Source organism: Heloderma suspectum, chromosome 13 (assembly GCF_057233095.1).
Source record: "Heloderma suspectum isolate Gila_16-S chromosome 13, 16-S_ref, whole genome shotgun sequence".
NCBI classification, from domain to species: domain Eukaryota; kingdom Metazoa; phylum Chordata; class Lepidosauria; order Squamata; family Helodermatidae; genus Heloderma; species Heloderma suspectum.
In genome coordinates, this window is record NC_139470.1 from 27,317,878 (window position 1) to 27,388,000 (window position 70,123).

The following is a 70,123-nucleotide window of genomic DNA, read 5'->3' on the forward strand; positions in this document are numbered from 1 at the left end:
ATATTATTAATTAGTTACCTGATCCAAGACTTCTTTGGGGTTTTCTGCCTCCTTCTTCAGTTTTATAATTAGGCCTTTCGGTGGAATCAAGATCTGAAGAACATATTTTTCAAGATGTCACTGAGAAATCAGTTCTGATTAGGGCTTTCGTCCCACTTCTATAGAAGACACTCCCCTCAACAGAGCTATATGCACTCCATGCTTTAAAAAAAAGAGTTTTGCACCCAGGCAATCACAATGCAGTGCCAAGAAAAGCTTGCAACTTGTAAAAATTATGCAAATTGAACAGGTTTTCCTGACACCAGTTATTTTGTAGAATTTATTCTGGTTTTGCAAGTCACAGGAAGGGGCAAAGAAATATGCAAGACATTGGATCTGGAAGCACTGGGCATCTTGTTCAGCCACCCTTTGAGCCCCAGATTTCAGCAGGCAATGCCCATAGATTTTCAAGTATATTTCACAGCCATAAGAGCTAGAAACTTGCTTGTCGTTTTTTAAATTAAAGCCAAGATCCTCAAAAAGTACATTCTCCCCACTGTGTACACAGTTCTGTGTACAGGATGAAGAGAAAATAGTAACTATTAGTCATAAATAGCAATGGATATAGCTGCCACTTTGGCAGGACAAGGCCTATCAGACAGGTCATACCTCTACTAAGCCTGAACAGAGAAATAAACATTCTGCCATCATCTCAACTGCTTCTCTTTATACAAGGAGTGGAGAACCTGTATCCCTCCATATATTGTTGGATTCTAACACCTGTCAGCTGCAGATAGCCTGGTCAATGTTCAGAGATGATGGGAGTCGTAGCCTAATAACATCTGGAGGTCAAAAGGTCCCCCCCTCCCCCACTGTATACTGTGGAAAAGATTTGTATCTTTGCAAAAAATGTGCTGTCAGAGTAAGAGTATTTTTATGCCTGGGATTTGCCTACTTTCCCCTCGGCATCCCTGCAAGCATTTCTTGCAGGGATGCTGAGCAAACTACCAGCATCCCTGCACCCACAGGCAGGAATGGGGCTCTTCGAAGTGTATTACTTGCATTACCCTCCTAAAGCAGAAAGCCGTCCTCAAGCTTGCCAAAGGAAATGTGACTGGCATCTGAGCTTTATTACCTTGGTGTACTGCTCAACCAGCTTGGTGAAGTAGTTGAAGAGGCTGTGTTGTGGGCGCAGAAAGTCAAACTGGTAGTTCCTCTGCTCTTTCTGCATCAGCTGGGTGAGGAACTGCCTGCCATTCCGAGCAACAAACTGGGCTGTCAGCTTTACCACATCCAAGTCAAAGGCGGAGATCGAGGGAGGGTCTGCAATAAACTCAAACTCTGGAGGGGGCTCCTTTGGAACAACTGTTTCCTGAATCACCTGAGCCTGTACCTAGAGAAGGAATAGACACCAGCATCACCACTCACACTCTGCTTCAGTTAAGTGCACAGGTTACACAGAGCCTGCAGTGGCTACCTACCTACCTAGTACATTACTACCAGAAGGTAGTATACTTACATACTACCAGAAGGAAAACAAATCTTGTAGGAGCTACTTCATATGCCCCTGGTTTGGAAACCATTATGTGCAGGAATGCCTCCACAGCGAGATAAGATTGGTGAGAAAAGGCCAAGAGAAACTGCAAGACCTGAACTTCCAGCAGCACTACAAAGCATCAAGGCACTCTCAATTAAAAGAAAGAAGATATAGGAGAGAGATGAACCATGTACCTTTTGGGGAAGCTGCTGCTGTGCACTCTGCTGCGCCTGCATGACCTTAGGGATGGCAGCCGAGGGCTCCTGGGCCTTCCCTTCCTTGAACTCATTGACTTTGTGTCGGTAGTAGGCATGGTAAGGATCATTGGGGTTCAAGAAGTTGAACTTGGGGTTATTTATTTCATTCTGACGGATACGAGCTTCAAATTCAGGACCATTTCTGGAAAGTGATACAACAAATGTCAGCACCAAGGCAAATCGTGCAATTCCTCATAAGCCATTAAGTACATACTCACACAAAATAATGTTTGCAACACTGCAGCCTCCTTGCTTTTGCCCCTTAACACATCTGACAAGCTACATGGACCGGAACTGCCAGAACCCTCCTCTATCTCTGCAAGGAGATGATATTCCTGGAAACTAGAGTTTCTCTCACCTGGCCACAAAGCTGGCTGTCTTGTCCACAATATTCCTAACCTCTGGAGGAGGGTAAATAATTCCCACAACAGGCTTGGCTGGTGTTGCTTCTTCTTTTGGTTCATCTTCTGGCTGCAATAAGAATACGGCAAGACATGAATAAGCGTACCAAAGGCCTTTCAAAATCAGTTTATAGGGGAATAATGCAAGTAGAGCCTCAGTTGTTCAAATACTTTGTTTTGTTGTGAGAGAGATGGTGTAATAGCTTACAGGCTGTACTATAAATCAAAATCTCTCCTTCAAATCTCCCCACTGCCTCAGCTTTAATCCCCCCCCACACCCCTAGAATGTAGAGATAATAATATCAATCTACCATACAATGTTGTTAGAAGGGTAACAAGAAAATCTATGCGAAGTTCTTTCAACACTCAAAAGTGTTATATCAATGATACGTTTTATAGCAGGGGTGCACAACCTGCGGCCCCCCTGGGTCAGAGCGACCTTGCCACCACTGTGAAATCCTCCCCACTTGTACTCTCTACTCCATCCCCCAAAGATCCTCATACAGATTGCTCTTTCCCCACTGCTGCTACCAGCGAGGAAAGTCAACTGGAAAGTCAGGATTGCTGGGAGGTGAGTGTGTATAAAAATGTCTGTGCACATGTACTTGTATCCTGATCTAGTGTCACAGGTGGCCCACAAGACCAAAAAAGTTGTGCTCCCCTGATTTACAAGGTTCAATAATCTTGCCCCTCCTTTCACCACAATATGGAGGGAGCCAGGTAATGGCAACCAAGAGAAGCCCGACACTTCTCACAAACCCTGAAGTTCCAGAGGGGATGAAGCCCGCCTTTGCCCCACCCTCAAAGTTCAGCTGAAATCTGGGATTTGTTTTGGCTCTGTACTTTGTTCTATGTTCTTAGTATTTATTTCTATGTTCTTAGTATTTACGTTCAGCGGTCCACACATTTTGGCCAGCTTTGGTTGCGAGAACCCTACACTTCCTCTTGCCCTGACTTCATGCCACACTTCCACGCAAGCCTCAGGAGCAACCTCCTGCTTCCCAGCCCAAACACCAAATTTGAAGTTGGACAGGAAAGCAGGATCAACTACGCAGGGCACTTACAGAAGCCCAGCACAACTGCATGGATGTTTCTTTGGGGAGGGGAGCAAGGGATTGTTTTGTGACTGGGCTGGAGGCACTCACAGCTCCTTAGCAGATTCGGACCAAAACATCATCAAGTCTCAGCCTTCATCTCCAGAGATGGAATAGGCTAGAGAGGAAGGCTGGGACCTCTTCTTGACATGCTTGTCAGAGAGCAATGGTCATACCCAGCATACCATAGACTGGATAAGAAACTGACCTGTGGGATAGAAAATTTCACCCCAGTTCTAGTCTCACTACTTAGGCAAACTACAATTTCTCACCCTCAGGGGATAACAACCCAACCTATCATATAGAATGGTTACGTTTACAACAGAACAATGTACATGAAGCACTTTGAACACCCTAAAGCGCTATAGAAATGTTAAGTATTATTAATGCCCAGCACGTTCTTGGTGATCCAACATCTACGATATGTGCTAAGGGTTTATATTACATACATGTGATGACCTACATGCAGGAGTCACTCACGAAACTTCCTTCCATACAGGAATTTTGCAGCACGCCCTATTTAGTGACAGTTTATTTGGGCCCGCTTCCCCTAACCTGGTGACCTCCCGAAGTGTTGGACTACAACTGCTGCTGCTGATGGGAGCCGAAGTTCAACACATCTGGAAGACACCTTGGAGAAGGGTGGTTTATGTTCAAGACTGCCAACCAGACGCTCTTATCCAGCAGATTTCAAATACATTCGAACACACACCTTTGAGCAAGGGCGGGCAACTTGCGGCTCTGCATATATTTAGGCCCACCAGGCCTCCCCACTGGCTATGCCAGCTAGGTCCAGTGAGAGCTGTAGGCCAAAATGTCTGGAGGGCCACAAGTTGCCCGCCCTTACCGCTGAGGGATACTAGATAGTTCCCCTCAGGTATCAACCCAGAGGCAAAAGATCGCTTGAAAGGTTCACCGAGAGACTGGAGAGGGGCGGGGAACTCCAACTCCCATCAGCCCCAGCCAGCATGGCTAATGGTCAGGGATAATGGGAGCCACGGTACGGCCACGTCTGGAAGATCGCCGGTACCCCACCCCGGGCTACACCGAGACCTAAACCTCCCCTCCCCTCCCCTCCAGCAGGGGTGGAAAGCTGGCGGCCCTCCAGAAGCTTTGGCCTACAACTCCCAGCAGCCCCGGCCAGCACAGCCAACGGTGAAAGATCATGGGAGTTGTAGGCCGAAAATCCGGAGGCCGGCAAGTCGCCCACCCCAGCGCTAGCGCCCGGCCAAGGGAGCGTCGCCAGCATCCCGAGTACACGTCACGGCGCCACGGACTACAATTCCCGACCTACGCTGCTCGTCCCGCAAGGCCTCCTGGGAGCAGACCCTCCCTCTTCAGGAGTTCCCAGACGTCGACCGGGGAGGGGGAGGGGGAGGGGGAGGGGGAGGGGGGCTTCTCCTCGAAGGAACGAGACTCGGAAGTACCTGCTTTGCTTCAGGGGGCGCCGGCTGAGCGGGAGCCATCGCCTGCACCGGCCCCGCCGGCATGGTGCCTCTTTCGCTCGGGCGGCAGCGACGCGCAGCACCAAACACAACACCGAGCTCGGCGACAAAATGGCGGCGCTCGAGAAAATGCGCGCGCATACGGAGCGGCTACCCCCCACACACACACACACACACACACCGGGGGGGGGGAAGGGAGGAGCGTATGAAGGAGGAAACCCATTGGCGCATGCGCGCTTCTCCGCCTCGGAAGGCGTCGGGCGCCGTAGAGACTTCGGGATGGGGCGGCGCCCTGGGTTCTTCACGTAGAGTTAAGACAAGTCACCCCCGATTTCCTCGTCGGCACTTCCGGACTCCAAGCGGCTAAAAACAACCCTACAGCCATCGTTGCCCCCATCAGGTTTTCCACTCGTGCAGCCGCATCTGCTGTGTCTTCCCGGAAGCAAGTCTCCAGTGTGTTCAGAGGGGCTGCTTACTCGCATGAAAGTCGATATGCATGCGGGATTGCACTTCCCAGCTCTCGATGCAAACTGTACAGGGGGCTCCTCAAGGGATAAGAGACGCCACTTTCCCTCCTGCACGGGGGATAGCAGGGCCACCCTCCCAGCCCTGCTAAAAGAATCGTTTTCTCTCCCCCTGCCCTGCCCTGCCCTGCCCTGCCCTCCCCATTCCTTTTTCCTTCTGTGTCCGTTTAGGGTAAAATCCAACCTAAGTCCTACCTGGAGCGGACCCACCGGAATGAATGGAACTTCGCATGTCATGACTAACTTAAGTCCTGGGTCTGTTCTAAGTAGGACGTAGGTTGGATCTTACCCTTAGAATATATCATTGTAAGCCTGCAAGCAGAGGCTGTCTTGTTTAATTGAAGCCGCTCTGATGGCCCTTCTGGCTAAGGAGCAGCGTAAAAATAACTTCAAATACATACATACATAACCATGCCCAAACGATTCTTTTCCATTTTTATTGGAGGTTCAGGTAGTGGGTGACTGTTGCCTACGAGGTGTGTTGTTTTACCGCCAATTGCTGCTGCTGTGGGGGGTCACTGTGCTTATTTAGCATACATTTAGGGTGCAATCCTATGCACGTTTAGACAGAAAAAAGGCTTACCATTCCCAGCAATGCTGGCTGGGGATGCTGGGAGTTGTAGGCCTTTTTTCTGTCTAAATTTGCATAGGATTGCACCCTAAAGGTTAAAAAGTCATTGTCAAACTGTTTTGTCCTGGCATTTCATTGCCATCTGACCTCATTGATCACATTTCACCCCTCCCTCTACACCATGTATATATACACCTGCCAACTGGGGATAACCCTTCATTCATCTGATCAAGTGGGCTGGAGTCCACGAAAGCTTCTGCCATAATAAATTTATTTACATGTCTACTCAGAAATAAGCCCCACTGTGTTCAGTGAAACTTCCTCCCAGGTAAGTGTGTATAGCAGCTTTCCCCAACCTGGTGCACTCCATATGTGTTGTACTACAACTCCCAGCATCCCACAACCACCAGGTTAGAAAAGGTTGGTGTACAGACTGCAGACGTAGGGTGCAATCCTATGCATGTTTAGACGGACAGGAGTCATGCAACTCCCAGAATGACTGGCTGGGGCATGCTGGGGGTTGTAGGACTTTCTTCTGTCTCAACATGGATAAGATTGCTTTTAGTGCAATCTTATCCATGCCTACTCAGCGGTAATTCCTGTTGAGTTCAGTGGGGCATACTCCCAGATAAGCCGGTATAGGATTGCACTGTTAGACTTTAAAATCTAAAGCTGGGCAATACCTTTTTCTAGGGAACAACCCAAATCACACAATAGGGTGTGCAAGCTTTCAAATTCTCCAGAACTCCCACCACCTCGCCTGATGAAGAGTTAAGAAGAGCCCTGCTGGGTCAGACCAAGGGTCCATCTAGTCCAGCATTCTGTACACACAGTGGCCAACCAGCTGTCGACCGGGAACCCACAAGCAGGGCATGAGCGCGACGGCACCCTCCCACCCATGTTCCCCAGCAATCGGTGTACAGAGGCTCACTGCCCCTGGTTCTGGAGGTAGCACATAGCCATCAAGACTAGTAGCCATTCATAGCCTTTTCCGCCAGGAATTTGTCCACCCCCCTTTTAAAGCCATTCAAATTGGTGGCCATCACTACATCCTGTGGTAGCAAATTCCATAGTTTGACTATGCGCTGTGTGAAGATGTCCTTCCTTTTATCTGTCCTGAATCTCCCACCAATCAGCTTCATGGGATGACCCCACTGGGTTCTAGTATTCTGTGAGAGGCAGAAAAATGTCTCCCTGTCCACATTCTCCACACCATACATAATTTTGTAGACCTCTATCATGTTGGCACAGTGTGATTTTATTTTTCCTATTTTTCTTCAAGTTGTCTTTTTAATGTCTCCTCATATCCATTTATATTTCCCTTAAATATTTACTATTAATTCCTCTCATTTCTTAAATCTACCCTTGCTTGATTTTTGTCAATGAAGTTTGCTTCCTTCTATAACTCCCCCCCCCCCTTTCCTCATCTTGTAGACTCCTGGCACCTGGTGTACTCTTATTTTCTTCTGCAATGTAACAGATGTGGTGTGAAAAGAAACAGAATGCAGAGTTTGACCCTGAATACAAACCTGAATTGTAATCTGTGATCTGAGTGTGAATTCGAGCACTATGAAATGTGAAAAGGTCAACATTCTAAACCAGTCTGTGTCATGTGAATAGCCCAGACCAGGAAGGGGAGGTGTGAATGGAGAGTGAATGGTTTTATTATAGGAGGGCCAGATGTGGGTGCTCTGGTATGTGCTGAAGATTGCCACAGTATCAGTTACGGAAGATGGACATGGGCCAATAAAAGAGGAGTATCTACAGATGTTCTGATAACAAGGATGGCACTTTATGGAGATGCTGGGGAGTCAGAAGGAGGTGCCTGGCTGTCTACAACAAATGCCAATCTGTCAGTAACAACATCAATCTTGGGAATTGGGAACATGATGTATTATCCACAAAGAACATACTGAACCCCTCTTTGATCTCATGAGCCCCAATAAGGGAAAAAGAGTATAAAACCCCTGAATCTGCCATTGTTCAGGAGGGGCATGGTGGTATCTGGATCGTTTGTATATGTACATACCAACAGTACCCTCGATCCATGGGACATGTATTAAGTGCTCTAGCCAAGTACTTGATAGTGTTGTGGTGAGTATGTGTTGGGTAAAATTCAGGGAGAGGATTTTACTGTCCAGGGCTTAGATAGGGGGCAGCTATCTTTGTTCTGTCATACTCACTATTGGTTTGGATATAAGACAGCAGACTTGGGAGTGGTTCTGGCTGACACTGTATCACCATTGCCTCAGTGGGCCATTTTGTGGCGGTTGGACCGATATGGACCTGAGCAACAAACAGGCTAACTGTATATTTAGTCATTTAATGCACCACATTTGGGTAACTCAGTTTCTACCTTAAGAGGCGTGCAACCTCTTAAAGCCTCAAAGAAGGGTGAAGCTTCTTGAGGATTGTTGGTTTGGGGCTCTAATCTAAGAGGCATGTAACCTCTTGAGATTCAGAGGGCTTGAAGCTCTTCGAGATTTCTTTGTAATTAAGTTTGTGCCTGAGAGTTGTGTGACCTCTTCAGCCTCAGAGAGCGTGCAACTCTCTGCGGAGGTTCTACTTTTGCTTATTTCTTTTTATTTCAGTAAATCTCTTTATTTCATCTACATTGGTTGTGTGCGTGTTCTTCTCCACCTCATAAGATCCCAAACCTCTCAGCCTGATCAACTGGGTGGTCCTGGGAAAAATTGAAATCCATATTTCACAATGTCTCCCCTTACCCTCCTCTTTTCCAAGCTAAACAATCCCAGCTGTTGTAACCTTCTCTCACAGGGGAGATGCTCCAGCCCCTTGATCATTTTAGTTGCCCTTGTCTGTGCTTGTTCCAGCTCTACAATATCTTTTTTTGTTGGTGTGGTGACCAGAACTGTGCACAGTATTCCAAGTGTGGTCACACCATAGATTTGTATAAGGGCAGTATGATATTGGCAGTTTTATTCCCAATTCCTTTTCCAAGTCCCAGTATTGGGGAAAAGGCAGGATATAAATATGCTGCTAATGCTGATGATGCTGCCTAACATGGAGTTTGCCTTTTTTACAGCAGCCGCACACTAGTTTGACATTTCCTTTGAGCTGTCCACCACAACCTCAAGATCTCTTTCTTGGTCAATCACTGCTAACTCAGATCCCATCAGGTTATACTTGAAGTTGGGTTTACTTGCCCCGTTACTGCAATGCGTTATACATGGGGCTGCCTTTGAAAATGATCCTGAAACTTCAGCTGGTCCAAAATAGGGCAGCAAGATTGTTAACAGGGACTGGCCTGCAAGCTCATATTACGCCAGTACTTTTCCAGCTGCACTGGCTGCCAGTCCATTTCCGGGCCCGATTCAAAGTGCTGGTGTTAACATTCAAAGCCCTTAACGGCTTGGGGCCAGGTTACCTGAAGGATCGCCTCCTCCCATATGTGCCTGCCCGGACCTTAAGATCATCCTCAGCGGCCCTTCTCCATGAGCCCCTGCCAAAGGAAGTGAGGCGGGTGGCTACTAGGAGGAGGGCTTTCTCTGCTGTGGCACCCCGGCTCTGGAATGAGCTCCCTAGTGAGGTTCGCCTGGCACCTACATTGTATTCCTTTCGGCGCCAGGTGAAGACTTTTTTCCCCAGGCATTTTAGCATTTTAGCTTTCTCAATTTTTAGCTTTGCTGTTTTAAATTTGTATTTTAAACTCCTGCACTGCTGCTAGGTTTAATTGTGGTTGTATTGTTATATTGTGGTTTTAATGTTCTATATATTTTAAATTGTTTTATTGTGTGTTGTTTGGTTTTAATTTTTGTGAACCGCCCAGAGAGCTTTGGCTATTGGGCGGTATAGAAATGAAATAAATAAATAAAATAAATTATGCATCACTTTATACTCGCTTAGGCTGAACCGCATTTGCCATTCAGATGCCCATTCTCCCAGTTTGGAGAGATCTTTTTGGAGCGCTTCACAATCCCTTTTTGCTTTAACCACCCTAAAGAATTAGGTGTTGTTGGCAAATTTGGCCGCTTCCGTGCTTGCTCCTAATTCCAGATCCTTTATGAACAGGTTGGAAAAGCATACAGATCCCTGTGGGACCCCACTGTTTCCTTCCCTCCATTGGGAGAAGTCTGGAAAACTCTGAAGTTTGCACACTCCTTTGTGGCACTTTGGCTGACTGGCACTTAAAAAAAAGATTCTGCCCAGTTGTGGATTTTGGGTAGAGTTTCCTTTCGGGACCAGCTTGGCTATCTTTGCTTTTTATTAGTTTTTAAAGTGCCACAAGACTCTGTTGTCCGTAGCGGAGCCCGGTGGCTCCGATTTCGGTGGGGCTGCGAACCCATTCCCGGTTTCAGCCGGAACCAGCCAAACTCTAACGGAGCTATCCGAGGTGTTGAGCCCATTTGGGGCGCGTGATTCAGCACCTCGGACAGCTGCTTTAGAGCTCTGGCTGGTTCTGGCTGAAACCCAGAATAGATTCAATGCCCCGACGAAATCGAAGCCGCCAGCCTCCACGGGTCGCTGTTTGTTCAGCCTCCGGTTCTTTCTCTCTGTCTCTGTCTGTCTGTCTGTCTCTGTCTGTCTGTCTCTGTCTGTCTGTCTCTCTGTCTGTCTGTCTCTGTCTGTCTCTCTCTCTCTGTCTGTCTCTGTCTGTCTCTCTCTCTCTGTCTGTCTGTCTCTCTCTCTCTGTCTGTCTCTGTCTCTCTCTCTGTCTCTCTCTGTCTCTTTCTCTGTCTGTCTGTCTCTCTCTCTCTCTCTCCTCCTCCGAAATGGTTCCGCTGCTTCGCCTCAGCCGGCGAACCCAACGGGATCCCGGAGTTTCGCAGCCCGAGCGCGAGGCTCAGCCTTTTCTATCTCTATGGAGGTGGTGGGTGGGGCGTATCCGACGGTCCCAAGGGGCGGAGCCTTGGCGAGCGCGGCCTGGAAAGCTTTCGGGGTTGCCATGGCAGCGGAGGCCTAGAAAGCGCGGAAGAGGCCAGCGGCGGCTACACGGCAAGTGGGTCTTCCTCGCCTTGTCCCCCTCTATTTTGGGGCGGGGGGCGTCTCTCCGAACTACGGGTCCTTCCCGGTTGAGCCCCCTCGTTAGCCTGGGCAGCCCCTGTCTGCCTTCGCCCGCTAGCCCTTTATACCCCCGCCCGACCTTGGACCCGCCTTCCTGCCCCACCCACCGGCCCCCATTAGTAGAGACCCACGTCAATCCAGGCCACTGCTCAGTATTCTCAGTCTATGAGTGGCCTCTTCTCGGGCACGTTAGGCCGCGTGCCTCTGAGCATGTGCAGAGTGTCTTCCTTCTCTTTCCCCCTTCCCCCCCCCCCCAGCACATACGCAGGCAGTGTTAGGTTAGGGAGACAGTGTGGTGTAATGGTGAGAGGGTTGGACTGGGACTCAGGAGACCCGGGTTCTAGTCCTCACTCACCCATGAAGCTCACTGGGTGACTTTGGGCCAGTCGCTGACTCTCAGCCTAATCTACCTCGCAGGATTGTTGTAAGGATGAATGGTGAGGAGGAGGATTATGTAAGCCGCCTTGGGCTCCTTGCAAGAGGAAAGAAGTCGTGATATAAATGCAATAAATAAAAATAAATAAAGGGCAAGATATAAATGTAATAATAAGAACTAATAATAATTTGTTGTTGTTCAGTCGTTCAGCCGTGTCCGACTCTTCGTGACCCCACGGACCACAGCACGCCAGGCCTTCCTGTCCTGCGCTCTCTCCCGGAGCGTGCTCAAGCCCATATCCATTGCATCGGTGATGCTATCTAGCCATCTCATCCTCTGCCACTAATAATAATAATATTTATTATTATTATTATTATTTATTACATTTCTATACCTCCCATTAGCCAAAGTTCTCTGTGTGACTTACAAGACAAAGTTTACAGACGTAAAATGCAATAACATAGTAAAACATAGTATAAATTAAACACATAAATAAATAAATAAAATGAAGTGGGGCTGCTGTTATTTATTTATTTATTTATGACATTTCTATACTGCCCAATAGCGGAAGGTTTCTGGGTGGTTCGCAAAAATTAAAACCACAAAGTATAACATAAAATAATATAAAACTTAAAACTATAGTATAAAAGTACAACCAGAATAAAACCTAGCAGCAAGGCAGAGATTTAAAATACAGATTTAAAACAGCAGAGCTAAAAGACTAGAATGCTAAAATGCTGGGAAAATAAGGTTTTCACCTGGTGCCGGAAGGAGTACAGCGTAGGCACCAGGCAAACCTCTCTAGGGAGCTGATTCTACAACCGGGGTGCCACAGCAGAAAAGGTCCTCTTCCTAGTAATGTCTATGGCTTATGCTAGCTTTCCCCAACCTGTTGCCCTCCAGATGCATTTGTATAATAGGTCACAAATCAAGTAGTTCTACAGCTAGAAATTGTGGGAAGGGATGGGTGGCGGCTTGGATGGGGGGGGGGCAGTCTTTCATGAGATAATGTAAAGTACCAAAAATGTAATTGCAGGTAGAGTAATCCTAGCTCAGTCTTCCCTAACCTGGTGTCCTCCAGATGTTTTGGACTTTAACTCCCAGCAGCCCCAGCCATTATGGCCAATGGTCAAGAATGCCGGGAGCAGTAGTTCTGGGGGGTTGGATGTGATGGTCTTATAGGCCCCTTCCAACCCTACTATTCTATGACTATTCTATGATTCTACACATCTGGAGCGCACCAGGTTGGGGAAGGCTGACTTATACTGTCTAGCTGTAGTAGTGATATCAGCTTATTGAGTGTCCTCTGGATGGGACTAGATGTTTGGCAGCAGACACACGTTTGGGATCCTCAGTTAGTGCTGAACTGCTGCAAAGCCCTAGGGGGTGAGAGCATGATTTACAGGGGACTCATGATGGATGCTTAACTCTTTCTTCACTTGCTGCTTTCCCCTGGCAACCCTCCTGCCCCAATTGCTTTTCCCCTGACTTGATTTAGGAACACCTGTTCTAAGACCCGGGTGCTTTGCCGGTTGGTGGAATGACATCAGGGTGGTAACATGGTGAGTTTGCCGGTTAACCAAAACTGCATGGAAAGTTTGCGGAAGGACATCACAGATCTGCAAGGGACGGTCATCAGTGTGTTCTCCCGATCTGGGGCCATGCGCTATCCTTCCTGGAAGTTTCCTGATAAGGTGTCCTGTGACCTGGACTTAGTGGCTTTGCTGGAGCATTACGACTTTGCAGAGAATGACCCGGAATTTACCCAGCATTCCCATGTGGTTCTTCTGGAACTAGTGATTGACAGGTGAGGGCATGCACTGATCCTCCATCGCCTTCTGAGCTGTTTTTCACCCATCTAAGGCTACAATCCTATGTAGATTTAGAACCGCTTACAGATTTTTTTATATTAAGTGGTATAAAAATATTGCTAATAAATAAATAAAATTAATAAGAACAAGTACACTTACTTAAGAGTAAGTCCCTTTGAATTCAATCAGATTTATTTTTGGGTAAACATGCATAGGATCACTATAATATATGTATGATAATGTAAATGTTTGTGTTTAAATTGTAAAATGTTAGCTAGGCAAGTTAGAGTTAATAAAATGTTAGTGTGAGTGAAAGGTGAGGGGGGCTTGTGAGTGAGAGAATTCTAAGGAGTTTAAATGGAGATAATAGACAGTTTAACAGATCAGATAGGGTATAAGGATTCAGGGAATGTACATCTAGTGAGTGGGGTTTGGGGAGAAGGGTTTAGAAGAGGTAGGTAGGTTAAGAATAAATATAGGATGATTAAATAAATATCCTATATATATTATATATATATAATAACGTATCTTCTTGTATTTAATACAATGTTAGTTTTTTTATTGTATATATTACTCCGTGTGTCAGTTTAATTTATTAACTCTGCCAAATAGAAAAGTCTGTTTTTCCTGTTACTACTCCTGCATTGGTTAAAGGAAATCAGTTAACCTATTGGGTGTCTCCTTGACACAAAGAAAAAGGGCTGAAGCTTTGGGATTCAGTGAGGACAACTGACCAAAGTGGAGGCAGATGGTCGGGGTCGGGTCAGTTTCCAGAGGTGATGCAGGAACCTCATAATTATGTAGGTTAGATTTCTGGAGTCCATCATATATAGGGCTATATTTGAAGGCTATTTGGAAACTTCAGCTGGCTCAGGATGCAGCAGTTAGAGTGTTATCTGGGGCATACTGGTTTGATCCTATCTCACCCAGCAGTCACCAGAACTGGTGGGAGCAGTTTGGCAGCTGTGGAAGCAGCAGGAAGGGACTTGCCGTCGGTAGCAAATTGCATAGCTGGTTATGTTGCACCAGAGCCTGCGTCTCCTTGCTCTGACGATTGTGCCACATTACAAAAGGTTTTTTGTTATTTATGGAAGTCTTTGTACTGTAGTGATTTATTGATGGAACGTTTGTGAACTGTATATTGTTTATTCGTTGTATTGGGTTTTTTCCTCTTAGAGCATTTAATTAAAATTTTACAGATAGGTTATTGAAGCATTTTTATTGCTATGTCATTTTTCATTAAGTTGCCTGTTTCTGATGTGATTGTAATTTGTTTCACTATGTTGCTTTGGACTTCCTTTTGGATGGAAAAGCAAGGTGCAAACCTTGGAACAAAAATGGGTTTTCCTTTCTGTCCTTCAAAGGCTGCTGTTGCTGCTTCAGAGCTTCACAGGATACACGGAAAACCTAATCAGCGAACAAGTTGTGCCCCCATCCAGGTCAACAGGACCTTGCATGTCTGTTGGGCTGGCTGTGAGGAAATACTGGAACAGCATGCTGAAACTGGGGGCCCTCTATCAGCAGCTGGCGGCTGAGGTAGGCTGTCCGGTGGGGGGCAGGGAACTTCTGCGTGCTGACCAAGCCTGGTCATGTGAAGCCAGATAAGTATAGCTTCCCCACCACATGCACACATAAACCCTTTCAGTTTCTTTCCTGGATTTCCACGGGTTGCAAGCAGAGGAGATGATCTAGAAGGATCCCATGCCCTTGCGGGATAAAACCCACAAGGGAAAGCTTCTGTTGAAAATATGGGAAATGCAGAGCTGGCTGTAGAGGTGCTTGGGGTTTGCCTCCATTAAAGCAACAGGGAAGCACTCCAATCACAAAAAGAAAAACAAGTGAGAAAGCCACAACAGCGCCTATTTATTATGTGCTTTGTCTGCCGGATGTTTCGGAGAAAAGTCTCCTCCTTTAGGGGCTGCACACAGCATCACAAAATATACAAGTTAAAAACTTCCTCACATAAAAGCCATATGGCACACAGCACAACAAAACATGGACTGAGTACATGTAAATACATTCACATCTACATACGCATTTAAAGAGAATACCAGTCTGTCACAAAAAGCGTAAAACCACCCTCCAAAGTTGTTTAGGATTTTTTTAACTTGTACATTTTGTGATGTTGCAGGCAGCCCCTGAAGAAGGAAGCTTTCCTCTGAAATGTTGGGCTGACAAAGCACACAATAGGTGCTGTTGTGACTTTCTCAATTGCTTTTCTTTTCATTCCCATCCATTAACCACCTATCAGTCATTTAGGGCTTCGGTCCTGTTCTGTGAAAATCACTGGGGAGGAGGGGTTGTTGTTGCTTACAAGCAATGGTCACCATTTATTTTATTTATTTATTGCATTTATACCCCGCCTTTTTTCCTCTTGCAAGGAACCCAAGGCGGCTTACATTATCCTCCTCCTCTCCATTTTATCCTCACAACAACAACCCTGTGAGGTGGGTTGGGCTGAGAGTGTGTGACTGGCCCAAAGTCACCCAGTGAGCTTCCATGGCCGAGTGGGGACTAGAACCCGGATCTCCCAGCTCCTAGTCCAACACTCTTGCCACTATACCACACTGGCTCTCCATGATCTCGTTTTAATGAGAAACCAAATACACAGACAAGATATAAATCTGCCTTTCCTAACCTGGTTCCCTCCAGATGTGTTGGACTGCAACTCCCAATGGCCATGTTGGCTAGGAGTTGCAGTCCAACACATCTGGAGGGAACCAGGTTAGGAAAGACTGATAAACATCATATTGCATACTATTTTCAGCATCAGAGAGCTCCATGAGCACTCCTGTGAGTGGAAAGGTGGGTGTAAAAACCTTTGAATAGACAAACTTCCATCAGCATAGGCCAACATGGCATTGTTGAATCCTTAGGGCTGTAAATACCTTCTTAATAAAGAAGGGGAAGGGTGCAAGTAAAAAAAAACAAAACACTTGATGACGACAGTTACCTTTGAAAGAGGATCCAGTCCTGACTAAGTTATTCAGAGCATCCCAATGAACAATGTCATTGCAGATAACAGTTTTGGAAAGAGCTAGAATCATTTGGGGCTTCCCTGGCTAAGCCATACCAATGTGGAATGATAGGATGTTTCCTGGCTCAACTTTCAGCAGCCCTTTGTTCCACAAAACATCACTTTATGAGGCAGACAAGTTGAGGCCAAGAACCCGTTTTGTGTGCTTTAAAAGAAAGCTGCAAATTCTGAAGATGCTGAATTTTGTGCCCAGTATCAACCTCCATGTTTGTACAGCACAGCTTTCCCCAACCTGGTGCCCTCCAGATGTGTTGGATTGCAAATGCCATCATTCCCAGCCAGCATAGCCAATGGGAATCCAACACATCTGGAGGGAACCAGGTTGGGGAAGGCTGGTATAGAGTAATCATGGCAGACACATAAGCTTCCCTCCCTACCCCGCATGGGACATCCACCTCCCGAATAAGCAGTGTAACCTGGACAGCTAATGCCTTCCTTTCTCTTTCATGTCTAGAAAAAACACAATAAAGAAGATGCTTCCAGCCTGAAATGTTCCTTGCAGGCAGCAAAAGCTGAAAACGAGTGCTTGAAAAGCTGCTCCTCGGAGCATTCAGACTTGGACACAACTTTACCTAGCTTCCGGTCTTCCCCCTTAACGTTATCGGCCAGCAGTGGGCTGCTGGACAGTAACCTCCCCACCCGCTCTGAAGCACAGTCAGCGCATGGGCCCAGCAAGCATGCCCGGAGCACCCACTCTCAGACTATCGAGTCCTCCCTGGTGCCTTGCGATGCGTGCGAGAGGGCCCAGGCCAGCCTCCGGGAAGTGGGCTGTGCCATCATCAGCGTCTGCAACAGCCAGAACCTCCCATCTTCTCTGAGCAGGTTCCTTGAGATGATTGAGGAGACCCTCGGTCACAAGCCCCTCACGGCCATGGACATCAGCTACTGGGCGTCTGAGCAGAGCAAGGACCTCTCTCGGATCAACAAACATCTCCAAATGCTGATGGAGCTTGTTAACCCTTTGAAGGAGGAGCTGGAAGAGTCTGAGAAGCAGAGGGAGGAGCTGAAGAAGCAGCTGGAGACCTTCGACAGCCGCCTTCAGAAGGAGAAAGAAGCCCAGGAGCAGCAGAGGGTGGAGGCGGAGCTAAAGTTTGAAAAACAGAACACAGAGACCCGGCAGCTGGTGGCCACGCTGGAGAAGGACAAGGAGGGTCTCCAAAACAGTGAATATCCTCTCCTGTCTCCTTCTTTAAGCTGGGCTTTTGATACCCTGCTGGGTTTGATACCCAGCGCCCCATTTGAATGCCCTCAGAAAAGATGGGTCTCTATTTTCTGGCTCAGTTTGCAGAACAGCGGGCTTGGCCAGTTAATATTGCTTACCCGTTGCCTCCTCCAGGGGTAGGGAACCTCAGGCCCAGGGTCCCAATCCGGTCCTCTGGGCTTCTCCCCAAATGGCCCCTTCCTCTGACTCCATCCCCTTTACCCCTGCCACCAATCATTTGGTGATTTCCCGATGTCTGTGCAGTTTTTCCCCTATGCTAAAAGGTTGAAACTCCTCTCCTAGGGCCGAGTTATTGGCAGGAAGAGCTTTCAGTTAAAATACGCTGGTATTGTGGGCATTTTGGCCCTAGAATAATAGAATAGTAGGGTTGGAAGGGGCCTATAAGACCATCACGTCCAACTCCCTGCTCAGTGCAGGAATCCCAGTCAAAGCATCCCTCACAGATGACTGTCCAGCCTCATCTAGAATGCCTCCAGTGTGGGAGAGCCCACCACCACCATAGGTAATTGGTTCCATTGTCATATTGCTCTAACAGTCAGGAAGTTTTTCCTGATGTTCAGCCAGAATCTGGCTTCCTGTAACTTGAGCCCATTATTCCGTGTCCTGCACACTCTGGGATGATGGAGAAGAGATCCTGGCCTCCTCTCTGTGACAACCTTTCAAGTGCTTGAAGAGCACTATCTTATCTCCCCTCAGTCTTCTCTTCTCAAGGCTAAACATGCCCAGTTCTTTCAGTCTCTCTTCATAGGGCTTTGTTTCCAGTCCTCTGATCATCTTTGTTGCCCTCCTCTGAACCCTCTTGCTTGTCTGCATCCTTCTTAAAGTGTGGTGCCCAGAATTGGACACAGTACTCCAGATGAGGCCTAACTGGTGCTGAGTAGAGGGGAACTAGTACTTCATGTGATTTGGAAGCTATGCTTCTATTAATGCAGCCCAAAAGAGCACTTGCCTTTTTTGCAGCCGCATCACATTGTTGGCTCATATTCAGCTTGTGATCAACAACAATTCCAAGATCTTTCTCACTTGTAGTATTGTTGAGCCAAGTATTCCCCATCTTGTAACTGTGCATTTGGTTTCTTTTTCCTAGGTGCAGAACTTGGCATTTGTCCCTATTAAATTTCATTCTTTTGTTTTCTGCCCAGCGCTCTACTCTATCTTTGATACTCTAACAAATCACTTTGAATTTTGTTTCTGTCTTCCAGGGTATTAGCTATCCCACCCAATTTTGTGTCATCTGCAAATTTGATAAGCATTCCCTGCACCTCGTCATCCACGCCCTGCCCCTTTTGCCATTGGCTCCACCCACTACTGGAATGTGGCCGCCAAGAGGTTTTCCAAAATGGAATTTGGCCCTTGGGTTGAAAGAGGTTCCTCACTCTGGGCCTGCTTTCTTGATCATGGTGATGATTCTGGGATACCCGACCTCTATTGACTGTAACCGGTGCTCAAATTACAAGGGGCTGCATTGGGGAGGGAGGGTTTGGGCCCTTACCTTTTGTGACACCCTTCTGAGCTACCAATTTGAGAAGGCTACGAGGAGGGCATCATTTGGATAAAACGGGGGGGGGGGATCAGCATTGACTTGTGGATTTCATTAAGGCTCCTCCCTTTGACATTAATTTGTATACTGTCTGCACTATGAGTTGCATCGGGGAATCTTGGTCCATCCTTACTTCCTCCCTTGAAAAAATGTCAGTGCTGCAGTAGCAGTTGTTGTAGTAGTAGTTAAGTGGTGGAGTTAAAAATAATAAAACAGTATAAGTCAATTTTAAAAACCTGTTTAGAACGCCAGCAAAATTACCCATTAGGGCTGCAACCCTAAATACACTTTCTCAGGGTAGGCCCCATTCAGCACTGTGGGACATACCTCTGAGTACCCCAGCTTGGGTTAAGCCCTGGCTGAATCCTTACAAAATGCAATGTCTGTTGCTGGGCAGTTCTTTGTGGTGGTGTTCCAGGCTTAAGCACATTGGTTGGGAGGCCTCTGGAGATCCATCGTCTCCTCCCCTCATCAAAGAGTGAGCCCCACCCTCGTCTGGAGGCATGGCCTATTGTTGGGGGACACAGTTATGAGCTCCCCTGTGGCTGCTCTGAGCCCAAATGTTCTTTGTACCACTTTGACCACAACAGGGATGGATGAGCCAGCCCAGGGCCAGCGTCAAGGGGAGGAATGGTTGAGCACCTGCCAAGGGCTCTCCTCCCAGCAGGGCCCCACTGGCAAGAGCTCCCTGGACTTGTTCTTCCTCTTCACCGTTGCAACCTGCTTGTTCACCTTCCTCTCATTCTGACCCGGGCAATGGTGGTGAGAAAGAGGAGCAGGAGATGCCACGGCCGACTTGCCCCCTGGCTCTCTGCCTGTCATTCAAGCGATGGCGAGGAGGAGGCGGAGGCGGAGATGGAGGAGCAGCAGCAAGAGCAGCTGGTGACCATGGTGGTGAGAAGGCAGACTCACTGAGGGGGACTATTGAGAGTGTCTTGGTCAGGACCATCAAAACCCTGGAGCCAGTCATGAGCCAGCCAGAGCCCACGGAGTGCTCACAAGCAGGTCATGAAGCTGATAGCCTCCCACTGTGGTTTGCCCCCAGCACATGGCAGTCAGTTCTACTGCCTCCAAATATGACGGCTGAATTTAACCGTCATGACTCTTAGAACTCTTTTTCTTCTGCTGCTGAATTTGCTCAGAATGTCTTCCTTCGCCACCACTTTCCCCTTCTGCAAGGTGTACCCTCTGGTCTTTGCATTCCCCTCAAAGGCCCCAGTCCACAGCTGCTCTCCCTCTTCAGGCCTTTTCCACTCTTCTGCTGGCGGCTTGGGCAGGACTGTACAATTCACGTGAAGCAGTGTGTTGTCTGACTTCTTCTAGGAGCTGTTTCCTTGGAGAAGGAAGTCTCCACTTTGAAAGAGGAGCTCCAGATGCAGGAAGCCACCATCCAAGAGCTGGGTAAGAATAGAAGAGGAGACAAGGGAGAGGGTGGTGGCCCCGTGATTGTGGAATGCTCTCCCCAGGTCCGCCTGGTTCCAGCATTGTCCTCTTCTCAGTGGCAGGTTAAGCCTTTCCTCTACTCCCGGGTATTTGATGGCATATGATGGGGCTTTTTAATGCCTGTTGTTTTATCAGGTCCCAGTATTTTATTGTGCACTCTCTTTGGTTGTTTCAAACTGTTTTAAATTTTTGTATGTTAAAGGTTTTATATTTGCTTATCCTATTGTATTTTACGGTTTTAATTTTTGTGAACCACCCATGGTGCTTTGGCTGTTGGGCAGGATAGAAATGTAACGAATGAAAATGAATGAAGAGAGCCTTGAAGAGGGCCTTTGACCAAAAGGCAGCATAGAAATACTTTCACAGTGAAGCCCTAAATAGGCCGACGTAGTATAAGGCAACCTCCTTTATCCACAAGATGGCAAAGGCGAGATATGGAGCAGGCACGTCTTGATTTGTGCCTCCATCTCTTAGACACTGTGCTTTGAGGCCATCCCTCTGTCCATTCCACTTGATCCTATAGCCCTTATTCTCTCTACTCCTGCTGAGGAAATGCCTGGGTAGATCCCTGGTCAGCAACTCATTTTCCTAGAAAGCCACTTTGAGAAGCGAGCAAAAGGTGATGGGCCAAGCTCTCAACCCCGTCACTCCTTTCCCTTAAAGAGCCGTGCTGTCAAATCCTGCTGCCACAGCTGCCACTTTCTCTAGGTAGGCAAAGGGAGCTTGGATTTGGTTCTGGAGCTGCCTGTTGCTGCTTTCTAACGTAGAACTAGTTCCTTAGCCCTCCCCCATTTAACTTTAGAAGGAACAAGAGACGTTGGGTTTATCTGCGTGGTTTGCATTAGGTCTGCCTGGTAGGGACACCATTTAGAAAGGGCGGTCAGACCTCTGTCCATCCCTCTTCCACCCCTGGTGCTTCATACCACATTCCTTGAGAGCACCAATAGCTCTACCTGGCTCATGCAGTCTGCACATTGTTGTTAAAATAAGCAATTAAGAGCGCATGGCTGGCTGGGGCATGCTGGGAGCAGTTGAAAAAGGACCGTTTTCTCTCTAAACATGCATAGGATTGCGCCCCGAATGGGCTTATGTATTAGGTATGCACGTATTAGTAAAATCTCTTTACTTCAAAAAATAGAAAGGAGACTGTCCTGTTTTGAGGACATTGTTAATGAATATGATGAACACAATAGGTCTTACATCTGAGTGGACATGCATATGATTGCACTGTTAAATCCACCAAAGATCAGTGGATTTAAGGCTGCAGTCCTATGCACCTATACTTAGGAGTAAATCTTGGGCTATAACTATGTTGGATTGTGGCCACCAATTTTTGCCACTGAATTTTGCATGTATCTAAGGGGAGGTGGGAGGGAAATGGGACATTGCTGAATCTCTCTCTCCCCTGCCTGACACCTGAAATGGGGCTCATCCTGTGTCTGGCCCAGGCTCCTGAACTGTTGTCTGTTCCACAGAGCAGGCCAAAAGTGATCTGCTGCAGGAGATGAGGGTGAAGATGGTGGACAAGGGCGAAGTGAGCAAACTGAACGACCACGTGGAGGTCCTGGCTAGCCAGCTGGAGAGTGCCAAGCAGCAGCTGAACTGGGCCAGCACCGAGCTCGACAAGGAGAAGGCCAGGGTGGAAAGCGTGCTCCGGCACAAAGAGGTGTGGCTGGGCAGCGGCCAGGCTGCCCTCTTGCCTTCGGCCAAGTTGTCGTCCGGTTCTCCTGATTAATTTGCTAACAAAAACATGTATGCCCCACCTTTCGATCGAAATCTCCAAGGCGGCTTGCAAGACGCTTTTTAAAAAGAGAGGTGAAAACTAAGAGGAGCAATAAAAGGCAAAACTAAGCCACATTCAGTTATCCTTAAAGAGCTGTCCAAGCATACCAAGAGTTCTCCTAATAAGAGCCACTTTGGCCTGTTGTTTAAGTTATGCTGTCCCGGTGTGGGGTTTATATACTGGGGACTGGGGGTGCTGTGATGTGGTGCTGAGTTCCACCAAATCCTATGCTCTTTCGTGGAGACGTGGGTCGGACAGTTGTCTGTGCAGGGACGACTGCTTTTGAGGGGTTTTCCTTCCCATTGACGTCACTGGGAGGGTAGATTCCTGCACCAGTCTGAGGCTGTTGTACAGTTTGCTGTCAAACAGAGTCGTGGCTGTGGATCGAAGGCGTGTGGGATATAGCGCAGGCGTGCTCCTCCCCTTTGCCACTCGTGTCCAGTCCACAGTGCTGTTCTGCTGGCGTATCTATCATGGTAGCGGAATATCTCGCATAGTAGTGCATCCGCTGCAGCTGATAGCCCAGACTTATTTATTGATTTGTGATATTTATATACTGCTAAATATAACAAAATCCCTAACCAGTCCACATATAAATATTAAAATCACATTTAAAATGCAATATTAAAAACGCAACGTTAAAACAACTCCAATTACAATAAAAACAGTACAATACAAGGAGCAGTAAGATGGAGCCGCATGATTAATTTAATTACAACCCAGGGAAAGCCTGGGTGAACAAGTGCATTTTCAGGAGGCGTTTGAAGGATGTCACATTTTTCGGCCTCCCAAACTGTGCGGGTGGAGGGTTTTCCAGAGGCTGGGCGCTCCTACTGAGAAGGCCCACTGTCGAGGTTTTGCGGAGCAACATTCCATTACTTTTGGAATGACCAGCAAGGTCTCCTCTGATGTTTTTAAAGGTTGGCTGGGTATATATAAGGGAAGGCGGTCTGTTGGATATCCTGGTCCCAAGTGGCGTAGGGCTTTGTATGACAATAACATAACCTTGCATGTGGCTCTGTAGCTGATAGGTAGCTGGTGTGCTCCCCCAGCCTGGTGCCCTCCAGATGTGTTGAACTGGCTGGGGTTGGTGGGAGCCTAGGCAAACACATCTGGAGGACAACCAGGGTGGGAAAGGCTACAGTGGCACTTCAGTTGGCAGATCTCCAGTACAGGACTGTGCCATAAGGGTGCCCAACTGATTACAGGAGTTTTGGTTGATTGACCCTCTGCCTTTTAACCAATTATGGATAAGTAATGTGTCTTTTTGAGATACTGAAGGAAATAAGAGACAGCTTGGTATTTCCTAAACAAAAGGTGCCATTCATTACTAGAAGTAAAGGCTAGATTTAATCAGTAATGACATCACACCATCCATGTAGAAAGAATAAGAGGACAGTTCCTTGCCCCAAGAGCATTACAGTCCAGAAAGCAACACAAGGGAATAAACAGTGCACAGAGAGGGAGGAGAGGTGAACGTCCATTCCCTGTTTCAGTAACACACCAAAAGCAAAACAGCCCTCAAAATATGAGCAAGGATACCTTTAAAATTCACCACTTCTGCCCTTGAATTTGATTCATCAGCCAACGAAAGCGTCCAGCCTTCCTTCTATTTAATCCAAATAACAAATCCCTCCCTCTCTGCCTGTAGTCTCTCCAGGCCAAGCAAAGAGGTCTAATGCAGCAGTTGGATAATCTGGACCAGGAGTGCGAGCAGCTGAAGAGCAGCCTGGCCGAGGAGGAAGAAAAGCAGTACACGATGAAGGAGCAGCTGAAGGAGAACCAGGAAGGGATGTGGGAGCTCCAGCACCAACTGGAGGCCCAGCAGGTCAGCAGAAGGGGGTGGGGTGGGAACTCCTGTCCACAGTGAGAACAAGCACTCCCTTTGTGGTGGTGTTGGGGGTGAGGTGCAGACCGTACCATTCCAGCGTGGGAGAATGAACTAAGCTTGATTACACCAAGGATGAGCAACGGGCAGCCCACGGGCCATATCCGGCCTTTGGGACAGCTCTGCTTGGCCCTTAATCACCCTGCCAGATTCTGGTCAAGGTGCAGTGAAAGATCTGCTCACCAGTTCACTCATAAAGAACATTGGTTGAACTTCTCTTTGCGACTTTTCATGCCGTGCTCTGTGCCTTGAGCGCCTGCTTCCCGTATGTGTGAAGCCCTTTACTCTTAGAGCAGAGGTGGACAACTTGTGGTCCTCCAGATGTTTTGGCCTACAGCTCCCATCAGGTGTAGCCAACATAGCCAGTGGTGAGGGATTATGGGAGTTGTGGGAAGAAACATCTGGAGGGCCACAAGTTGCCCATCCCTGTGGTAGAGGGTATCGGTTTGTCATGGAGCCTTATGACTGGGGAGGAAGATGGTGAGTTTGCCTGGTAAAATATACTTGTAACATCTGGACCACTAGTTACAGCAGCCTCCTCCAACCTGGTGCCCTCCAGAGATGTTGGACCACAGCCCCCATCATCCCCAGCCAGCATGGTAATTGTGCTGGCTAGGCATGATGGCACTTGTGGTCCAACACATCTGGAAGGCTGGCACAGAAAATAGGGAAGCCCCCAGGAATACCAAGTGGCCATCCCTGGCTCACACGAGCAAGAGCCACAGATTGTTGTCTCAAGATTCAGGATGTGTGAGGATTTTGTTTCTGTTCACAAATCACTCGAAAATGCCCTGTTCGCAATCCGGAACATGAACAGGAGCGCATGATCTCCAAAAATGTTCAGAAATTCCCAAACTTGTGTTTGTGCTCACAAAATGTGTACTTGAAAAATGCACAATGTTTGAAAAATGCGCAACTTTTCTCATTCGAACGTACCGAAAAACAGGTTGCAAATGAGAATGGGAGCGGGTTGATCCAAGCAAGCTTTGAAGTAAAGTTCGGAGAATTTCAGCGAGGTCAAGCATCCCTGCTTCTCCCATCCCTGCTCAAGATAGGCAGCCCATGTCCACAGAAACACAAGTTTCTGGGGTCCTTTAGCCACACCCACTTTGCTGACTACATTGTCTCCCCCTCAGATCCTGGGATAGCAGAGAGAGAGAGAGAGAGAGAGAGAGTCAGAGTCGGGATGAAGCATCCACTTGTCCGCAGAAAGTGGGCAAATGGAAGGAAGGCACCACCGGCACCTGGCTTCATGTGATTACAGCCTTAGTCTAATTATACAGATGGGAAAACCGAGGCTGAGGGATCCCAACACTGCTAACTGAATGACTGGGGCAGAGCAGGGCAGCGTGCTTGCCATACCGAGCCTGGGGAGCGATAGCCAATTGCCCCCTGCTACCTCCCCAGAATGGCCTGTTACAAATCCAGTTGCCAGTCCCTCCTTTTTATACTGGACTTGACTAGCTCTTAGGCCTAGTTCTCGCAAACAGATGATAAACCTGTGCTGGCCCTGTACTACTTCACCGATTGCTCCTCCATCCCCAAAATTACATCCACATAGAAAATGAGATGTGAGGGAGAACAGTTTCAGCCTAGCCTTTTCCCCAACAGCTAGCTAGTTTTCGATGTGCAAGGAACGTTTTGTGTGTGGAGCATTTCATCATGTGAGCCCTGCACCCGCACTCTGAAGTGGCACAGTCCAGGCACACGTTGATCACCTGCTGTTTATGAGAGCTCGGCCTTAGTCTTCATCTCCCCTAGGGGCTTGTGAGCTAACCTTTGGCAGCCCTATCGCTCTGACCTGTGCCTGTAGCATCCAGGGTGCCCGAGAGGCTGAACTGCGCTCCTGTCTCAACACAGAAGTTTACCGAGCGAGCACAGCAGGAAAAGCTGAGCTTAGAGCAGTCCGCGTCTGAGCTGCGGAGGACCGTCTCCGAGCTGGGAGAGCTGATCCAGGAGATGAAGGAGCGGGAGAGGCTCCTGGTGTCCTTCCCAGACCTCCACATCCCTGTCGAGACGCAGTTTGAAAGTAAGGACTGGGGCTCAAGGGGGGGAGGGCAGGAGCATCCCCTCTGTCAGGGCAAGCATCCATGGGAACGCCTAACAGGGGAGGGGAGCTGATGGAGCGCTGGGCTTAGCTGGTGGGACATGGATGCAAATCACTCCACAGCCACAGACTCACGGAGGCCATGGGCAAATCGCTTCTCTCGTAGCCTAAATGCCTCATCTGTAAAATGGGAACAATGGCAACTTACCTGACAGAGGTAATGTGATGATAAAAGGGGACAAAGGTGATCAAGCACAATGAGATGTTAAAGTACAAAGAGATAATTAAAGGAAAACAACCCAAAGCATACGACAGGTTCCAAGTACATTCCAATTATAAGATTAGGGATGGGTGAATTCCCTCAGATCTTGCCCAGAAATCATCTCTGCTTGCTGGGTCATCTTGCCAGGTCTGCTGAATTCCACTGTTTTTACAAGACTCTGACAGGAGAGGGGGAGTGTCCTCTAGAATCCAGAAAAGGTCTGGAAAAGGAGAATAATGGTGGCAACATTTACAGGGTGCCTTCTGAGTGCTCAAAACAATTCACGTACATCAGGAGTGGCAGGGAAGCAGTGGTCCTCCAGAAGTTAGATTCCAACTTCCATCAGTCCCAGCCACCAGGGTCAGCGACCAGGGTTGATGGGAGTTGTAGTCCAACCACTGGAGAACCACAGGTTCCCCATCTGTGACATACATGATCACAGTAATCCTCACTACACCCCTATAAAGCAGTTCTGTATTATCCCCTTATTGCAGATGGGGGAAGAGGAGAAGGGGGCTTGCCTGAGGCCACTTAGTGAGTTTGGCAGTGAGATTTGACCTGGGGAGGGCTTTAGCACTCAGTGTATAAGGTACTGTGCTGCACTGTCTGTCAGGGTCTTCAAAATGCTGGACCAAGGGCAAGCCTGTGAACGCAGAACGATTGCGGCCTGCATTCAAGCCACAGGCTTTCCCTGAGCCAAGCAAGAGCCTCTTCTCCTTGGAGGGCAGGGTGGGATGGCAGCAGCCACTAAGGCCTCATTAAAGACCTGAAAGGGATTGTGGGGGGAGGGGAGGAGCAGCTGCCATGTCAAGGGCCCAGCCTTGGGACAAACGGTTGGCCTCAACTGCCTCCTTGCCACCCCTTTCAGCACTCCGATTCTGCACGACAGCCAATCCTTCCACTCTGGGCTTGACCTCTGGCTCCGTTGCACTTCTTTGCAGGCACCGGGGACATCATGGAGGACATGGGGAAGCAGCTCCAGGCCAACAACATCCGCATCAGCATCCTGGAGGAAGAGAACTCGCGCCTCCGAACTGCTGTGGCCAAAATGAAGGAGGCGGCACAACAGAAAGCCTCAAAGGTGTGTGTGGAGTTCCCAGAGCAGCCTTGAAAGGGAGCCTGGGGGCTCTGCAAGCGAGTGTCCTGGGGCAGCAGGCAATCCATTGACTCAGACCAAACACTAAAACAGTGGGCACAGCACAGAGGGTGGAGGGGGTGAGCAGGGGAGGATTGTTCCCTGAGCAGTGAGAGCTTCAGGGCAGTATCACCGGGTCTGAGTTTCTTTTGGATGAAATTTTACTTGATTGATTGATTGGTTTGTTTGTTTGTTCGTTCAATTTATTAGTCACCCTATAGCTGAAACTCTCAGGGTGACATACATAATAAAAACAAATACAAGAAAACAAATGATAAAACACATTGAAGAATTTGATAACAACAGTAACAATAATTTTAAATCATTTAAAAAGAGAAATATCAAGTAGCTACAACATGGAAGAGAATGATTTTAAAATGTAATTTAAACTTACAATTAGAAATAAAACAAGCAGCAGTTTAAAAAAAATAAAGTCCTGGAACAATAAAAAAGTCTTTGTCTGGAGTTGAAAAGTCAACAAAGTAGGTGCTGGGTGGTGCTCTCCAGGAAGGGCATTGCACAATTTGGAGACCACCACAGAAAATGTCTACTCACGAGTAGCCATTCACTAGTGACTTCTTTGTGATGTCTATTTATTTGTAAATATACATGCTGTAGATGCAATCAGATTCTTACAGCAGATAGCAAAACTGCTAAACCTGCATCAGATAAGATCACCCTCTCCCCCCACCCCGTGCTACAGTTTTACCCACCCCAGCTAACACTGCCTAGCATTCTGCCTCTCTTTCCATCCAAATTTAACCTGCTTTGAGCTGTCTGTGCCCCTCCCCTCTCTGATGTGTGTCACATCCCAGAAGATGGAAATTTCAGTTGATTAAGGACCATCAAGATCCTTTTAATGAGATGCTGAGTACCCATTAATTGCCAGGTAGGGAAAACAATAGTGTCATGATACTCATAAGAACCTAAGAAGAGCCATGCTGGATCAGACCAAGGGTCCATCTAGTCCAGCATTCTGTACACACAGTGGCCAACCAGCTGTCGACTGGGAACCCACAAGCAGGGCATGAGCGCGACAGCACCCTCCCACCCATGTTCCCCAGCAATCGGGTGTACAGAGGCTCACTGCCCCTGGTTCTGGAGGTAGCACATAGCCATCAAGACTAGTAGCCATTCATAGCCTTTTCCGCCAGGAATTTGTCCACCCCCCTTTTAAAGCCATCCAAATTGGTGGCCATCACTTACATCCTGTGGTAGCAAATTCCATAGTTTAACTATGCGCTGTGTGAAGATGTCCTTCCTTTTATCTGTCCCGAATCTCCCACCAATCAGCTTCACAGGGTGACCCCGCTGGGTTCTAGTATTTTAAGAGAGGGAGAAAAATGTCCCCATGTTCACATTCTCCACACCAGGCATACTCGAGACAGCCAAACTCATGTGAGCATGATGTGTGTGCAGCGTGGCCTTTGTCTCTCTTCCTGAGCCTTGGAACCCTCTCCTAATATATGCCCTGGAAGGAAAAAAAAAATTACTGCTATTTGCAGGCCTTGGCAGTGTCAGTAGAGGTGGCGCCTTCCCCCTCTAGGATACTGGGGTCTAATAGGGAATTCATCTCTCCACAGCTTGTATCTCCTACCCAGCTGTGGATTCGGACTACTGCAGAAACCAGTTATGAAGACAGTGGGATGCACCCTTCTGCTGGGTGAGTGGACCAGTTTCTCGCATCCTCGATGCAGGAAAGATATGGGGGCTGGCTAGGAATGGAGAAGGGCCGTTGCTCAGTTCTTCTTGGTGTTGTTCCTTTTACAGGCATCCTGTAGTAACTGGTTTCCAGGAAGCAGGGCTGAGTCCTCCCGCTAATCATACCAGTATGGGAAGCGCAGCCCGAAACAGGGCTCGGAGCAGCCATGCCCCCAGCAGAGACAGCCCCGCCACCCACAGGACTCGTAGTGGCCAGCGGCCAAAGCCACCCTCAAGAGAGGCTGCCCGGAAGGCAGCATTCAGCTTTGTCTGTGAGGACGCAGCTGTCAGCGCCTATGCCAGGATGAAAGGGAGAGACAAGACCCTGGGCCACCCAACCCATTGCACCCGGAACCACCAGAAATAAAAGCCCTTGTCAGGAACGAGTTCAGGAGGTTGCTGAGGCCATCGCTGGGGTTCCGCAACGTAGGAACAGCTTGCGTCGTAAAGAGAAGCCCAATAGATGGACCGCAGGAGAGCAACAGGCTCACATCCCCGCCCTCCCCACAACCATGGGTTTAATACATTTGCTGTGGTCAGCTGGCGAAGTGTCTTTGCGACAGCAACCCCTCTGTCGAAGCCACAAAGACTTTCTGAGTTGTTGGGTAGGTACCGAGGGCGGATCTTGAGCAGGGAGGGTTTTGTCAGGGCCTTGGTTGTTCTGCAAAGGTCTTCTCGTGACTTCTGTCCCGCTCTGAGCAGCATGCTGTGGTACTCCAAAAACAAAACTCCTCCACGGTGTTTGGAGGTGGGCTTCAGCAAAAGGTGACCGCTCTTTCTGTTTTTGTCCAAGTGAGATGGCAGTTTGTCTCTGCCAGAGAAGAAAAGACGGGGGGGGGGAGCCCTTTGCCCCAATATTTAGTCAGCTCTGCATGACTGTAGATGACCACCTGAGCATGGATCCTGCAGTCTTGGGGCAGGGGGACCAGGGGCTCGGAGTGTGATTGGACCTCTTAAGGTGGAGGAGGAAGCGGGGTGCGTATGAGCTCTGCAGCGAGATGTCGCAGCTGAGGGAGCTGGTATGGCGGAGTCTTGACAGGGAGGGCTGGTGGCCGGCGGGACCTCCCCCCCGCCCCCATTCACATGCCTTTGTCGTGGGCTCCACCCCACATCTTAATAGCACACAGTCCAGGGTGCTCTTTTTCTTAGGTCATTTTTTTACCTCCACCCTCCCAAAGGGAGAAGAGTGACTAAGCCATTGGCTGTGCTGCCGGTCTTGGTATTATTCACTGACCTCGTGGAGACTTGCATATTGACCATGGGTGGCAAAGGCTGAGAGCCCTTGCTCGGGGCTGTGTACATTCTGGACAAGGACCCCTCCCAAAAGTAAGAGGAAACTGAAATGGAGTGCAGCATTCAGAAAATCTCAGCTTCAGTATTTTTTAATAGCAAGGATAAGGTTGGAATCGGCCCTTCTCAGCCACCTCGTCCTATCCAGCCAGTGGCATCAACTTTGACACTTAACTTATTTCAGAATGTTATACTTCATGCTTTATGAAAGCAGGGTGGCTTGCAATAATTCTAATTCTAGACATAAATAAAAAAGATATAGTGCAAAATAAAAAAAACCATGACATAGATCAATAGGCCTGAGACAAGCTAGAGTGGTATGCAGAGACATACCGTCAGGGCCAGAAATATTGGAACAAGGATAACTGTTTTGGCAGCTGGCCTCCGTACACCACCACATTGAAGTTGAAAGGAAACACACCCAGATGGGAGCGAAGTCAGGACTTTCAGCTGTCATTCAAGGGGTTTGACAAAAGTGGGGCACTAACCATTCAGGAAGGACAGCCAGTGGCATACACACACACCCCCATCATTGGTGGCTCATAAGTAATGGAACGAATGGCTGACAAGCAGCTGCATGGCCAGGTGTGGCCTGTTTCCTGGGTGCCCCATGACCCATCAAGCAGAGAAAAGGTCTGGAGGTGGTTCTGAGTGTTACATTTGCATTTGGTAGCTGTTCACTGGAACTCCCAACATGAGGTCCAAAGAGGTGTCCCTGCGAGTGAAGGAGGCCATCATTAGGCTGAGGAAACCAAATAAACCCATCAGAGAGATAGCAAAAACAGTGGGAGTGGCCAATACAAGAGTTTGGAACATCCTGAAAAAGAAGGAATTAACTGGCAAGCTCAGCAACAGCAAAAGGCCTGGCAGACGACGGAAGACAACTAAAATGGATGACTGCAGAATTCTGCTCATGGTGAAGCGGAACCCTTTCACAACATCTAGCCAGGTCAAGAACGCTCTTGTGGAGGTAGGCATGTCATTGTCAACATCTACAGTCAAGGGACAGCTTTATGAATGTAAATACAGAGGCTTCACAACAAGGTGCAAACCACTGGTAACGCTCAAGAAACGAAAGGCCAGATTAGCCTTTGCCAGCAAACACCTAAAAAAGCCTGCCCAGTTCGGGAATAAGATTCTTTGGACTCATGAAACCAAGATTAACTTGTGCCAGAATGATGGGAAGAGAAAAGTATGGAGAAGGAAAGGAACAGCTCATCCAAAGCATAACACATCATCTGTCAAACGTGGTGGAGGCAGTGTTATGGCCTGGGCATGTATAGCTGCCAATGGAACCGGGTCACTGGTGTTTATGGATGACCTGACTGCTGATAAAAGCAGCAGGATGAATTCTGGAGTGTATAGGGCTATACTTTCTGCTCAGATTCAGCCAAATGCTGCCAAACTGATAGGACGCTGCTTCATATTGCAGATGGATAATGACCCAAAACATACAGCAAAAGCTACCCAAGAGTTTCTGAAGGCAAAGAAGTGCGATGTTCTTCAATGGCCCAGTCTGTCACCTGATCTCAACCCAATAGCGCATGCTTTTCACTTACTGAAGACAAGACTGAAGGCAGAAAGACCCACAAACAAGCAGCAGCTGAAGGCAGCTGCAGTAAAGGCCTGGCAAAGCATCTCGAGGGAGGAAACCCAGCATTTGGTCATGTCCATGGGTTCCAGACTTCAGGCAGTCATTGACTGCAAAGGATCTTCATCCAGGTATGAAAGGCGATCCTTAAGTTTGAAAAAATGTTGGTTTGTTCCATTACTTATGCACCACCAACGATGGGGGGGGTGTATGCCACTGGCTGTCCTTCCTAAATGGTTAGTGCCCCACTTTTGTCGAACCCCTTGAATTACAGCTGAAAGTCCTGACTTCGCTCCCATCTGGGTGTGTTTCCTTTCAACTTCAGTGTGGTGGTGTATGGAGGCCAACTGCCAAAACAGTTATCCTTGCTCCAATATTTCTGGCCCTGACTGTAGATGCTTTTCTAAACAGAACTGCCATTGCCTGCTTCTTAAAAACAAGCTGGGCTGAGTCTCCATTGTCCAGGAATTCCCAAGAACTAGGGCAACTGCTGTGAAGGCCCTATGCCAGTAATTCCTGAATTGGACTGTGAGCACGCTGTGAATGGTCGATCATACCAAAAGGTCTCATGCGCCCAAAGCAGCTCTTCAAAGGAGGTATCGTGCTGTGGCTCTGTATGATTCCCTGATCTGGGCCAATCTCCTTCCAGTCAGTCTCTGCTGGGGTGCATCCGTCTACTGTGTCTATACACTGGATGTGACTGGATCATCCAATCATGCCCAGTGCAAGGATGTGGCAGGATAGTCTGTCCACTGAAGAAGCTGCATGTTGAGTCCATGCGTGAGTCATTGCTCTGGGCTGGTGTCCCTGGCAGGAGGCACGCTCAGGGCTGGAACTCATGCAGAGAGACGGGAGCGGGCTCCTCTGAGGTGGGTAACTCTTTAAGACTTACAGACTATAGAAATAAACATTTTCAAGGATGGCAATTCAGAAAAAGGGTACTTCCTCTGTCGGAGGTTTGGGGGATATTTCTCACTTCTTTAATCCAGCTGACACTGCTTGCAACGAAACTGATAGACTGGAGCAGGGGCTCCTCTAACTTAACTGGAGCATGGGTGGCTGGGGCTTCCCACAGGGCAGCAGCAGGGAACCTCTTTCAGCATGGGGGCCAAATTCAATTTCGGAGAAGCTCTTGGGGGGTGGTTCCAGTAGTAGGTGGGGCCAAAGCACCAACATTACCAGCCTGTTTTAGCTTAAAGCTCTTGGTACCAGCAGTGGTCAGGCGAAAGGGACTGGGGCCTTCGGGGGATGCCCAGAGGGCCAGCTTAGGATGGAGTTGGCCCGTAGGCCTGAGGTTCCCAATCCCTGCTATAGGGAGAGGTGGTGAGCCAGGCCGTTGAGGCTTTCAAGCTTCAGAAGCCAGCATCTTGCTTTCTTGAAGCAGAAGCCTTAGCGTAGGACTCCATTCAGTGCTTGGGAACATCCTCTGTCCCATCTGGATTCCTGCTGCCTCTCCCAATTCATCAGAAGCCCTGAAGTTCAGTTGCCCCATCTGAGACTCTTCCAGTCCTGCAGGAAGGAGGCAATTTAGTGCACTAGACCGGGAAGGACAATGAGGAAACACACACACTCCTCTTTGCTTTGTTTTTTTATTAGTACAGGTGGCTTTCAGTGCCATGGTCCTCTCTGGGATTCCACAGCCATTGCTCATCCCCTGCAATCATGTTCAGCCCTTCTCCCTAATAAGTTAGTATAAATAAGCAAGCATTTCGAATCCCACCCTCCCACCCACCCCTTGCTAGCAAGTGAACCCACCCATCAAGAACAGCACTGCTCCCCCCTTCAAGATATCGAAATAAGTGGCTGTTGTGAAGGTATGAGCAGCAGCAGCCCTGGTCCCCTTTCCCTTGCAAGGAGGTGATCCAAGGCCCAGCCCCATAAATTCACACTGCATGGATGTTCCGGCAGACACGCCAAAAGGGCAATAATGGAGCTAGTCCAGTGTGGAGACACACGTGCAGGCCCAAAAACAGATGAACACGTTATTTTAAACACACACATTTCCCATCCAGAGGGAGCCCAAAGGGCCACCCATGTCACCTCACTTCTGCCCCAAGCAGCCACCGAGGCAACAAAAGACACCGGGGAACCAAGTTCTCGGTCACCTGCTCTCTCCCTTGGAGCCTAGGCGGATCCATCCTTGAGGACAGGCTGCCGTCTTGCTAGCTGTCTTGACAACAGGTTCCTGGAAGGAAAAGGCGGGGGATTTTACTAGAAACATGGGGAACTTGTTGGCCAGATGGAGCTGCTTCTCCCGTGTGATGGTGGTGCTAAGGTAGTGATATGCTAATGGAGGGGAATACAACATGGATCTCTGGTGGGGGAAAGAGGAGCAGCTGGCATGGATAGCTCAAGGAAGTCTGGAAAGGGAAAATCAGATCTAAGGGTGAGTGCCTCGGAGAGTGTGCAAAGTTCCCTCTTGCTGGGAGATAAACATGTTTGCTTTTTTTAAAAAAAACAACCTTTGAATAGCAAAGTGCTTCTGAAAGAATGCTGTGCCTTTCCCTTCCAAGAGGAAGGAGCTTTTCAAAGAAGAAAACCAATGTAAGGGACTCCAGGCCAGAATTTTTATTTTCTTCTTTAAACAAAAACAGGAAGTAGAGAAATGACGACAAAAATATTGAACATGGACAATTGTTCTGGCTTTCCGCCCTCCTGACCAGACATTCTGGTTTGGTAGCAACTGGGAAGGATGGTGCAGAGGTAGGACCCCGCTGGGCAACTCTCCTAGTCAGAGAAACCTCTGGGACGTCTTCCCTAACCTGGCGCTCTCTGGACTTCAGATCTCATCAGCCCCAGCCAGCATAGCTAACGGTTAGGAATGCGGAGCGTTCTAGTCCAAAACATCTGGAGGCTACCAGGTTGGGGAAAGCTGCTCTGGTGTCATGAACTTGCAGAGAACCTAAACCACAAATATACAAGGGCTTTTACATTTGCACCTAGACCCAACTTTCAAAACCATTTTTGGATGCCAGGCAGCACATAAAACAGTGACCAAGATGGCCTTCAAGCATACCCATGGTACTGTTCCCAGCCCCACACCTCTGGGCTTAGGGGACTCGGCTTCCACGTAGTTTCAAAGCAGTCACGTTCTCCTGCTGCCCCTGAAGCTTTTGCAGCCACGCTGCTAGTGGTCCCTGAGGCGATGGAAAGCCAGAGAGCAGGCCGGCCCTTCGGCCTTCACGCCGTGCCTCTCCCAGCTGTGGATCCGGCCCCACTAATGCAGGCCTGGGCAGTTGAGCGGCTGAGTGAGCACTCAAAGCGGGTGGGAGGAGGCCAGTGGACGGGGAACTTACCCAGAATGTTGTGTTTGCAGAGGGGGCAGGTTTGCTGGAGGAGCAGCCACGGATCCACGCAGTCCCGGTGAAATTCGTGCAGGCACGGCAGCACGCGGAGGCACTGTCGGGCAGGTGGAGACGGACTCAGCGGGCGCAAGAGGCTTTGGATTTCAAGCAGGGCGGCAAGCAAGCACACTGCCCCCTGCAGGCCTGTGGGCTCACTGCAGAGCAAGGGATCAGGCTGCCATGTGGTCTGATCTCCCTGCTACGGGCAGGAGCTCCAGACCCCCGCCCCGCTCCCAACAGGCCAGCTCCACTGAGATGGGGGCCGGGGGGGCCCAGACTCTCACACAACCTCTCACTTTTGGTTCTAGTTTGGAAGGAGTAATTACCACACGGAGCAGGAGCATAATGCATATTAAACAGGGCTGTTGCCCAATTAAAGAGACCTCCATCGGCTCATTGTATGAGGTGGCAGATTAGTCTTGGGGAAGGCTGTAGCTCAGAAAGTCACAGGTTCAATCCTTTGCATCTCCTCCCATCAAAAGGGTCAGGTGATGGGAGAGACGTTTCCCTGCCTGAGGTCTTGGAGAGCCCCTGCCAGGCAGAGCAGATAATGCTAAGCAAAACGGACTGAGAGCCCGACCTGTGCCTCGTCCTACGTTCCATCCTATCAAATTTGCACATGAGTCAAAACAACCATCGGAAATAAGCGGCATGCTTTCTTTATTGGTATATTCTGCATGCATAGTTAAGTGGTAGTAGGCATCATTGTGGAAGAGGCATTCCCACTTTTGCGAGAGGGAAGGATGCCTCTTTTGAGATAGCCCTTACCTTCTGCAGCTTTTATAAATGCATGTATTAAAACCGGGGGAGCATTACTCTGCTACCTGATTCATCGGGAGCATCATTTGGGTCAATTAAAAACTTTTAGGGCGCAATCCTGTGCATGTTTAGACAGAAAAGAATCCTACAACTCCCAGCATTTTTTTTTCTGTCTAAATATGCATAGCATTGCTCCCTTAATTAATTAGTTCATTAAAGCAGGAGTGCACAACCTTTTCAGCCATGAGGGCCACATGTGATGCTGGGTTGGGGGGAGGGGGGGAAGACTGCACACGCGCACACACACACACACACACCAACATTGCCGATACAGATGCTCTTTCTTTGCTGCTAGCAGCTGCAAGAAGAGTGATTGGTATGAGAATCTCTGTGGGAAAGAGTGTAGAGTACAGGCAGGAGGGAAATTGGCGCAGAGGGAGTAAATTGACAGGGGCCAGTGCACCCATGGGGGGCCACAGTAAGGGCCTCGGGCCACAGGTTGTACACCCCTGCGTTAAAAGCTGCAGCCCTAATATTAATGCATACACACCAGATCTAACTCGATTGCCCAATTGTTTTCAAGCTGTGTTCCTGGGCTTGATGCAGTTTATAGATATTTACTAAATAGCTCCCTCGATATTTGAGGGAGTGCCTCTCCCTATATATGCCTGCCCGAGGACTGAGATCTGTTGGAGGGGCCCTCCTCTGCGTCCCACCAGTGTGAGACATACACTAGGGTGGGCTGTGGGAGAGGGCCTTCTCTGCTGTGGCACCCTGGTTGTGGAATGCCCTCCCCTTGGAGGCCATATTGGCACAGACATTGATCCCGTTTCAGCACCCAGTAAAAACATGGCTTTTTACCAAAGCCTTTGAGGGCTAAATGCGTTCCCTAAAGTAGCACACTGTTTTGACTGTTTTATTGTTTTAGATTTTGATTGGTATTAGCTTGTTTAATGGTTTAATATGTTTTTAGGTGTTTAAATTATTTATTGTTTTATACTGTTTAAATCAAATTTATTTATTTATTTATTATTGCATTTATATCCCGCCTTTTTCCCTCTTGCAAGGAACCCAAGGCGGCTTACATTATCCTCCTCCCCTCCATTTTATCTGTGCGCCGCCCTGAGATCTTAAGGATATAGGGCAGGATACAAATGTTGTAAATAAATACTGAAGACAGAGGACACATGGCCCAGTATTGATCCCACCCCTTTCAGTGAGACACAAACACAGGTGCTGTGGCAAGTACTAGTACCTGATTCTTGTGGAACCGGTCCAAGCAGATAGCGCAGCTGTCAATCTCGTGAGCCCAGCTCCGGGGCGGCTTGCCAGGGTGGTATCGCCGGGTTTTCAGCGCCGACAGCCTCTGCACAATGTGCTGCTTGAGATCCAGCTGCAGGAGGAAAGTCCGGGATTAGCCCCCACCAGCGGCCCCCAAGGGTGAGCAAGAAAGAGGCGGGGCAGGGAGTGGGCCCACCTCGGAATCGTGGTCCAGCCGACCATGCCGGGACTGCCGCTGTGCCTGCATGATGACGCCTGTGCACAGGATGAGCGCGATGAGCAGGATGGCATTCCACAGCTGTTGGAGGTACTTCTGCAAGCAGAGAAGTGTGGCCCGTCACACACTACAGAGTTTCGACAGGAGCATTTTCTAGGTCAGGAGAGAGAAGGCTGCCCAAGCTGCCACTCGTGTACTGTTTCTCAGGTAGGCTGATGAACTGATCCTAACATCAAGTCTAGCAAAGTACTCACTACAGCTCGAGATGACCTGGAAGTGAGAGGGGGCAGGGTAGAGGGTGAAATACTCCCATTTGAAATGGGGAGGTGCCAGAACTGACCTTAAAAATTATAGTACTTCTTTGCAATAGGGCTATGTCAGGCAATAGCTCCCCCTGTTGATGGTTAAAAAGATTAACCATGCAATGCACTTCAGTGCACTTCAATGCTTTTCAGTTACTTCAATTCCCTGGATGACAGCCCGGTGACATATCAATGAAGTTTTACTGTGACTCCAGAGAGCTGTAAATCCCTGCAAAGAAACCTGTACATTGCTCCTAACAAAGGACGCTGTGCACATTACAGATTTAAACAGGTTTCCCCAAGAAGGAACCCTGAACTTGAGACCTGAAATGAAACCTCAAAGAGTTTTAGCACCTTCACTAAACTAGAGTTCACAGGGATCTTTTGAGGAAAGGCACGACACTGAAAGTGGTTTCAAACTAAATTCACACTTGTAGAGCAGACAAGCTCACAGGCAGTACAATGCCCAGAGTAGATTAAAGGAGCACAGTGTAGATTATTACAGTGACCATCTGGCCGACAACCCCTACCAACGTGGCTACAGGCTAAAGCTTTTCTTGACAGAATACCTTTACAAACCTGGACTCTCGAGCTATTCTCTCCTGTACAAATGACTCCCTGCCACTCTCCGTACAGGCCACCCCGAGAGAGACCACACGTCGACCACAGAGTCAGTGTCACCCCCTTAAACAGAAAACAGAGAGAGAGAGAGATTAGGTGGAGGCCTGGCAACGGAAAGAGGTAAAGGAAACGCTTGGCATCCAAGTGGTTTGATCTCAGACTACACACGTACACAAATATAATGGGCGGCTTCAAACATCCATTTATGAACTTGCCACACAGCAGCTGTTCCCACTTTGAGAACCTGTTAGCTATTACATCTGGCCATGGCCAGAGGCTACCAGCTCTCCGGGTGGCTGCAACCACCTCATGGCAAATGTATAAGCCGCCTGCACATCAGAGCCAATCCACTTACGTACATCCAGCGCACAGGCACCCACTGTGTGGCCCCACTGAATACTGTGTTGCGCACTGACCTAAGACAAGGGTGGGGAGCCTCAGGCCCAGGGGCCAAATCCAGCCCTCCAGGGTTTCCCTATACGGCCCCCTGCCCCACCCCCCTCCCCCCGACCACCTGTCGTTTGGGGGCTTCCCAGCATTTGTGCAGTTTTTTCCCCATTCTAAGGGGTTGAAATGTCTCTCCTAAGACTTACTTAGTGGCAGCAAGAGCTTTCAGCTACATTATGCTGGTATTGGGGTATCCCCCCCGCCCTTGTCTTTCCAGCCCACCACTGGAATGCAGCCCCTGAGAGCTTCTCTGAAACTGAATTTGGCCCCAACGCTGAAAGAAGTTCCCCACTTGCAGCCGAAGAGATTTAGGGCGCCTTCATAAGAGGCTTTTATCGTCCGCTTGTGGTGGGTCACTCTACCGGTGGGGCAAGAAGACATGCGTGGCCCCTTTAAGGAGCCCTGCCACAAGGAATTGAGTGGCAGGGTTGCCATGGCAGTGGGGTCACCATGGCAGTGGGGATGCAAGCCCGCCCACAGGAAGTCTTGCAAGAGGCCAGGGAACTCTTGCAAGATGGTGCTGGTGGCAGGTGCAGTGGCCGGCCAGGAGGAGGCAGGCCAGGCCTTTCCCCGCTGCTGGGAGGACACAGGCTGAGCAGGAGGAAGGAGTTGCTTGCCAGCCGGCTCCCTCCATTTCTGAGGCCAAGGGACAGAGAACCCAGGAGGGCCAAGGCAGAGGCCGTGTTTAGCCAAGACTGGAAGAGCCCCAGGGCTCTACGTATTTGTGAGTGCAAGAGAGTGCGCGCAAATAACACAGTGGCTGCAAGGCAATTTTGCACACCACAATAATAACAACCAACAAGAGATGGATCCAAATTTATATTACACGAGAGGCATTAAAGTTGAGGCCTGCAGGCCAAATTTAGCCCACCTGGGGTCCCAGATCTGGCCCTCCAGGGTTCCCCTGCCCCCCTACCGACTACCAGTCGCTTAGTGATCTCTGGCTTTCGCACTGTCCCCCCCCCTCCCCCCGCCACTCTAAAAGGTTGAAATGCCTCTCTGAAGGCTTTGTTATGGGCAGGAAGATGTTTAGCTTAAAGCTGTGCTGGGAGGTTTGCCCCTTTTGCCTTCAGCCCCAGGGTCCACTGAAAGGTGGCCCCCGAGAGCTTCTCCAGAACTGAATTTGGCCCTCAGGCTGAAAGCGGTTCAACACCCCTGTCCTGCCCAGCTCGGGGATAAACGCCAAGTCCTTCGTCCATCCCTCCACTATTACATACCACGTTCTCCAGCAGCACTGCTTGATACGTAATCTTGGCTGTGGCCCGGAGACCTCTGCCAGCAAAAGAAAATGGAGAACAGTTAGATCCACTGGTGGGGAGGCAGGTGCTGAGTCCAGTAGGGATGCTCCGGCAGAAATGGAAGCCCCCCACAGCAGCCCCATAAGTGACTGAAAACAATGAAATGGACAGATGTGTATTGCTCTGGAGGCAGCTTAGGGGCAGGACACAAGGGTTGCATGCAGAAGGTTCCTGGCATCTTCAATTAAAAAAAAATAATCGGAAAGCAGGTGACGGGAAGAGACCCTTCTCAGCCCAAGACCCCGGAAAGCCCCTTCCAGTCAGAGCAGACCGTGCTGTGCTGGATGGGCTAATAGACAGGCCTGGTCTCAGGCAGCTTCCGGCATTCCTTTCTCCGTCAACTAACTTGTACCTGAGGGTCAGACTTTCTCTGTTAAGTCTGATAACCGTGAGATGGGGTGGGTTAGAAATCTCAAAATCTAAGACATCTATAACCTTCCAGCTTCAAATATTTTAAATATATACTTGATTGTATGACCTTCTGCCCTCACCCCCCCTTCCCAGCCAGTCTCACCGCAGCAGTGCTCCGAGGAGCTTGGTGACGTTTTCTGAAGTCTGGACGATGATCACAGGCTTTGAGAGAACCTGGGAGACATCCAACTGCAGCAGGGGGAGGAAAGCAGGCGTCAGTCAGCGGGGCTGGAGGACGGCTACTCACAGAATCATAAAATAGTAGGTTTGGAAGGAGCCATGGAGTCCAACCCCCTCCTCAATGCGGGAGTCCAAGTCAGAGCATCCCCGACAGGTGGCTGTCCAGCCCCGTCTTGAAGGCCTCCAGTGGGGGAGAGCCCACCACCGCCCCAGGGAATTGGTTCCATTGTCGTATGGCTCTAACAGGACGTTTTTCCTGATGTTCAGCCGGAATCTGGCTTCCTGTCACTTGAGCCCATGACTCCGTGTCCTGCACTCTGGGATGATGGAGAAGAGATCCTGGCCTTCCTCTCTGGGACAGCCTTTCGAAGACTTGAAGAGTGCTATCCTATTTCCCCTGTCTTCTCTTCTCAAGGCTAAACATGCCCAGTTCCTTCAGTCTCTCCTCATAGGGCTTTGTTTCCAGTCCTCTGATCATCTTTGTTGCCCTCCTCTGAACCCTCTCCAGTTTCTCTGCACCCTTCTTAAAATGTGGTGCCCAGAACTGGACACGGTACTCCAAATGAAACCTAGCCAGTGCAGAGTAGAGGGGAACTAGTACTTCCTGGGATTTGGAAGCTATGCTTCTATTAATGCAGCCCAAAATAGCACTGGACCTTTTTGCAGCCACATCACATTGTTGGCTCATATTCAGCTTGTGATGGACAACAATTCCAAGATCCTTCTCACTTGTAGTGTTGTTGAGCCATGTATCCCCCATCTTGTAACTATGCATTCGGTTTCTTTTTCCTGGCTGCAGAACTCGGCATTTATCCCTATTAAATTTCATTCTGTTGTTTTCTGCCCAGCGCTCTAGTCTATCAAGATCACTTTGGATTCTGTTTTTGTCTTCCAAAGTATTAGCTACCCTGCCCAATTTTGTGGCATCTGCAAATTTGATCAGCATTCCCTGCACCTCCTCCTCCAAGTCCTTAATAAAAATGTTGAAGAGCACTGGGCCCAGGACTGAGCCCTGCGGTACCCTGCTCATTACCTCTCCGCAGTTTGAGAAGATCCCATTGATAAGCACTCTTTGAGTCCGATTCTGTAGCCAACTGTGGATCCATCGGATCATTGTTTCATCTAGCCCACTTTGAGCTAGTTTGCTCATCAGGATATCATGGGGATTTGACAAATCTATGTTGGCTTCGAGTACTCCTTCAGACTGTCCATGCTCCCAGAAGCTTTGGTCTCCCACCCACAGGCCAGAGGGACAAAGGGGAGCAAGAGCGTTGGGGCTTACCTCTCGGATGGCGTTCTGATTAAGCGCAAGGATGAGCAGGGCGGAGGCACCCAAGACCAGGGCCCGCTTCATCTGTGGAGGAAGGAACCACAGAGAAAAGGCATTAAGCCAGCCTCCCCCACCCAGTGCCCCCCAGCCAATGGCCGTGCTGGCTGGGAATGATGGGAGTTGCAGTCAGTGACATTCCTGCTCCGGGTTATTCTCCCTCCAGTTTCCACCTGCCGAAACTGGAAATAAATGTCTGCCTCCGTTTCGGTCAGTTGTCCTCACTGAATCCCAAAGCTTCAGCCCCTTTGTGTCGAGGAGACACCCAACAAGTTAACTGGTTTCCTTTAACCAAAACAGGAGAAGTAACAGGAAAACAGACTTCTCTAACAAACTCTGGCAAATTCTTAAAGTGATGGGAGTACCAGACCACCTTACCTGTCTCCTGAGAAACCTGTACGAGGGTCAAGAAGCAACAGTAAGAACCAGACATGGAACAACCGAGTGGTTCAAAATTGGGAAAGGAGTACGACAAGGCTGCATATTGTCACCCTGCTTATTTAACTTATATGCAGAGTACATCATGAGAAACGCCGGGTTGGATGAATCACAGGTTGGAATTAAGATTGCTGGGAGAATTATCAACAACCTCCGATATGCAGACGATACCACCCTAATGGCAGAAAGCGAAGAAGATCTAAAGAGCCTCTTGTTGAGGGTGAAAGAGGAGAGTGCAAAAGCTGGTTTGAAACTCAACATTAAAAAAACGAAGATCATGGCATCTGGCCCTATCACTTCCTGGCATATAGAAGGGGAAGAAATGGAAGCAGTGACAGATTTTACTTTCTTGGGCTCCAAGATCACTGCAGACGGTGACTGTAGCCATGAAATTAAAAGACGCTTGCTCCTTGGGAGGAAAGCTATGGCAAACCTAGACAGCATAGTAAGAAGCAGAGACATCACCTTGCCGACAAAGGTCCGTCTAATCTAAGCTATGGTTTTCCCAGTAGTAATGTATGGCTGTGAGAGCTGGACTATAAGGAAGGCTGAGCGCCGAAGAATCGATGCTTTCAAACTGTGGTGCTGGAGAAGACTCTTACGAGTCCCCTGGACTGCAAGGAGGTCCAATCAGTCAATCCTAAAGGAAATCAACCCTGAGTGCTCATTGGAAGGACAGATACTGAAGCTGAAGCTCAAATATTTTGGCCACCTAATGCGAAGAGAAAACTCTCTGGAAAAGACCCTGATGCTGGGAAAGACTGAAGGCAAAAGGAGAAGGGGATGCCAGAGGATGAGATGGCTAGATAGCATCACCGATGCAATGAATATGAACTTGAGCACGCTCTGGGAGAGAGCACAGGACAGGAAGGCCTGGCGTGCTATGGTCCATGGGGTCACGAAGAGTCGGACACGACTGAACAACAACAACAAACATATATATATATATATATATATATATATATATATATATATATATATATATATATATTTTAATTAATCATCCTATACTTCATCCTAACCTACCTACCTACCCACCCCTTCTAAGCCCTTCTCCCCAACCCCTCACTAGACGTGCATTCCCTGAATCCCTCAGCCCTCTCCGACTGTTAAACTGTCAGTTCTCTCCATTTAAACCCCTCAGAATTCCCCCACTCACAAGCCCCCCCACCACCTTTCACTCACACACCAGCATTCCCTTAATTCTAATTTACCTGCATAACTTTTTTAATCCAAACGGAATGATTTACATTATCATGCATATGTCACATAGTCCAACACCAGAGGGGCCCTGGTTGCGGAAGGCTGCATCAGACTCCAGGCTCAGGTGGGTGGTGGTATCATGTTCCCAACTCCTCCAGCGCAGGAAGAAATGCGCTTTCCTTTTCCTTCCCAGGGTTTGCACAGCCGTCCTCTGCTGTTCCCTCCCAACTTCCAATGTTAAGTGCCAGAGCTGCAGAGCCATACACAGATCACTGCTCCTTCCCCCATGGCTAGCAGACGCAGACTGATCCTAAGCATGCTTACTCAGACGTAAGACCCACTAAGTTTAATAGGGCTCCCAAGTGAGTGCACATCAGATTGTAGCCTCAGGCACACCTTTGCCTATTTATTTACTAATTTTGTCCATTCTTAGCAGACAATCTGGGCTACCTTGACACAAGAGTCTACAGCTGCCTCATCAACAGCACCAACCAATCCCACAATTTCGTCAAGGACGAACTATCCTTTGTTCTCTACGAGAACACTGGTAGCCAAGTGCTTTCCCCCCAAATGGAACCATCATGCGCCTTTATCACAAACAGAATATTCTGAGGGGCCGATTCACAAATGCATGCAAAGCAGTCAATTGCCTGGCACTTAACCGCCACATGTGAGTAACAGAATCTTGCAGTGTAGAGCACTCCTGCCAGCCATGCCCTCCTCCATGATACTCCATTACTCTCCCACCCAGTTTACCATTTTCCTTCCCAAGCATTCAGTCAACATTCCATGGCCACTGAGGCTGCTGTGATCTTATTGGGCTTATTTGAGGCTGGCTTCCCCCTTAGGATTTCTTTTCCTAAGGATTTGTTTGTGCCTCTGCCAATCTTGAGGTTCCGCCAGGCCCAGTGATAACTCCCTATACCTCGCTTTGGGTACATATGCGATGGCACTCACAGCCTGGACATCGGAAATAGAGTGACTGATATACCTGATGACTGGTGGACGAACTGGCTTCGAAAAGCATTGTATCTGAGGCGATTCAAGGAGATACGAGAAACCTATTTGTTGGATATCACCTTGTGATGGTCCCTTCACACATGCAGGCCGTTACTTGACGTTGCAGTCATCAAGTGACAACATAGGCATGTATGAACCACCCCCAAAGGAGTAGGCTGGTTCAGGAGGAAGGATGGCAGACGCACCTTGTTGACCACAGCTGTAGTGAAGGACTCTTCTGTGCTGCCTCTTGGGATCTCAGCCTGTTCCTCACCCACGGGGACAACGCCAATCCAGCTGTCATCGTCTTCCAGCTCGGGGTCAGTATCCCCCACCTGGAGAGGGGGGGGAGAGCATCTTTTTCTTCATGTACCTACAACTCCTTCCGCCCAACCCTGTCCAGAGCCTGGAACCCGGATTCTCTTGGCCTGCCAGAGGGCCAGAAGGACATGCGAGATGGCCTATCCAGTTATTCTGGGCTTTTAGGGTAACTTTGCAATTGGCTCTTAATTGTTGCACTGCTTCAGGAGCCAATCTTGGTTGGAAGATGGGGTACAGCTATTCATAAATATACTTTAATTTAATTTAATGCAATCTAATTCTATTAGGGCACAATCCTATGCGTGTTTAGACAGAAAAAAGCCACAAACATGCAGAGAACCTAAACCACAAGGAGCCCAACAGGATCCTCCTCCTCTCCATTTTATCCTCACAACAACCCTGTGAAGTAGGTTAGGTGAAGAGTCAGCGACAGGCCCAAACTCACCCAGTGGGCTTCGTGGCAAAGGGGAGACTAGAACCCGGATCTCCCAAGTCCCAGTCCAGTACTCTAACCAGTACACCACACTGGCTTCCTTCTAGTGAATGTGGTACCCCACATCCCAAGGTAATTATTTAATTTGCTGGAGGAAAGGAGGAGGGGTGTCCCACACCCTCATAGAGGTTTTTGATTTAGGGAGTGAGGAGATGGGGTGGAGAGGGGGTTCAGCAGGCCATGGGGATCACTGTCGTGGGCACACGGAAGCCCCAGGCTCGAAAATCTTCAAGGAAAGGGGTAAAAAGGGGAGCCCATTCTGGTAAGGGAGAACAGAGCTTGGATGAGAGGGGTGGTTGTCACTCGACTGACAGAGGAATAAAGGGAATCGCGCCTGAGGAGGGGGAAACCCCTCTGAATGACAGGAGAGGTGGGGGGACAGCCATTTGATTTTTGGCAGGGGGGTCAAGGAAGAATCCCACCCTGGGGAGGAGGACTGGGGCTTGAAGGGCTCAGCATCTGACTGACACAGGCACGGAGGGGGCTGCTGTGTGATTTTCGTGGGAGGGATAAAGGGGGTCCCCTCCATAAGGGAAAGAGATCCAAGCAGACACTGGAGAGTTGTTGCTTGATTCCTGGGGGCAAGAGGGGATTTCTTGAGGAAGACCCCACCCTCTGATTGACATGGAGGGCAGACCCCTGGGTAGCCATTCGATTTTTGGCAGCGGAGAAGGCAAAGCAAAATCCCACACCCTGGAGAGAATGATGGAGGCTGAAGGGGGGGCGGGGTGTCAAACAGGGGTCTTCATCTAATTGATGGAGTGTAAGAGGGGGTTTTCCTGGGGAGAGGGAACCCCTCTGACAGACTCCAGCAAACCCTGAGGGGGGGGTCATCATTTGATTGATGGGGGCACAGAGGGGGGGCCCCTGTAAAGGGGAGTCTGCAACATCCTGAGGAGCAGCATTGGGGACTGGATAAAGGGGAGGGGGACAACACACCTTGGAGGGGGTCGTTCTTTGATTGACGGGGGGAGGGGACCTCCTGGGGAGAGTGAACCCCTCTGACTCAAGGGGGCAAAACTCTAGGGTAGCCACCTGATCTTAGGGGGGAGGGGGCAAAGCGAAGCCCCACAGCTTGAAGAGGAGGACTGGGCAAAGAGACCTTAGAAGGGTCTTCATCTGATTCATGGAGCAGAAGAGGGGGCTGTCCTGGGGGGGAGTCTCCGGGGTTGCCATTTGATGGGGGGGGGGGAAGCGAGATCCCATACGCTTGGGGGAAGGGCTGGAGGGGATCCAACCAAACTTAGAGGGGTCTTCATCTGACTGATGGAGCTGAAGAGGGGGCTGTCGGGGGGGGGGGAGTCCCCAGGGTTGCAATCTGATTTGGGGGAGGGGGGCAAAGTGCGATCCCACAAACTTGGGGGCAGGACGGGGGGGCATAACGGGGGGTCCAACCAGACCTTAGAGGGGTCTTCATCTGATTGATGGAGCTGAAGAGGGGGCTGTCCTGGGGGGGAGTCTCCGGAGTTGCCATTTGATGGGGAGGGGGGGCAAAGCGAGATCCCATAGGCTTGGGGGAAGGGCTGGAGGGGATCCAAACTTAGAGGGGTCCTCATCTGATAAGTGGAGCTGAAGAGGGGGCTGTCCGGGGGGGGGGCAGTCTCCAGGGCTGCCTTCTGATTTGGGGGAGGGGGGCAACGCGAGATCCCACAGACGTGGGGGCAGGACGGGGGGGGCCAAAGGGGGTGAGATCCAAACAGACCCTGGGGGGGTCTTCATCTGAGTGCCGGCGCCGGCGGGGGCCGTCTCCGGGGTCGCCTTTTGACATCTGGCGGAGCCCCACCGCCGGGGGGGGAGACTCGGGGGCCCACGCAGGCCTGGGAGGGGCGCCCTTCGGCTGCGGGGGCCGCCCGCGCGGGGTCGCGGGCGCGGAGGGCCGCTCACCAGCACCAGGCTGCCCCGGATCGCCTCGCCGGCCGCCTCGGCCCCGGCCCCGGCCCGCGGCGGCTCCTCCTCCAGGCCGGGCCTGCCCAGCAGCGCGCCCTGCAAGGTGTAGCGGCCGCCGCCGCCCTCGTCGGCCCGCGGCGGCCCCTGCGGCGGCGGCGGGAGGAGCAGCACCTCCACCTGGGCCTGCCCGGCCGCCCCCGTCACCAGCAGGCCGCCCAAGTGGCCCAGCAGGCAGGACAGCAGCACCGGCGCCCGCCCGGCGGCGGCCGAGCCCGCAGCGGCCGCGGCCGCCATCACGGCAGTGCAGGCCCGCCTCCTCCTCCTCCGCCGCCGCCGCCGCCGCTCCAGCGCCCGGCGGCGCCTCGGGGCCGCCGGCCGCCGAGCAGGAGGAGGGGGGCGGCCCGGGAGCGCGAGCAGGCCGCTCCCCGGCGCGGGCCTGCGCGGAGGGCGCGGCCGCGGGCGCTTGCTCCGGAGCGAGCCGAGCGCCTTCAGCGGGACTCCCCGGCCTCGCGCGCCCCGGGCCGCAGCGCCAGCCTGGGCGCGTTTACTCGGGAAGTAAATCGCGCTGAGCTCGGGGGGGGCTCCGACCGAGGCAGATTTACTCGGGAGCAAGCCCTGCCCAGCTTAGCGACCGTGGAAGGCGCTTCGGGCTGCGCGTGCCCGGGGGCGCATGGCGGCGCTGCCCCGCTGGATCGCCCCGGGGCTGCTTGTCTTCGTTTTGAACGCCGATTCCCGGCGTTTCTGTACGGAACAAAAGCATGAAGAAAAGATTACAAAAAAGTTCCCGAAACGCAGTAAAAGAGAGAGAGAGAGAATCCAAATTTGCCGAAATCAGTTGCGGACAATCAAGGCAAGCGCTGGATAACACCGTTATTAAAACAGGCTTGCTTCCAAGTAAAGTGTAGTTGGGATCACAGCCTTGCTTTTGGCAGAGACATTGCTGGGCCAGCTGGAGGAGACCCTCTTACCCTGGTAGGAAGCCCCATTCCAACACTGCGCTCCCTTCTGAGTAGATGCGTATAGGGTCCGACTGCGGGTCTGGCAGGGTGTGCCGGGCATGCTAAGGGCGGGGGTGGCTAGTCCACATCGGGTTCCTGGAGAACCGACCTTGCCCCCTCCCGCGCTGCCTTGGGGGCTGCTCGGAACACCCCGCGCTCGGAAGAGGAGCACGGAGCGGCGGAAACGGGGCGTTCCGGGGCGGGGACAGCGGAAATGCCGGTAGGACACATCCTACGTTTCGTCCAGGAGCCGCTTCCTCCGCTCCACCTGCCCTTGGCTATACAGCCGACATCGGCTGTGTAGCTGCAAATGCAGGGCGGCTGAAGCGCGGAGGGGACGACCCCCTCGGACGCAACCGCCTATCCAGTGCAGGGCAGGAGAAGCGTGGAGGGGACGACCCCCTCGGACGTAACCGCCTATCCAGGGCAGGAGAAGCGCGGAGGGGGCGACCCCCTCGGACGCAACCGCCTATCCGGTACAGGGCAGGAGAAGCGCGGAGGGGACGACCCCCTCGGACGCAACCGCCTATCCAGTGCAGGGCAGGAGAAGCGCGGAGGGGACGACCCCCTCGGACGCAACCGCCTATCCAGTGCAGGGCAGGAGAAGCGCGGAGGGGACGACCCCCTCGGACGCAACCGCCTATCCAGTGCAGGGCAGGAGAAGCGCGGAGGGGGCGACCCCCTCGGACGCAACTGCCTATCCAGTGCAGGGCAGGAGAAGCGCGGAGGGGACGACCCCCTCGGACGCAACCGCCTATCCAATGCAGGGCAGGAGAAGCGTGGAGGGGACGACCCCCTCGGACGCAACCGCCTATCCAGTGCAGGGCAGGAGAAGCGCGGAGGGGACGACCCCCTCGGACGCAACCGCCTATCCAGTGCAGGGCAGGAGAAGCGCGGAGGGGACGACCCCCTCAGACGCAACCGCCTATCCGGTGCAGGGCAGGAGAAGCGTGGAGGGGGCAACCCCCTCGGATGCAACCGCCTATCCAGTGCAGGGCAGGAGAAGCGCGGAGGGGGCAACCCCCTCGGATGCAACCGCCTATCCAGTGCAGGGCAGGAGAAGCGCGGAGGGGACGACCCCCTCGGACGCAACAGCCTATCCGGTGCAGGGCAGGAGAAGCGCGGAGGGGACGACCCCCTCAGACGCAACCGCCTGTCCAGTGCAGGGCAGGAGAAGCGTGGAGGGGGCGACCCCCTCGGACGCAACCGCCTATCCAGTGCAGGGCAGGAGAAGCACGGAGGGGGCGACCCCCTCGGACGCAACCGCCTATCCAGTGCAGGGCAGGAGAAGCACGGAGGGGGCGACCCCCTCGGACGCAACCACCTATCCAGTGCAGGGCAGGAGAAGCGCGGAGGGGACGACCCCCTCGGACGCAACCGCCTATCCAATGCAGGCAGGAGAAGCGCGGAGGGGATGACCCCCTCAGATGCAACCGCCTATCCAATGCAGGGCAGGAGAAGCGCGGAGGGGACGACCCCCTCGGATGCAACCGCCTATCCGGTGCAGGGCAGGAGAAGCGCAGAGGGGGCGACCCCCTCGGACGCAACCGCCTATCCGGTGCAGGGCAGGAGAAGCGCGGAGGGGACGACCCCCTCGGACGCAACCGCCTATCCGGTGCAGGGCAGGAGAAGCGTGGAGGGGACGACCCCCTCGGACGCAACCGCCTATCCAGTGCAGGGCAGGAGAAGCGCGGAGGGGGCGACCCCCTCAGGCACAACCGCCTATCCGGTGCAGGGCAGGAGAAGCGCGGAGGGGACGACCCCCTCGGACGCAACCGCCTATCCGGTGCAGGGCAGGAGAATCGCGGAGGGGACGACCCCCTCGGACGCAACTGCCTATCCAGTGCAGGGCAGGAGAAGCGCGGAGGGGACGACCCCCTCGGGCACAACCGCCTATCCAATGCAGGGCAGGAGAAGCGCGGAGGGGGTCGTCCCCTCCGCGCTTCTCCTGCCCTGCATTGGATAGGCGGTTGCCTCCGAGTTCGGAGGCAGCCACCTGTCCCCATAGATAGGTGCCCAAAGTCTATCATTGCGTGTCCTACAGTCTTGCGTGACAGAGCAAGGCTGTGGTCGTGGCCCTCTTCTGTGTGACAGCCCAGACCGCTCTGGCTACTGGGCAGCATAGAAATGTAATCTATATATATATAGATATATAGATATATAGATATAGATATATGTATATATATAGTCAAAAGTTGTGGGTTTGTGTGTTTGTGGCTGGCTGCAGGGCCATCTGTAACGCAGGGCATAAGGGGGAGCTGCCCTGGGAGTAATCGCACTGTAGGGGCCCACTGAGCCTGCCATTTGGGCCCTACAGTTGCTGCCCCTTTTACTTCACATTCTCACTTGCCAGAGTGTATGACAGGAGTCACTGGGTTACATGATTACTTTGCTTATACTTTCCCTTACTAACAAGGGCACCCACTCAATCATGGTGCAGACCAGGTTTCTGATTTCAGCTACCAGTCATCCTATTGGCCATCTTTCATTCTATTGGTCTCTCTCCCATTCATTCTGACGTCCTTCACCTTGGATTGGCTGGCTGCCGTTCGTTCCCTCCGCTTTACTCATGGTTTCTTTTCTGACTGTGGAGAGCATTTAGTTTCTCTCCCCTGTTCCTGCAGTATCCAGCAAGGAAGCCTCTGTTGAACATTTTAATAGTGGTATGAGATTCAGTGTGGATTATATTGTAGTAGTGCTTACAGGTTCAGTATCTTGCATTTTTAGTAGTGTTTTTTATTCAATCTGCTCATTATAATTGTTGTGCTTTTTTAATCAAGTCTGGTGGATTCAACTTTTCACCTTTCTTTTGGGGCCTTTCTGAGAAGCGTAAACCTACCTTAATGTAAATAAATAAGCCTTTATGTACTTGAAAAGTGCTATCACATCCCCTCTCAGTCTTTTCTTCTCAGGGCTAAGCCCAGTCCCTTCCATCTTTCCTCATAGGACATAGCTTCTAGTTCCCTGATCATTTTTGTTGCCCTTCTCTGAACTCGTTCCAGTTTGTCTGAATGCCTGTTAAAGTGTGGTGTCCAGAATTGGACACATTATTCAAGGTGAGGTCTGACCAGCACAGAGGAAGTGGAACTATTATTTCCCATTATTTAGAAACTATTGATGCAACCTAAAATTGGTTTTAGGATTGCAACAGAATTTTCCTTCCTCTGTCACCACCCCATAATGTCCTATTCAGATAGTAAATGTTGCTCTCAGTTTTTGATCATTCACAAAATTTGTCTCCAATCGAGAATGTTGACATTTACTTTAACACATGCATGTTCAATGCCCCTTTCACCCATCCACTGCATCCGAAACAGTCCATCAGTTTTCCCAAGTAACACAACCTTCATACTCTATTGATTTGAATCTGCTATTATATTATATATTATATATTATATAATATATAATATCTCTAAACTATGCTGTGTGTGTGTGGGGGGGGAGACTAGACAGATGGGATCACCATGAATCAAGAAGGAAGTAACCCACATAAACACGTGCAAGATGATGAACGAGTTACATTGAAACATAGTGTTGCTATTGCTTCCTGACAACTAGTTTTCAGTGATAGACTACCTCTGAACATGGAGGTTTCATTGAGCCACCATGACTTTTAGGCAACAGTCATGATGGCTCTAGGGAACTTGGATGTTCTGAGGAGCTACTGGGAAGCATAAAACGTTTGGATTTGATTAAAGCCATAATATATTTGCACATGCATATTCAGAAATTGCACTGAATTTCAGGAGAAACTTCTTGATTTCTATCATGGGTAGTGGAGCGGTGGCCAAAGAGGAGGATGTTAAATTGCCAACCAAGCTGTCCTTTCCCCTCCTGCCATGTTCATTCACTGTGATTTCTTGCATAACCTTGCCTTCCCTCTTAGGCACAGGAAAGCATCATTGTGTCAGGTAGCAGCAGCTCACGTGCAGGATTTGCAGGGCATTGGAACGGATTAAATCCAAGGCTGATTTTGGGTGTGCCACGTAGGATCAAAGGTTGTATGCTTGGCAGAGTTGTAGTAGGAATGAAAGCAGGTTTTTTAATTTTTATTTTTAAAAGAAATTACAAAAACACAATAATATTGCTTCAAAATCCCTCCCCAATCTCTTCCCCCAGCAGGAATGAAAGCAGTTTAGCTTGGCTGGCTAAATCCGTAGGCCACCTGTCCCCAACCTGGTACCCTCCAGATGTGTTAGACTGCAACTGCCATAATTCCTGTGCAATGTGGCCAATGGTGATTCTGGCTGGAAATGACAGGAATTGCAGACCCACACATCTGGAGGGCACCAGGTTGGGGAAGGCTGCTGTAGGCTAGGGGTAGGCAGAAGGCTGATCTCCAGATGTTTTCAACTTCAACTCCCAGCAGCCCCTGCCAGTATAGCCAGTGGTCAGGAATGCTGGGAGATGAAGTTCAAAGCTTCCCAATAGAGGACTGCAGCTGTGATGCTATGCTAACTTACTGAAAGGGGAGTAAGCCCCCTTGAACTTAATGTGACTTCTTCTGAGTAGATATGTATAGAATTGCACTGCTGGACTCCTGAGTCCCAGGATTTCGGGTGCTTCCAGATGAGGCTGTTACTGTGCAATCGCTCTGCTTCAAGCGTGGAATTTTACAAGGGGTCCAGGTGATGTTGTCTTCCATTACTAACCCTCATGTGTCTTCCCATACATCTTCCATCTTTTTTTCTTACCACAGAAAATCTATTAAGGAGGAAAAGATAGAATTGCTGCACAATGTCTGTGACGTGGCCGTGCTAGGAGCTCCATCTGGAACCACCCTTGGTCTCTGTTGCTTATTCATATTTGAAAGGAATTGTTGTTTACTCTGCTTTGCAGTTATCAGTCAATTTATTGTATAGTCAATGGCATTTAAAAAGAACAATTAAACAGCCATTTTCTTTTACCTAATATTTACCTAAAACAAATATACAAAAAACATAATTTTCACTCTTTTTATTGCTGCGGCTGTGGTAAAAAATATTTTCCAAATGGCTTGTCCAAATTTTAGATGCAGACATTGTATCATAGGCTATATTTGAAATGAGAGCTGTGTAACATATTTCAGTTTGAACTTAACAAGGCAATTTGCTGTAGAAGTCATTATCTTGCTTAGATATCTTTTTCGTGGAGAAAATGAACAGATAATGGGGAAGATCTTCCACTACCTTCAGCTTTGTAGTTAAATAAGTTAAGGACACAATCCTATGCATGTTTAGACAGAAAAAAGTCTTACAACTCCCAGCCAGCCATGCTGGCTGGGGCATGCTGGGAGTTGTAGGACTTGCTGACTGAGGAATGCTGGGAATTGTAGGACCCTTTTCTGTCTAAACATGCATAGGATTGTGCCTTAAAAAGAGCATGTCTCCTGCCCAGCACTATGAAAAGACGGTGTTTTGAGGCTATTTGTGGCCGATGCCCCTGGTTCGGATGGACTTGATTTCCAAGATGGCCATGGATAAAAGTGGTTCATCGCCTCCTGGTAAGACTTTTTCCCCAGCAGGAATCCTGTGCTCGAATCACCCTCATCATAAAAAGGAAGCACCGGCATGTCTGGAAACCAAACGGTATCACTAGTGGTTGCTTGCAGGGTAACAGCATCAGGCCTCGGAGAATCCTGACCACTCCCCACCTGAGTTCCAGACTAAGAATGTGAAAACCTAGGAAACAGTTGTTCAAATAAAGCTGAAGGATTTCTGTGCCTGACATGTTATGAACACCCCGAGAATGTTATGCAAATAGCCAGCCGGTGAGCGTGCATTCCCACCCACCCACCTGCAGCTTAATAGCAGGCCTGTGATCAGTAGCACAAAGTTCTCTGCCCCTCTTGCTTTCCATCAATTGAAGGGCAAGTGAGGGAAGCCTCATCTGTCACAAGAGTCTGAAGCGCCAGCCAGAGCTGGGCAGGAGCCAGAGCTCAGTAGCAGAGCACCTGGTTTGCACGGACAAGCCCTGCTCAGGTTCCGCTCCAGCTGAAAGTAACTCCGGGAGGAAAGATCTCTGGAGAGCCGCTGCTGCCAGTCAGAGTACACCGTACCAGGAAAACTGGGTCCATAGGCTGACTCTGCAACACACACGGCAGCATCGTATCTTCACATGAGCCACTTCTGCAGGGATCCTTATAACCAAGTTGGTTTCATAACACATGCCTCTGGTTTTCATAAGCCACCAGGCCCATTTCAAAGGTGTGGTGGAAGATCCACACGTGGAACTGGCTGTTCTCGTGAACAAACCAAGGTAACCACCGTTGAGATCTAAAGAAAGCAAAAATACACAACACCTCCCTGATTATCTGGGGCAGCATGCTTAGATGCACATTGCAAAATGAGTAGAGGAGATTCACTCCCAATTCCATATTTATTAACAAGTCTTCATATTTATAGAGCTGCCACCCTTCCGCATGAGGCCTGGTAGCGTGAAGAGCCAGGTCAGTGTGTCTGCCGATGTCAGGGTGGACACTGAGCCCATAGAACCTCAGAGCAGTTCTGAATCTGAGGAGGAACAGCCGTCCGTGGGGGAAGAGCGTGCTCTTCCCTCCCAGGCCCTGCAGCTGGCAGAGATTCCCCTATCGACATTCCAGACATAGATAGTGGTCCTGGGAGTGAAAGAGCGCGGGAGGAGGACTGGCTGGATGCTCGACGCAGATGCAGAGAACGATGAACTATGGAGGGCGTGGAAAGGAGGCGTAGCACCCGTTTGGCGCGCAAGCAACGGTCGCGTCCAGAGGACACAAGGGAAAAGGGGAGGGACTCTCCCTAGCCCATAAGTTCAGGGTCTGCAAGTGATTCTCGTTCAAATGGGGACCAACTGTTTCCAACGTGGGGCATAGATTACTCTGCTGTTCATAGCTTAGTCGTTGGTGATAGAGTTATTAAGTTGTAAAAGGAATAAAGCCTTGAAAAGAATCCTTTGTGTCTGGAGTTGGCTACTGGAGTAGACTGAAAGAGGCCGGCTAGGGCCTCCTGACAGCCAGTGATCACAAGGCTGTTCTTTTCCCCCGCTGCAATTTCAGAAAAACAAGGCTTTTATTTGAACTTGTACAAGAGGATAAGAACTTGGTGTTTCAACTGATTTAAACTGCATGTCACTGTTTTGGCTTTCCCCAGGGTTAATAGCCCAGCAGCTTGGCACCCTTCATGTTGGCATGGAATGATGGGAGTTGTAGCCCAACACATCTGGAGGGCACCAGGTTGGGGAGGGCTGCTTTAGAATGCTTGAAGTGCTTCACATACAGTAATTCCTGAAAAACAGAAGTAGGTCTGTATTATTCAATCAATCCTGCAGATGGGGTAGGGGTGACTTGGATATGGGCAGCTGGTAAACTGAATCATAGATCTCCTGACCCACAGCTGTAAACAGAAATCATGCAGGTGTAATCCCTCCTTGTAGAGAGAATTTTGAGAAGGGTGAGAAAGGGATGAAAGTCTCAGAAAACCAGAGACCCACGTGAGGAGGACAAGTAACTCAACAGACAGAAGCTACAAAAGGGGAAACAAAAGAACTGTCTTCCACCCTTGCAGCTGACCCAGTAAAGGAGGGACAAAGCAGCTGCAGGAAGAACCTAAAAATATAAAGGCTATTAGCCTACATTTTGTGTAGGGTTGCAGAACTGGGAGATCTGATGCCAGCGGATGGGTTCAAGGGTTGGGCTTTGGGTTTCTGTTCCCTATCTACATATATAATGGGGATAACAATGACCTGGCTTTCAAGGTTGTTACCAGGAAAAACAAGATCAAGATTCTAAAGTGCTTTGATTACTACTGAACTAACTAGTGAGATGACTGATAATTTGTTAAGAACAAATCTCCAAAGAGCCTCTCCCAGTGGTTTCATGTAGATGTTTACCGGGGGGGGGGTGTTTTGGGGCAGACTTTCCCAGCGTGGTGCCATCCAGATGTTTTGGACTTCTGCCATCAGCCTCATTTAGCATGGCCAATGGTCGGGATGCTGGCAGTTGTAGTCAGAAACATCTGGAGGGCACCAGGTCAGGGAAGGCTGTTTTGAAGCCTTCTGGAATGCCATAGGTCACTCCCCATGGAGCAGGACAGTAGCTCCCAGCACCCCCTTCTGGGACCTGTCCAACAGGCAGGAGTGAAGCTACCGCAAACAGGTGTCTCCAAGCCCCATGTAGTTATGTCACAGAATCGTAAAATTGGAAGGTATCTTGGAGGTCATCGAGACCTGCCCCTTGCTCAGTGCAGGATATACATGTGCAATAAATTGCAGCTACAAAGGTAGCTGTCAAGTCTGCTTAAATGCCTCCAGCAAAGAAGAACCCACAACCTCCCCGAGGCAATTGGATCCACTATCGTACCGCTGTTACCATTACGAAGTTTCTCCTCATGTTTAGCCAAAGTCTAACCTTAGAATACCACAACTGATGGCATCAAAAGCTGCTGAGAGGCCCAGGAGGGATTAGCAAGATCTCTGTCTGTCTGTCTGTCTGTCTGTCTGTCTGTCTATCTATCTATCTATCTATCTATCTATCTATCTATCTATCTATTTCTGTATCGTCCAATAGCCGAAGCTCTCTGGGCGGTTCACAAAAATTAAAACCACAAAGCACAGTATAAAAAATATAAAATATGAAAACTTAAAGCTACAAAAGAACAGTACAACCAGAATACAACCTAGCAGTAATGCAGATATTTAAAATACAGATGTTAAACACCAAAGCTAAAAGACGCAGGAAGCTAAAATGCTAAAATACTAGGAGAACAAAAAGGTATCCACCTGGCTCCGGAAGGAGTACAATGTAGGTGCCAGGTGAACCTCTCTAGGGAGCTCATTCCACAGCTGGGGTGCCACAGCAGAAAAGGCTGTCTTCCTGGTAGCCACCCACCTCACTTCCTTTGGCAGGGGCTCATGGAGAAGGACTGCTGAGGATGATCTTAGGGTCCAAGCAGGCACATACGGGTCTGTCCTGTCCATCCCCTGGTACGAGTCATCCAGCAGGATGACAAGGTGGTTTCAGTTCCAAAACTGGGCCTAAAGCCAGACTGATCATTGGAAAGATCCCTTTGATGCTGCTGTTCCTCATGTCCTCCTCAGTTTCCCTCCCATCACGGCTCCCTGAGCATTTACAGTCTTTAGGACTTGAGCGTGAGGAACCTAATTCTTCAAGTCTCCCCCAAAGAAATGTCAATTGGTCAAAGAATCTGTTTTATACAACACTTCCTCTCTCACTGTGACAGGCCCGTGGTATGCCAGAGAAAAAGGGGGAAAGTAACCTAAGATCTTGGGTAGGGAACACTGTTCTTTACCCTTGTGGGGCAAAAATACAGCCTCAGAATACAGAAAAATTAGTGGAGGACTAGAAAATGAATAACTCGTTGAATAAATTAATAATTCCAATGCGTAGTTACTCAGAACAAAAACCCCATCTGGTTCAATGGGACTTACTCTCAAGCAAGCATATAGGACTAACACCTGCAATAGGAGTAAGTGCTGCAGAAGGCAATGGAACTTGCTTCTGAGTAAACATGCATGCACGAAGGAGCGCAATATGCTGTCCTCACAGCAGATTTGCGGTGGATTGGGAACATTTCAAGGTTGTTTGTGGCACATGATGCAATGGCCAATCTGCAGCCACCCCGGAGATTTCTGGTGGAAAAGCCAGATTTTCTGAGACTACATTTACTCCATTTGATTTCTTTTATTTCGGTTCTCTGCTCTTCTGGTGCTGTGTGCCCCTATCCTCCACATTTACTTCGGCATCATAGCCCTGCCCGGGGATGTGTCTTTCACCTGGCTATGACCTCACTGAGCCTTTCCAGCCTTCAGAATCACCCTGCATGCCCATTTCACCAGTAATTAGCCTCCATGATGATGCACTTCTCTGATGTCTGCATTACTTCGCTTCTCCATTGTTGTGTTAAATTGCATCTCTGATATTGTGTAGTCACTTTTTTGATGTTATGTAAAGTCGCTTCTCCAATCTGGCGAGGTCCGGGGAGCCTGTCATTGCAAGCAGGGAGAAAGTGCCCAGAGAAGGAGAGAGGTGGTGGTGGTGGAAGCAATAACTCTGCAACAGCTTGTTGGAATGGAGTGAAATGGGGTGGAGGAATGCTCTCAGGGGGAACCTTCAGATGCTGCTTTCAAGAACCAGGGATTTCAGCTTCTCAAGACAACAGTGCGCACATGGGGAAAAATGGGGTGGGAGCAATAACTCCATGACAGATTGCTGGAAGTAGGCAAATTGGGGTGGGTGGGGGTGGAATGCTCTCATAGGGAGCCTTCAGTTGCTGCACTGGATAATCGGGGATTTTGGCTTCTTCAGGGAAATCTGCACACATGGGGAAAAATTAGTTGCTCTCCATTCATAAAAATGTAGTAGCAGGGGGAGCCTGGACATGGGCCAGGAAACAAGCCTCTCATTGGTTGAGCAGCCCCTGCCAGTTTGATGTCATTCATTTCTATTCCCCCCACCCCACCCAGAAGTATGTTCCTTTCAAGTGCCGTGTGACCCATGAAAACCAGATTTGAAAGATACGGTACACTCAGGTTTTCTTGCTTTGTGTTTCCCTGATGGACCAAAGCCGAATCCATGAAAATCTGGACAATACTCCACTGTGCTTCTCATTCTATTGTTGTGAAGATCCCACCCATACCGGGTGTCATGATCTGGTTAAGTGTATGATCTGGGAAGCCCCCGGTTCAAATCTCCCCTCAGCCATGAAGTCATGGATCCTCCCACACCTGCCATCTCTCTCAGACTCAACCCTCACATCTGCAAGATGGGCATATTAACACTGGCCTACCTTTCAAGATAGATGACCAAGAATGTACGTGAAGTATTGTGAGCACTCAAAAGCACTATATAAATGTTGTGGGTTATTATCGTTGTTAGGGCAGTTAACTGATTTTTTTAAACTGTCTAATTAATGAAATGAGTCTTAATCAAATCTGCATAAATTTGCATATGACAAACCATTGTCTTTGAAGAAAAAGACATACTTCCATTATTTTAGATGGTGTATTGTGGTGGGAGATATAATCTTAGAAGACAGATATCTGCATTTTGGAATAACAACAACAGCCACAACAATAATCATCAGCAGCAGAAACTGGATGCTGGAACATAGGCTGACTCAGGAATTTTTATTTATGAAATATTCATTCATTCATTACATTACATTTGTATACCACTCTCTGGGTAATTTACAAAGATTAAAAACCATTAAAATACATTATAAAACCATCTACATACAAACACATAAACAGCACACACAGAGACACATATATCTAAAACAATTAAATAGTCAACAATAAGAAACACCCAGGACCTGTTTAAAACCTCATCATACGCTGCCAAATGCCCGAGAAAGAAGAAGGTATTAATCTGGTGTCGAAAAGATATCAATGTTGGTGCCAGGTGGGCCTCGTCAAGGAGATCATTCTACAATTGGGGGGCCAACACCAGGAAGGCCCTTCTCCTTGTTGCCGCCTCCTGATCCTCCCTTGGAGGAGGCGCCTGGAGGAGGACCTTAGATAATGAACATAGTGTATGAGTTGATTCATGCTGGGAGAGGCGTTCCATCAGGTATTGCGATCTTGAGCTGTGAAAGGCTTTGCAGGTCAAAACCATCACCTCAAATCAGGCTCGGAAACATACAGGCAGCCAGTTCAAGCAGGCCAGAATTGGGGTTCGATGTTCAGACCTTCTTGTCCCTGTTATTATGTGGCTGCCACATTTTGCAAGAGCTGCCACTTCTGAACTGTCTTCAAAGGCAGCCCCCCGTAGCGCGCATTGCGGTAATCTAACCTGGAAGTTACCAGAGCGTAGACAACTGAAGCCAGCGTTTCCCTGTCCAAACAGGGGCGTAGCTGGGCCACCAACCAAGGCTGGCAGAAGGCACGCCGTGCCACTGAGGCCACCTGAGCCTCAAATGGCGACAATGGCTCCAGGAGAACCCACAGACTACGAACCTGCTCCTTCAGGGGGAGTGCAACCCCATCCAGAACAGGTGGATCTATCTAACCAAATAGAAAGCAGCAGCAGAGACAATATAACATCACTAAAACAACTGAAAAAGCGTGAATATACCTGAGACAGATGTGGCTTACTCGTCTTGAGCTGGAGGTGGTGGAGGAAGTAGAACGTACTGATTGCATTCCTGTACCCTGCTTTCCAGTGAAGAGTAACTCCCACAGCAATGTACATTCAAAATGCACACAAACGTACAATTATCACCTGGAGCTGCATGGCAGAGTCTTCTGGTCTCCAGCCTTGGATGTCATAATTCAGGTTCCAGGTCCTTCCCTCCAGAGGGCTAAAGGGGCTGCAGATGGACTCAGCAGACTGGCTGATGGCCAAGATGCTAGCCATGAACATCTGGTTGGCCAGTGTGTGAACAGGACGTTGGACTAGATAGGCCAGTCTTCCCCAGCACAGATGTGCTGGACAGCAACTCCCATGGGAGTTACAGCCCGACACATCTGGAGGGCACCCGGATGGGGAAGGCTGAGCTAGGCCTTTGGTCCGATCCAGCATGGCTCTTCTTTTGGATTTAGGGGGAAATGGATGCACTTTAGTAGACGTTTAAGAAGCAGGCAAACTTCTTCACAGGAACCATGTGGTACGTTGCTTGCCTGTCTTCACCCGGTCTTGTGTTTCCCAAGTGGCCAAGCAGAAATGCACTCTGCTTACAAACCAAACTGTTGCACTCCTTTTGTTTTACACCAAGCAAGAGAAAGGACCTGTGTTTCCCCTGATTTGGGATTGCTCCATCAGTTTAAAGCAGCACATTGCCTTATGTGATCCTATTAAAATGGGTTGCACCACACCCCGCATGCAGAATTATCACTGGGTGGCGCTGATCCCAAGTGCCCTTACGTTCTGCAGAGTCAATCAATGTGCTTCGTGACACCCACAGAGCGTGCTTCAGCCAGCCCAAGAAATGGACTGATTAGGGCCGTTTCTTGGGAAGAACAGCTGTGTTGAAACACCGGTGGCTTTGGGCTATTCTCAGTCACAAGTAATCTGATCAACATCCATTTCTTTCTTTCTTTTCTAATCCACCGAATAACTTATGTTCTCTGGGCGGACATTTGGCATTCGAATCGAGGCATTCGACTCTCCCATCGGATTATGTAAGGGTAGCAAAACAAAAAACTCACCAACTCTCACGTTGTCCGGGGGAGGGCTCCCATCTTTTTCACAGGCTGCTCTAGCTTTTGCCATTTATTTCTCGAGGTTGCAGGCAGTGGTGTAATGGGGCCAGGGCTCACAGGGACATTCCTGCACTGAGCAGGGGGTTGGACTCAATGGTCTTGTAGGCCACTTCCAACCCTACTATTCTATGATTCTATGGCACTGGCCCTTTTTTAATTGGCAGGGATCCTAAGTCATCTGCCAACCAACCCACTCAGAATTCCCTGCTCCCGCTCAATTTAGCTGCACCCCTCGCAGTAGCTGGAGGGAAATGAATTTTCCCAGGAACAATCTGTTTTTCCTTGGTCTTGAATTAAGACCCACTGGCTTTAAAAAAGACCTGCTCCTGGTGGACATGAAAACTGCTAGAACTGGTTTGTTGATATATATCATTCATTCATTCTATTCCTATACCGCCCCATAGCCGAAGCTCTCTGGGCGGTTCACAAAAATTAAAAACCATTAAAATATATTATATAATATAAAACCATCCACGTAATGACATAGAACAAATAACACAACAACAACACACATCTAAAACAATTTAAAACTATCAGCCAGAGACTATCAAGAGACTCATTCTACACTGCCAAATGCCTGAGCAAAGAGGGCAGTTTTAACCTGGCACTGAAAAGATGACAATGCGGGCGCCAGGCAGGCCTCATCAACACAGCTGCCTCGATTTTTTGCCTCTCCTTGAGGGCACGGCAACGGGGACAGTCAGGATGAATACTTGCACTTCAAAATTACTTCCAAGTAGACATGTTAAGCTGACACCTCTCCTCCGTGTCCACTCTCTCGGTGGGATTAGGGGTCATTTGGGGGCAAGCAGCTTTTAAAATCAGTGAGGCTCTGCGTACCTTTGCACTTCCATAAGAGCAAGTTTTAAAATGACCGCCTCATGCTGGTCCAGGGATTTAAAAAAGAAGGAATTCTCCTGACCCCTCTCTCCGCTCGTACTTGATAAAGTGCAATTGAAGGCCACGAATTCATTCCCAGTAGACATGTTTAGCCCACTCCTCCTATGTCCACCCTTTCATGACAGAATTTTCCCTTCCATCAATCAGGCCGCTGCCCCCGACCTGCACCGGGAGCAGTTGAGGTCACACAGACTCTCAACCCGCACTGAAGCCTCTGCGACGGGAAAATCTGTCACAAGACGAGTTTGCAGTAAAGCAGTTTTTAAGCATGAAAAGCTGCTTGCTACGGAGAGGAGTGTGTGTCATGTGCCACAATAATCTTGGGGACGCAGAAGAACCAAAGTGAATGCCCTGTGTAGATGGGGCCCATGAGGTCGAAGCCTGCAGTCACACCTTCAGCCACTAGGGGCAGGCTTCCCTAAGCAGCACATAGCCTTGCAGTCCACACAGTTTCAAGCCAGGGGAAATCAGTAGGCCGAGACCTGGCTTGCATGATCTCCAAGGGTTAAAGAAGCCACCGTGGGTGCATGGGCGGGGCGCCATTTGCCGAATTCCCCACCCAGGCGCAGCTTGTCGTGTCATCCGAACCCAGGCAGCATGGCTTGTTGAAGGGGAAAACCACCCTCAAATAACCCTTGGGCTGTTGTTGGGTTATTTGAGGGTGGTTTCCCCCCTCCAACAAGCCGTGCTGCCCGGGTTTGGACAATACAACAAGCCGCGCCGGGGTGTGTGTGTGTGTGAGGGGATTAAGCAAATTGTGCTCCGCACACGCTGAGGGCTAAACAAGCCAGTCCTCGGTGATCGTCTGAACCGGCCCCAAGGGACAGAGTTATACACCCGCTGGCTGCCCCCCCCCCCACCAGCCCCCTTCAGGGGAATAGAGTGGACAGATCCCTCCCTTAGGTAGTCATGGGGGGGGCATCACAGCAGGGCCATGCCTAGGCTTCAGTCAGACAGGGCAGCCACGATCTGTCCCACTCTGACAGCTGCGTAACTTTGCTCACAGCCCTCACTGTATCAACGTAAGGGCGATTCCCACCTGTGTGAAGATGGGTCCATTTCCTAGTATAACATAAAGGAGAGACAACAAGCATCAGCATGAGTCTAATAGACTGTTCAGACTGTTAGTTTACGCAGCAGGAACATTTTGCACACAGCATTCATGGTATACTCCTTAAATTCTGCCCTTTATTTTAGTCACCTTTTGGGGCTTGTATCATACCTCTGGAAATCCTTACCATCAGATATTCTTACTCATATAGCTATGTTACCTTATCTCTTAAAAAAAAAAAAATCCAAAGAATTCACAGCCGAGATACGATTTTAACTGGGAACGTCTTTGCTCGCAGAACTCTATGCTTTACCAGCTTATGCAGACATTGGTGACGTAACACATCATAGCGATGTAACAGAAGCCCGAAAGGTCAGCCAGTCACCCCCCAATGGGGTCTGGTTCTTGATGGCATGGCACCCAGCTGGCACACCCCATTAAAGATCTGAAATGTTGAAACTGAGTCTGAAGCTGCGCTTCAAACCATCTCCAGGGCATCAGGTTGGGGAAGGTTGATATAAAAGTGACAATCGGTTTGCCTTCAAATTTTAGGACTTCCTTATGAGTCATGACTGCAGGTTTGATGCTCTGACATCAACATAACAAATGGAGCATCGTGTTTATGATGCTAGCAGTGAGTGCTTGGCACATCACCTTGGGAGTTGTTCGCTTGCCAACTCTTGATGTCAAACATTCTAATACACTGGCAAGGCCAAGAGATGAAGCCTGGAGAACTTGGGAGTGGAGCTAACCACAGAAGCTTCTTATGCTCTCCAGTGGCTGGCACTAGAATGGGAAAGCAAACCCTGTGGCTGTGGAATTGCTATCGTGCTCTGCCTTCCTCCACCCACAGAGCCTGCCTTGCTTAACAGAGCCTGTGGAGGGTGGCTACTGAGCTAGTATGCTCACACACGTCTGCTGAAATTTCACGTGTAGCAGCATGTGAAATGGTGAGCCAGCTCTAAGCCCCAAACCACAGCTCCTTGGTGCCCGTGCAAGCGTGTGAGCGAAGTGGAAAGGATGTTGCCAATTTTTACTAAAACAATTCTGGATTTACTCAGAAAGTGCTGGCAGCTATTTATTTATTATTTATTTATTGCATTTATATCCCGCCTTTTTTCCTCTTGCAAGGAACCCAAGGCGGCTTACATTCTCCTCCTCCTCCTCTCTGTTTTATCCTCACAACAACAACCCTGTGAGGTAGGTTTGGCTGAGAGTGTGTGGCTGGCCCAAAGTCACCCAGTGCGCTTCCATGGCCGAGTGGGGACTAGAACCCGGATCTCCCAGCTCCCAGTCCAACACTCTAGCCACTACACCACGCTGGCTCTCTAGCTTAGAATTCTGGGTACACACAATTCAAGCAAGTGCACAAGGAATTTATGTTTGTTAAAACCTTTTTCCTCGTCACTTGGCAGCCCTGCCTGAGCACTCCTGCAAGATCAGCACTCCCGGGTAGCTCTGGATGGAGCCTGTTTAACCATTGCTGGGACTAGAACCTGCCTTCCCCTCTGTGCAGGGGCACAGCAAGGCCCTGCTTACACACAGCATGCTAGCCCACGCTCAGAGGTTGAGTGGGGGTTGCTGTTGAATTGTGGGTTGTTTGTTGAACCATGGATTAGCATGTTGTCTGGACCCAGGACATTTTCCGCAGTGTGGCTTGCTAACCACCCTGGACAACCCAACAGCAAACCATGGGGTTTCAAGGTGACAAAAATGGTTAACAAGCTGCATGGTTAACAAGCCACCCTGCAGAAAATGTCTTGCGTTCAGACAACATGCTAGCTCAGGGTTCAACAAGCAACCCACACTCAACCACTGAGTGTGGGTTGGCGTGTTGTGCAAACCCAGTCACAGGGTTTAGTTTGTGATTGTCATCTCCTTTTCACCGACCTTTTATAGAGAATGCAGATGACATTAGAATGCAACAATTTGGCAACGGTGTTTTCTGTGTTGTCCTCCAGTTTCCCTCCCCTCCAGACCTTACCTAAAGATGTAGGGAACCTTTGCAGAACAGGATTTATTCTGAGTAAACATTATGAAAGGATTTTGGCCATGGGGATGGCATCACTGGATACAACAGTGCCATATTAAAAGACAGGTTAAAACCACAGTTTTAATTCTGCCTCCACCTGACTGTGGAAAAGCAATGCCTCAACATTTATGAAAGATAACTAAAATATTCATTTTATAAAAATATCATTTATGAAAGGTAACTGCTGACCAAGGGGGCTTTTTTGCTCAATCAAAATATTTTTAATTGATTAATTTAACTTAATTAAGTTGACCTGTTGATTAATCAACCAACAGCCTTGTGGAAGATATCTTATTTATTTACTTACTTACTTACAATATTTGTATATCGCTCCACATCTAAAACAGATTTTATGATGTGTCATTCAGCAGAAACACTACAGTAGGTCTGTGATGCATCAGTAGACAGCACTTCCAGGTCTGGAAAAGACCCTGAGGCAAAAGGAGAAGGGGACGGCAGAGGATGAGATGGCTGGATAGCATCACCGATGCAATGGATATGAACTTGAGCACACTCCGGGAGAGAGCGCAGGACAGGAAGGCCTGGCGTGCTGTGGTCCGTGGGGTCACGAAGAGTCGGACACGACTGAACGACTGAACAACAACAAAGGTTTGATCCCAAGCATCTTTCATTTTGTAAACTAAGCTTTGCAATTACCACCCAGTACACAGGTCGGGAACTGACATCAAACTCACATGGGGCAGAGACAAAATATAACGTTTCCGGCTTGATCAAAATTCAGGGAAGGTCCCTCCTCAAAGCCTCTAATCCCCACCCACTGAAACTAAAACCAGGTGTGCTTTGATCTCCTGGGCTTGTGCTAATCTCCATTAGTTCTTGGGTGCAATTGTGGAAACGTCAGCCCTTTCAAAACAGTTGCTGTTGTTGTAATGAAGTACATTACAGTAGCTCTTGAAACAATGCAGAATGTCACTAATTAACATGATAAACAGGATATTTGAAGAATACACACACACCCCCAAAGCCTACTTATGCCCAGATGGTTTTGACACACCTGTGGATTCTTCCTTGGTCTTATAATGGCAACTAAATGATACTCTACTAAAGACACAATCGGTTTAGACAGGAAAAAGCCCTATGACTCCCAGCATTCCCCAGCCAGCATGGTTGACTGGGGAATACTGAGAGTTGTCGAACTTTTTCCTGTCTAAACCTGCATAGGATTGTGCCTCAAATGCATTAGATTCTTTCCAAGTTGGTGAGGTGACTGGCAACAAAGTGCAACAGTTCCGTCAGTGACCGCGTGATTGCGCCAGGTGAAGGATGAAACTAAGCATGTTAGTTTTGTGTTAGCAATTAATGTGCATGCTTTAAAATGGAAATAGCCACTGCAGCGAGGGATGGGAGGGATCAGGAGTGGGACCTCCCCTTTTCATGGTCCTGACCATGGCTGGCCCTACCATTTGGCAGAGTGAGGCGGTCGCCTCAGGTGCCAGGTGCTAAGGGCTGTGGAGTGACAGTTCCAGCCTTCCCTGTGTCCTCTATGCTACCCTGCTGCCCTGTGGATAGGACACTGTCCTATCACCGGTGTTGGCATAAGATTCCACTGCCAGACGGCATAGCTTATGTATGTGGAATGGAGAAGGTGGCCATCTTGCTCTTCCCCACAAGCAGCAAAATGTCTTGGACTGGTCCTGGTCCCGACGAACGTTGCCTACCTCCCAAAGCTTCTATTAGCCATATGAGGTCACCTCCCTTTGGCCCACCTCCTCCATAGCCCCCAGTGAGGCAGCTGGGTAAGTTTAGACTCCGAACTTCATGATCTTATGGGGCCCTGTTTTGGAAGGCTATATGTATTACTTCAGTGGTGAAGCACACAACTAACCATTATTTTCTTTCCCCACCAACATTCCATGCTTTACAACTGCTTCTTCATTTCTGATATGTTGAGTTTTTCTACACAAGCTTGTTAATCCGCTGTATCTACTTTTGGTTTCATTGCAGAATTGTAGATCCGAGCTCTACGCGAAGAGTGTTTCCTTTCCTGCTTTTCCACTACATAACCTCTAGGTGGTATAGTGGAATAACACAATTACGCAAGTGGAAAAAGTGTCTTCTTTCACTTCTACAAATACCGTATTTTCCCTGCTCTAAAAAAACTGGCTGAAAGTGCTGTTTACAAACAGAAGAGAAACTGGAGGGTCAAGGTGTAAACAACAGTGAGTAGGGAATGATGAGTGCACAATAAATGCCTCATGTAGAAAAGTTTGTTAGAACAAAACAATGTTTGTGGTTTAAACTCATTTAAATCATAGCGCCCAGTGGCGGTTGCTACTAGTGAACCAGCTCACTAGGTGCCACTACCACCATGGCATGGTTCTGTTAACTTCTCCACTGCAATTACTTGTAATGAAAAGGGGGTTCACCCAACTTCCCCCTGCTTTGAAAGCGCACATAAAGAGATATAGGGTTGCTAGCCCCACCCCACTATGGCACATGCCAACTATTCCCCCACCAGCTGTGCATTCAATGGCTGTATGAAGAAAACCCTCTGTGTGTACCAGCGGGGGATTCTGTGCCAATTAGGAAAGCAAGACACCTTTGGGTGGCTTTCCAGACTGCTGGAATTATGGGGAGCTCTTTCTGCGAAGAGAAGCTCGTGTCACTCAAGAGAGCGATGTGTGAACCCACCTGCTCTCAAGGCTTCCATTTAGTTTGCTAGAGGAAAGTACCTGACTGACGGATGGCTTCTGATAGTTGAAGTTTGCTAGCGAGCAAACAGGTCACCCCCGTTTAAGCGGAGACTGGAGAAACGGTTTGGTAATACACATTTCACCAGTGACGAAGACAGACTTCCAAGGTTTGCTTTGGTTTGGTTTTTAGCCAATTAGCAAGGGGACTGATGCTCCTTTCAAAAATAGCGCCACTTCTGTCAGCCCCAGCGCAAGCTCTCTTGCCACCTGAAGAGGGAGAACTCAGGCCATCTCCTCCTCGCCCTCCTTCCCTGCCCGATGCATCTGCTCCTCTTTTCAATGCACTTGTGGGGGGGGGAGTTCAGGGGGTGACTTAAACACCCCATTCAAACCTTCCCAGTTCAAATCCCGATGCTGCCAACCATTTATTTATTTACTTCCGTTTATAGCCCACCTTTTCCTCCAAGGAATCCAAGGCAGTGTACCTCATTAATTTGCTACTTCCAATGTCCAAGTCATCAACCCTCCCCTGGCTGCTTTTAATAACCATGATGGACAAGGATCCAGGGAATAGTCCTGTTCACACGTAACACAAAGCCATGATGGTTAGGGAATTTCTGCTAACCATGGTGGCTTCACATGTTGTGGGGGGGGGGAGAAAACCACGTTCCCCATGGTCAGTAAGCCACCCCCGCTAACCACCCCCTGCAAAAGGGTTAAGGGGTCCTGGGGTGGCTTACTGTGTTGTCTGGCCAGCTTCCCGGTAGTTAGAGGACTTCCAGGCCATGACCCTAGAGTCCACTAGCTAGAGCTTCCACCACTGCGGGCAATGCTGCAGCTGCTGCAGACTTCCTCTATTGTCATGCAACCATTTTAGCCGCCAGAGCAGCCGCCGGGAGCCCGTTTACGCCATGGAAGTCGGCGGGATGCGCGGTAACCATGCCAGGACAATTGCCAGGTAACTACAGATGGGGCTGGTTAGCGGAACCACATGGTGCTGTGTGGTTCCCAGTCATGTGATGGGCACGCATGTTGTTGTTTCGCTGACCCCCCCCACCCCATAGTTACCCTAACCACCCTGCCCCTGTGTGCATCTGAGGAGGCCCAATATGAGGTAGGGCTGAAGTTCAGCGGAGGCTGGTGGCTCCGATGTCAGTGGGGCGGTGAATCTGCTCCAAGTTTCAGTCAGAACGCTGAAGGAGCTTTGCACCTTGGATTCGCTGCCCCACTGACATCGGAGTCACCGGCCTCTACCGCAAGCTTCCACATAGTTTTACTCACCTCCTCTGGTTGCAAAAGCTGAAAAGTCTCCACAACGACCCGACTAAAGCCTGCTCTAGCTGCCTCCACCTTCGACCCTGTCGTGACTATGGCATCCAGCTTAATGCAAACGCGAGTGATTTCACCCACAAAACGCGAGGAAAATTGGTCACGGTGAACTTTCAAGGAGCTTTCCACCACTTGTTCCACTACATTCCTGTGGAGGAGGCGAGGCGCCTCCCAGATGAGCTCAGCTGGCTGGCATCGTGCGGACACAATAGTGGCAGAAAAGAAAGATTTAATCACTGCCATCACCGCCGGAGAGCCTTAAAATGGGATATTACCTTGCACTTGGTCATGCTGACCGCATGTCTTCGGCTCGCTAGGTGACCCAGCCGTATAATAGCCCTCAACTCCCCAGAATGCGAAGGAGCAGATACAGCTCTATGCTTTGGTCAAAGATGCTTGGGAGCCATTGTATCTATCTACTTATTTATCTATCCATCTACTGCATTTATATCCCGCCTTTTTTCCTCCAAGGAATTCAAGGCAGTGTACATACTCCTCT

General features: G+C 49.4%; 3 protein-coding genes across 6 annotated transcripts in view; 1 reads left to right on the top strand and 2 right to left on the bottom strand.

The window, feature by feature from the left end:
- The window catches only part of SF3A1 (splicing factor 3a subunit 1), a 16,411-nt gene extending 11,575 nt beyond the window's left edge, over positions 1-4,836 (bottom strand). Inside the window, exons 1-5 of the mRNA XM_084819415.1 lie at positions 4,696-4,836; positions 2,132-2,244; positions 1,711-1,915; positions 1,115-1,372; positions 19-93 (exon numbers count right to left, since the gene is read on the bottom strand). Of these exons, the coding sequence (XP_084675541.1) occupies positions 19-93; positions 1,115-1,372; positions 1,711-1,915; positions 2,132-2,244; positions 4,696-4,758 (714 nt within the window). The 5' untranslated portion in view covers positions 4,759-4,836. The remainder of the gene's footprint in view (positions 1-18; positions 94-1,114; positions 1,373-1,710; positions 1,916-2,131; positions 2,245-4,695) is intronic.
- A 5,858-nt stretch (positions 4,837-10,694) lies between these two features.
- Positions 10,695-30,474, top strand: CCDC157 (coiled-coil domain containing 157). 2 transcript variants are annotated; one of them, XM_084819430.1, is made up of 11 exons: positions 10,695-10,768; positions 12,708-13,016; positions 14,385-14,556; positions 16,512-17,220; positions 20,143-20,220; positions 21,738-21,928; positions 23,697-23,873; positions 25,794-25,962; positions 27,184-27,323; positions 28,961-29,040; positions 29,148-30,474. In XM_084819430.1, exons 2-11 carry the CDS (start codon positions 12,769-12,771, stop codon positions 29,443-29,445), a joined length of 2,262 nt encoding a protein of 753 aa, XP_084675556.1. In that variant the 5' UTR covers positions 10,695-10,768; positions 12,708-12,768; the 3' UTR covers positions 29,446-30,474. The 2 variants fall into 2 exon arrangements, with proteins under 2 accessions (XP_084675556.1, XP_084675557.1); XM_084819431.1 differs by having other exon boundaries at positions 10,715-10,764.
- A 2,445-nt stretch (positions 30,475-32,919) lies between these two features.
- On the bottom strand, positions 32,920-48,062 carry RNF215 (ring finger protein 215). 3 transcript variants are annotated; one of them, XR_014785703.1, is made up of 11 exons: positions 47,485-47,875; positions 44,993-45,121; positions 42,102-42,173; positions 40,743-40,828; positions 40,148-40,202; positions 38,442-38,546; positions 37,540-37,656; positions 37,318-37,455; positions 35,256-35,358; positions 34,065-34,144; positions 32,920-33,468 (listed from the first exon to the last, which is right to left on the bottom strand). XR_014785703.1 is itself a non-coding variant. In XM_084819432.1 (10 exons), the coding sequence occupies exons 1-10, from the start codon at positions 47,779-47,781 to the stop codon at positions 33,423-33,425; spliced, it is 1,125 nt and encodes a 374-aa protein (XP_084675558.1). In that variant the 5' UTR covers positions 47,782-47,875; the 3' UTR covers positions 33,366-33,422. The 3 variants fall into 3 exon arrangements, 2 of the variants coding, with proteins under 2 accessions (XP_084675558.1, XP_084675559.1); XM_084819432.1 differs by lacking the exon at positions 35,256-35,358 and having other exon boundaries at positions 33,366-33,468; XM_084819433.1 differs by lacking the exon at positions 32,920-33,468 and having other exon boundaries at positions 33,554-34,144; positions 47,485-48,062.
- Positions 48,063-70,123: the final 22,061 nt, after the last annotated feature.

Bases quoted from the DNA above. Each gene is read 5' to 3' on its own strand.
- CCDC157 (XM_084819430.1), top strand. From the start codon at position 12,769: ATGGTGAGTTTGCCGGTTAACCAAAACTGCATGGAAAGTTTGCGGAAG. The intron at 17,221-20,142 runs GTGAATATCCTC...GACTTCTTCTAG, and splicing joins CAAGGAGGGTCTCCAAAACA to GAGCTGTTTCCTTGGAGAAG. The intron at 29,041-29,147 runs GTGAGTGGACCA...TTCCTTTTACAG, and splicing joins GGGATGCACCCTTCTGCTGG to GCATCCTGTAGTAACTGGTT.
- RNF215 (XM_084819432.1), bottom strand. From the start codon at position 47,781: ATGGCGGCCGCGGCCGCTGCGGGCTCGGCCGCCGCCGGGCGGGCGCCG. The intron at 37,657-38,441 runs GTTTGTAAAGGT...CTCTGCTTGCAG, and splicing joins AGAATAGCTCGAGAGTCCAG to AAGTACCTCCAACAGCTGTG. The intron at 37,456-37,539 runs GTGGGCCCACTC...TTCCTCCTGCAG, and splicing joins GGCTGGACCACGATTCCGAG to CTGGATCTCAAGCAGCACAT.